The sequence below is a fragment of the Coffea arabica genome, chromosome 11e (assembly GCF_036785885.1).
Source record: "Coffea arabica cultivar ET-39 chromosome 11e, Coffea Arabica ET-39 HiFi, whole genome shotgun sequence".
Classification (NCBI taxonomy): Eukaryota; Viridiplantae; Streptophyta; class Magnoliopsida; order Gentianales; family Rubiaceae; genus Coffea; species Coffea arabica.
Genome location: NC_092331.1, coordinates 58,559,242 through 58,615,095, shown reverse-complemented (window position 1 = coordinate 58,615,095; position 55,854 = coordinate 58,559,242). Strand labels below are relative to the sequence as shown.

Genomic DNA, 55,854 nt, shown 5'->3' with positions numbered 1-55,854 from the left:
AATGGATTAATAATTTAAAAAATATATATTTATCAATATAATTAAATTAGGGTGATGTATTTGAGTAAAGTCAATTTGATTTCTTTTCTTATTTGAATTTTTTTGTATTAGTTAGAAATTAGTTTACAAATATATTTTTTTTCATTTTTATTAGAAATTGTAAAGTTTTGATAATTTTTTCGGGTAGACCCGACCCGAATCTGAGATCCGTCGGATCCGAATCCAGAACATAGAGTAGAAGACCCGTCGGATAAACGGGCCGAATCCGAATCCGATATGATATGCCGGATCCGGCCCGTTGACAGGCCTAGGTCTAAATGAAAATTTGAGCATCCAAAAATTTTTTTTTTTGGAAAAAAAATGTTTTGATAATAAAAAGAGAAAAACTCCAGCATATGTGCAGTTTTGGCAGCAGACTACGTGTAAGGTGGCCATTACATGCAATGGATGACGTTTCACGGGGAGGCCTGCAACCCCACTCGTCTCCTCCAGGGCAGCACTGCATGTCCATGCACGTAGATACTAACTTCTTTTTTTTTCTGATTAAAAAACAATTAAAGATTTATGTACGAACAAAATATTCATTTGTTTGTGCATGTAAAGTAAAATTTTTACCTTTTTCGTGAACATTTTTTTCAATCGTTATCGTATGTTTTTCTACCAAAACTCCTAAAAAATGGCAATTCAAACATGCACTGAACCTCCATATATATGGAAAAACTAGTCTTGCATGTCTAATTAAAGAAAATTTTTCTCTTTTTGTTTTTGAGTGATCAATTATGCAATATAGTGCTCCAAATTTCGTATGAATAATGCTGACATGAGAAACGATGAACTGAGGGGTCTGTCACATCTTTGTGTCTTTTAATTTTTTTGAGATAAATTTAGCGTCACATCTTTCTCTTGACCTTTTCTTCTAGCAATTTATTTTCCAGCAAAGCCCCCCTTTTTTCCATAATGTGATGCTGCATGGACCCGCGTACCTGATTGATACTACACGTCTGCAATGGCCGATCATATGGTTAGTTTGCATGCATACGTGTCTGCATTATCTTAATTTGAATCCTCTTGCCTCGATATCAAATTCAGTATCAATCCTACTTATCACGTGATGTAGAAAAAATTTAAATAAATAGCACATGACAAATTAAATAAACATGACACTTGACATAAATATAGAAGTGACATTGAATTGTCACTGGAAAAGTCCGCTTAGCATTATCCAACACCAACCCTGCCACCGTTGACTAACACCCAACTATTAACGTCATTTTACTCATCCCTATTTCATAATAAAACCAAGTACATACGACATTTTACCCATCCCTATTTCATATGGAGTGTGGTTGGACAGTATACTATTTGAAATAATTTTTTTAAAAAATACAGTAACGATTTTTTTGATGTGATTTATGTAAGGTAAAAAAATGATTGAAAATATAATGATCATGATTCATGCAAGCAAATAAAGGCCTTGTTTGGCAGACTAGTTTTTTGCCAAGTTTGTCTGCTGCAAGTTTTTTTAAAAACTTTAGCTACTGTAATCTCAAAAAATTTCTTAAAATTTTTAAACTATATACTTCAAAATATTCAAATCAAAAACGCACATCAAAATTTTTTTAAAAAACTTCTATAGTAAATTACAGTAAAATTTTAGACAAACACTTGAACAACTCACTTGTCAAACGGGGTCAAAATACTGTAACCTAAAATCCTTCATTACAGGTTTCGTTTAGAGTGTCAATTTTGAATTGACGTTATTAGAGCTCATCACCTCACCTGATATTACTTCTTCTTATTCATTTGCCTAGATATAATTTTCCTTTTGTGCATCAACTATGCTTTTTGTCTTTAATTCCGTGTATATTCAAGAAGTTAACACACAAGTTAGCAAAAAGAAAGGGAAAAAAAAAAAGGTGGACTGCATGCATGTTGGCGAAGTGGCAAAGATGTCAACCAACTCAAAAACAATTAACAAGGATAATTAGCAAATCCAAAAGAGCGAAAAAGAAAACTCAGATCGTTATTGGCTAGCCATAGGTCAAAATCATGATGGAATAACTTGAATGAGAAGTAAAACCAAAGATAAAGCAGCTAGCAGACGATATTCATATTCTCCTCCTCTTTGACCATATACAACAGGTAACGCACCGCCACCGGGTGGAGTATTATCTAAAATGATCTCAGCAAACCTTCAAATTCAAGCAATCTTGAAGAAATCATTATTATTATTAACATTGCCTGGCTGGAAATTGTTGGAATATAAAAAAATATATACTACTCCTACATCTGACCCGTGACACCTTTTGAATCACTCTTTTTCTTGCTTTTTGGTTTTTTTTGGTCGTGTGCATGCGTACAAAGGGGCGGCACGTGACCGGTGAAGCCCGTGACAAAATCTCACAGCCACAGCCGTCGATCATACACCGCCCCTAGCCGCTTGGCGCCAGCGCCTAGCAGCCATTCATGTGGGCTAAAATTTTAGCTTGCTGCATGTTAACGACAAAATCTTTTGTGCCACACTATTTTTAAGAATTTTTGTAAAAAATATATATATTATTATAATAGTTTAATATACGTAAAATAAAAAAATAATTAAAAATTTTTCTCTTTGATTTTTCCTCATAAAATTTTTTTTTTGTTTTGTTGGGAGTGGCAGGTTGAGGATGACAGCAGCTCGCTAGCCTCTAAATTAATTGGCATTGTCTATAAGCTAAAGACAGCTTTTCCTTTCATTCAAGGTACAGTAGCAATGGAAATGGGACCGCATCATGTCCACAACTTTCTAATTTTTTAGGCACGTCTTAGGTTGATATCTTGTTTTCAAGATAAATTCTATTTTTTTTTTTTTTGGTAGTTTGAGTTAAAAATAAGGGATTGAGACTTTAAAGCAGTCTTAGATGCGTTTTTTTCTTGATTAATTTTTTATACACTGATAGTGTATATATTTTTACCATTAAATGCATAACACATAGTTCGAATTTGAATTTAAAACTCAAATGTTACATATGTGTCGTATATCTAACTGTGATAGTGTATACACCGTCAGTGTATATAAGATTTACTTTTTTTATAACAATTTTAATTATAGAAAGCTTAAGGAATGGCTAAGGATATATTATCGTTAGAACAAAAAATAGCCGCCAAAGAAAATTTTACTATGCTCGACGACAATTGTACCCAGCAGCCACCGCTGCTTGAATTGAACGTTGATCAGCAGTCATCCATTAAAGCAAAATTTGCTTCTGGTGGTATCACTATTCAGTAGCAATATCTGCAATAGAACATGAGCATGGCAGCCTAACTGAGATCAGATACTTGTGGGGTTCTATGTATTGTACTTTTATGTCATTAACCATAATTAGCACCAGTACTAATCAAACGGTTGCCACTCTGGTTGCACATGGATGTATACATATTCGTCATACATGAACTCCTAGAATAATTGGCCACAAAAAAAAATTTAAAAAAACTGGTGCATAAGCATCCGTCTGGACTGGTGGTAGTTCACTGTGCAGGTTCTCCTTGACTTCTTTCTTTAGGTTCTCCTCCCTCTAATACAAAATAAGAATAGTTGTAGTATAAAATCTATTTTGTCGAAAAAAAAAAAAAAAGGGAAGAATACTTGAGCAGGTACGATCAATTCTTGCTACTCTTGTTGAGCATTGAGCAGAAGTAAACATGCCTAATTGTGTATTGCACTAAAATACAAGCAATGTTACAACATAAAATGGAAAGAACCCATACAATTGGTCAACATGAACTAAGAAACCTTTTGTTAGTAATGGAGCAAATCAAAATGTAAAAAGTAGACATCTATTTTTGTTTTCCAAGTTGGGTCTCCATCCAAACAGTAACAGTGAGGTGTGGGTCCGTCCAATGCATTGATTTAAAGGTCGGTCCAGGGTCTTTGAATGGCTCCCAAGACTTTGAATGATGGGTAAAATAAAGAAGGTAAGGGGTTGGTGTCTTTCATTATACAATTTCATACAAACATGTGAGACATTTAATTATACCCCTTGCAACTATGTCCTCCACTCCGCCACAAACTTTAATCTTTTCATCTGTGACCAGAAGAAATTCGCTTATGCCTTACTATGATTGAGTGTGAAATCCATTTTTTTCCCCTGCCTTTCGACCTCTATCCTAATCTTATTCTTATACTAAAATCTCTTTTTCTTGGTACAGAATTTCAATTTTCAACTAGTTATCTTACTGCTGCTCCTTCAGGCACAATATTATGTGGTTGGCCAGAGTGCACACAAGCCCAAGAGAACACGCAAACCCAATACCACCAAGAGACAAAAGGAGCACAAGAAACCCAAGGGCTAGTGTAAAAATGTTCCTTGCTCCTTGTCATTCGGCCCGATTGCTGTGGACTAGATGTGAGACATTTGTCCATAAAAACCACAAGGAATTTTGTGGACCACTTTTTCTGGGTCGATTTTGTGGACATAGTTGATGGATGTCTATCGGGGGTTCGCTTGCTAATGATTTAGAAAATAAATCATAAAATAGATTAGCTGCATCAATGGAAAAGCAACGGGTAAGGTGAAACTCAATACTCGAAGGAATTTGCCTCAATGGTTAATCCGATTATACGGCCTAATAAGATTTGGTATTAAGAAGGGTTACCGGTGAGCAACCCAATAGGATTTGGCAAGACGTCCCTGGAAACCCAAAACCCGATGTTTGATTTTTTCAATTTAACAAAAGTTATTTTTCAGGTATTTGAACTATCTAGATGAAGATGCGTATATCTTGCTTTCACGAACAATTTAACTAATTTAAATAGCGGACAAAAAGTATCGAATGGTTAATTAGAACGCAAAAAAAAAAAAATGAGCTTAGTAATAAGAATGAAACCTGTAAAGTAACTCGACAAGGCTTGATTAGAGACTTACCTAAACGAGCAAGGCTTTAATAAGAAAGATTTTAGAGGGTGCCCTACGAGCTGCCATCTATGCCAAAAAAAAAAAAAGGGAAAAAAATTACTCTCTCAACAGACAAATTTTTGTAGCTTTAAATGAAGCACGTGGTAATCCAATGCTTCTCATCGGGCTTGCTGTGGTTTACTTTGACCTTGGTGTTAGTGCAGGCCTTGAACAACCGGTCATCAAGCCTTGTATTACGGCTTGGGCTCCTTGGGAGGTCAAAGCTCTTAAATTTAACAACATTTTACTACAGTAGTTTATTTGAGAACAAAAAAAAAAAAAAATTTTACGAGAAGTTAAATAAATGATTACTTGTGCTTAATTTAGACATTAATGATCTTTAATTTCATTCTATGCTTTTTTTGTTTGCCTTTATCAATCAAGATTCAAACTGGCCCTTGTTGGTCTCCTACACATTACACATCACAAAGTGTAATGCGGTAGGCAAATAGCCGCTAATCCGGTGGCAGCATTATGGCTTCCAACTTCTTATACCTGAAAAATTCAAGAAACGCAGGCAAATACCGAAACATATTTGTGTTTGGTAAGTGGCGGGGCCAAATTATGAACTAAGGGAACGTTTCAGGTGGAATAGCATCATCAGCTAGCAGCAGCCTGCATGACCACAAATCTACAATTCCCTGGTTGGTGTAACTAAATTTACAAGAAAAAAAGAAGAAGGATCCATCTAGCTGGCTTGTTGTATTCGGGATTTAATCCCTTTACTTAAATAAAATCCATAATATGCCTTAATGGGGCATGTGATTCTTGCAGCTTTTGCTAAATGAGCTCCATTAAAATCATTGCCTATTGGAAATACCATTGGATTTACTAGGATCTTTAGCCTCAAGAGTTTGTCCTAGTTTTCGCATGTCCCTGCAATTTTTTGTTCCACTAATGGAGAAACTGCTTTTCGTGCTCCAGCCGCATAATTGTGGTTTGATCTTCAAATGTTTCTTTTTTTTTTTTTTGTCGCAACAATAGGATTTGTATAACCTAATTTAGGCTAATCTAGGGGATGGGGGAGGGGGACTCGATGTGAGTACAGACCCCATCGAAAAAGGCCAATTAAGGCTGCCACATATAGTGCGACAAATTGGTGGGAGGCAAGGGTTGCGGTGACCATCAGGCCAAAGGCCTAATGGCGATCTTCAAATATTTTCTTAATTACCTCAAAGTTCTTGTAGCAAAATACTACAAGACTACAAACTTATTAAACCTTATTTGGTATAGCGAACAAGACCCAGAAAGTGGGAATAAAAAAAAGGTACTCATTAAGTACTTCTATGAGATTATCAAATGTGGTGGTAGATGAGATGAAAACCATGAAATTAAGGTGGTTAGGGGAAAACATATAGTATTAATTCTTCAATCTGTACTTTACTGCCTTTGTTTATGAAATAGGATTTCTTCTCTTACAAGATGCATTTAGGCCATAGCAATTTCTTCTGGATAATTAGGCAAACATACATAGTAACAGTGGTATGAAGATTGAACATTGCAATTTTAACCGATGAACAGGAAACAAAATGATGTTTGGTTTCAAGTTTCAACTTCAAGTAGGCTCTGCTTCAACGACTAAAGCATTTCCTTTTTCAAAAATTTGGTACAGAGCTAAGACTTAATGATGTTTTTGGTTCATACCACATTGACAAAAAAATAAAAATAAAAATAAAAAACTCTCTCAGTTACTTAAAGTTCAAACTACTGTCCAATCATGCTTTTAAATTCAAACAACCAAGTGTAAACTGTAAACTGTAAACTAAACACCCAAATTTAGACTAAAAGAGAAAGATTAATCTTTCATACACTGACAGTGTATACACTAGCAGTGTTAGATGAGTGACAAGTATGCAAAAGTTGAATTTAAATTTCAACTTTTGCACACTTGAATTTGAATTTGGATGAGTGAAGTGAAATTCCATTTTTGCATACTTGTCATGAATCAAATGGTGATAGTGTATTGTCAGTGTATATAAGATTTACTCAAAAAGAATTAAAAAGAAAAAACATTCAATAGTCGTAGTTTGAATAATAATAATGCTACCTTGCAAGTTTTACATATGAAACTTGTTGATATACCTGCAGCGTTCTTTAATGCATTTTTCAACTCACTTGAATGAAGGCTAGTTTAAAGCCAACAATTTTTTTCTTCAATTGGTAGGTATATGGAGAAGATCATAATAATGTGATCCTTGACCTAAACCTAGGTCCGCCTCCGGCGCAACCACTACAACACGGACTAGACCAGTTCCAATAAACAATTATACAATGCTTATCACAAGCCAACCCTTCCAATCATTGTTCTTTGTTGGTGGGCAAGAACTGCTAATCTCACATATGACATAGGATAAAGTTGGTAATAAAACAATAATAATAATAATGTTGCTTATGAATAAAACATGGAAGCCTATACTTAGATGTTGGTGGAATTCCATTCTTTACTCCTGATTTATTTAGGATTAATCTTTCCTACACTGACGGTGTATATACTGTCAACGTTGGATGAATAATAACTATGCAAAATTTGAAATCTAGTGCTGTTAATGCTTCAGAGTGAAATCTGCTGCTGATGTATATATATATCTATTATCTAGTTTCTTAAAATGACATTTGGGTTAGTTTTTGAACATTCAGTTCCTCAAGGGAAGCAAGCTGGCAATCTTTTGCTTCTGGATGCAAGAAACTGATTCAAGACTCCAATTTTGCTTAGCCAGATACTAGTATTACTTAATCCTAGATTAAGAATTTTCTGGCTAACAGAACCCTAAATTATATTTTCCTGAAAGCGTAGCTTTCATGGGAGGAGATGATGCTTCTTGAAGTCTCCAATCACGTCATTATATTATACAAGGGGAGGATTACACGATGGCCAGGTTAACAAACTTGAGTTGAGAGGACGTCACATCTAAATTGGTTTTGGACCCCTCATGCCATAGAAGCAAGTGGATTAACATTATCTTGTTCAGTATCGGATTATGCCAGCTAAATAAGGATATATTTGCTTCCTTCTACTACGTTTCTTTTACCTAATTAAGAATCTTCACTTGCTTTCTGGTCTCTGGCATATTTCACAAATCATTATGATGTCCGGATTGAGAAGGAAAAGCAAGTACAAGAGGGAGACAAGGATCATGGTTCCATGAAAGTGGAAGAAATAGGAACAGAGACGGAGAGAGTGCGATGCACATCATAATTTTGCGTGAATCACGATTTTAATTGAATGGAGTTGGTTGAACTTTTCACATCACGATCACAAAAATAAAGGGTTAAAAAGATGCCAGGTTGAATTTTTAATCACGGTGCAAGAATCTAAAATTAGGTGAAGCAATTTATCATATCTTAATTGCATAACTTGATCAGCATACACAAACGCTCATTAATCAGGCATCCAACACATCAGAAGAACTGTACAGGACATCCATTCATCAAAGTAGTCCAACCCTTTTTGCCATCTCAATGATGAATATTCAGAGGAATAGGATGTCTTTATTAATTAATGAATGAGCGAAAAAGTGAGGCGGGATGGGATTGTTCTTTCCCTTTTCTTGTTTTATTTGGCCAACATGAGTGACCTTCAAACTCAATCAGCAAAGTGGAATCACCTTATCCTAAGACAGAAGGGACAGAAACCAGAAACGAACACCCATGTCTGTCATTCAAGACCAGAAGTGGCAACCCCTTTTTTTCTTTTTGTTAGCATTTCTAATTCAACACTAGTAAATAATATGCTAGTACCATCAAAATTGGCTATTAAAATAAAATATAGATCCATTCCACGGTTGTCTGTCAATAATGGATAAGTTGTAAGCTGGAAAATGGTGTGCGTTTCTCTGTTTGCCGTATTAAGTTTCTTGCCATGTCGTTGGGCAGGTCGCTGTCTATTTCCTTTCTTCTGCATTAAATACGCAACACGTGCAACGTAGACCAAGCCAGCAATCCCCTAAATGATGAGAAAAACACATTCATATAGTTCCTAACCAGCTGCTACTCACATTAATAATAACGGCAATGCTGCCAGCAAAATGCCCGGGCGTAAAGGACGCCACGAGGGTCTTTTGATTATTATTTTTTTCATATTGTTACCGATATATGCAGTGCAGCAGACAGCGTTAAAGGTTTCCTGACGTACTAGTAGTATAATAATTTAATTGAAAGTCATTTCCACTCGCTTTGATTGGAGTTTAGTTCCAATTCAACCAACGTGGGCCCTGATTGATAATAGTGTAGTGCTAGTGCTGCTGCTACTTCACCGGTGCACCAATTCATAAATTGCAGTTTTTGCAGATTGTAATCAAGAAACTGAGACTTGAGAGTTGGAAGTCATCCCTTCATTTCTCCCTCTCAGGCCCCTAATAAATTCACAGGTAACTAGTCCCTGAAGATTTCTTTTCGTTTTCACTTTCAGTATTTTTTTCTTTTTGGGTGCTTTCGGTGATAAATGTATGGTCTTCCATACATTTAATGCTGCAGAAGGCAAGTGCCATAATTGGATTCAATGTGCTTTTGGGGTTGGTCTCCTCTTGTGTTTGACAGAACTTTGCTAAAGAGTTTTAGTGCCTCTTATGTTGCACTTTATTGCTTTTGTTTTCTGTAGTATGAAGTAAAAAAGGGGACGGTGAGCTTATTAATCGAATCCTGACTCTCATTTTTATTATCTGAGCTTTTGAAGTGATTATAACAAATTTTAATTCCATATTGTTGAGTTCTGTTCTGCTTAGTTGCTGGGACTCTTTTCTCTCTGCTGTCCTTAAGAAATGGGGAAAGGAAAACTTTACTTGGGCTCAGTTTCTTGGCATTTCAGTAAGCTGTCACATGCATAAACTTATTTGTATCCTCAATTAAGAGGTGGAATCTTTCAAAGATTGACTCTTTATCATTTTTACACGCTGTCGTCTGGTGGTGAAGTATTTTTACCTCATTCTTTTGGCTTTGAGTCTTTGATTAGGACTCATCGCTGCTCATTTGTTTAATACTTAATAGCTAATCTTATCAGAATGACTTTCGACCAATTTCCGTTCGTCATCTTGGCTTCATCGTACTCTTCCTGGGAAGGCTCTCAACTCTTTTCTAAGAATTTTTTCATTCCAGATATTTCTTCCTTCAGTTTTTTGTGGAGTGGATCAAAGTTTGCATGTTGTCAGTTATATACAGGGTAATATTTTCTTGTGCAAATAATATTCTGCACTTTTTCACTTGTCTGGTCTCTGCCGAGTGGTAGTTTTGCGTCTTTGGTCAAAATGGGGTAGCAAGGTATGAAATAATCTGCAGGTTGCTCCTCCTGCAATTTGCTTTCGCACAAGTTCTTTGATTATAACCAAATTTTTATGCTGACTTTAGTGTAGCTTTTTTTCAGTTGCTGAGGTCTTGAGTCCTTTCAGATCATATGCAGGTTTCAAGAATTCTGTGCAGTTTCATCTAAGCCATCTTAAGAGGATTCGTTGGTACGTCTCTCTTCTGCATCTCTTCTTAATGTGGGCAGCCGGACAATACATATGATGGCAGCTTCTCTCTCTCTCTCTCTAATTAAGGTAATATCAATATTTATCCTGGAATTTATAGTTCCAGGTTTCAAGCATATGTAACCGAGAACTCAAATCCAAATTCATTGCCCCTCTCCCGGCTGGATGTGTTAATAGCTTATTGAGTGCAGAGCACTATTTACGATTAAGTCAGTGGATTATTTATTAAAAGCATTGTCATGGCTCATAGTTTTTGCTGTTGTGTTCACATCCCTGCCAATCGTACCACCCAAAAGTCTTACTGCAAAGAAGTTTGAAATCTCGTCCTTCATTGAGTAGTGAATGATAAGTAGCGCAGTTTACACCAATGGGACACATAGATGTTCAATTTTGGAAATGTTGGTTCTGGGATAGGAAAGTTGATAATTAGTTGTGATTCGCAGAGACTGTAACCAAATTGAAGTATGTGTTAAACCACTTTAGCAGGAAGTAGAACTCACAGCTACTTTTATCAACCTAAGAACTCATTTTTACTGCTTTCTGTACCAATTCATGTTGAACTTAGTATTTGACTCAGAAAGATACACTCGGTAGTGCTTGAATTTACATCCCAACACTTCTCTTGTAGTTGCAGGAATTTGTGTCATTCTCCTTCCTCGGATTTTCTATGAGGCTCGTTGCAGAGATCATTTTGTCCAATTGGCGTATGCTATGAGAAAGCATTTTTTCTTACCATCTCTCTTGAATCAATTGGCACCATGGGAGGATGCATCTCAATGCCCAAAAAAAGATTTAAATCAAGTGCTAAGTACTTCCGCAAGCCTAGGAAATTCCGAAGAAAGATTGCCTCTTCTGTTTCTGTTGCTCCTATAGAACAGTTCACGGGTGCAGAATTTGGCAGAAATCCTTCTCTGCCAGGATCTGTTTCAGGGAACAATGAGACACATGCAAGCACCAGCTGCAGAAGGTCCGAGTTACCTAATCTGACACTACATAGCACCCAGCCACAATGGGACCACAATCAAGTAATTAAAAATGGTAAATTCTTCTCTCTTCAAGAATGAGAGTCGAAAGTGAACAAATCAGCTTGATGAATAGGATGTTCTCTCAGCTCACTGAAACAATTTTGGTCCTCAAATAGTACGTGAAAATGTTTCTCTCACTTGAGGTTTTGTGAAGCCACTAAATTCCCTGATGACTAGACACTCAAGTACTAGGCAATGTTGCATGACCCCTTGAGGCTGTATTTTATCACAGTAGACCCCCTAAACGCACAAAGAAGTTTTGATAGCACAAAAGTTCATGTACGTACTGACATGTGCATGATTTCCTCTGCTTATCTCTCATTTTCTAGTTTCTCTACTATCCTTTCCAACATATTAATTGTTAATAGTATTTCAACGTATGTCACACAATCTCTTATAATTCACATCTCAACTTACTGCGATGCCTATTATTTGTCATTAGTTGTTATGAGCTATCATAATGCTACGACTCAGTAATCCAACGAGTCTATTTCAAGCTTCTGATAAAGGTGTTGCGGTCTTTAATTATCAGGAGTGTTCCAAGAGGAGGCTTGGTTCGACTCTGTTAGTGCCCTTGATTCGGATTCAGATGAAGACTTCAGTAGCGTTCATGGAGGTGATCAATTTTTTTCTGTTCATCTGCACCTTCACTAGTAGTGAACTCAAGTTGCTTATCCTGTCCAAATTTTTTTCTATCAGATTTTTTCCCTTCATTGAGCAATATGACTGAAGACGCACACATGAATCAAATGGCACAGCATGAAAACAATTCTTGGTTTGGCAGTGAGCACAGAAGTGACAAAAATTTCCAGACTATAGATTGTGGTAAAACTGAAAAGTTTTCTAGCAAGGTTGAAAATGAGGGCGAAAATGGAATCTCCCATTCAAAAGGATGTTATGACTTTCCAAGCTTGACCATTGCGGATGGAATATCTACTGAGAAGAAGAAAATCCCAAATGCTCCATCTTGGAGATTCAAGGGTGCCAAAGCAGATCCCCGGCAATACGAGGAGAAAAATGTGGAGAATCATCCAAAGTCCCATTTGCCTCAGTTGCTTGACCATTGTTCGTTAAATTCATTATCAACTTCAAAAAGAAGAAGGTCAACAGCCACAAAAGTCGCCATTAAAAGGACACAGCAGGATGAAGATGAGACGAATGAATATTGTAAGTGATGATTGTAGTACTGTTATACAGAGATCACATATCGTTAGCTTTTTTAAACTGATGGCTGCACTTTTACTGCATATTTTGCAAAAAGTTTATGATGCATTTGCCTAAACTAGTAGTCGAGTTACGAACAACTTTCCCACCTTTTGCTTAATGCACCCTATTACAATCTTGCCAGTTACTAATTGTCTGTTGAGATAAAAGAGTCACCCTCTGAGTATACTTCATGTGATCGTAGGCATATACAGACAAGAGTTTGTGCAGAATGCATACAGATATCCACAAAAACATAAATGTGTATATATTGATAGTAGCACAATATGTGAACTTGCTGGTAACTGATAGGTGGTAAATGTAACAATGTGCATTGCCATTACAGCTACATGGTTAGTATCAAGGATTAATATGTCCTCATCTTTAAGCACATTCTATTATACTGGTGGAAGAATATGATGTTGTAATTTTTATTTTATACCGTCTTCTTACTGAAATATCAGTACACCGACAGGTCCATCTAAGAGATATTTGTATCGTCGCAAAGCAGGACTTACCATTCCACGTTCAATGGGCGAGAATCTAGCTCATGGATGCTGGCATCCTCTTTCACCTTCAGTCTTTAAGCTTAGGGGAGAGAACTATTTCAGGCATGTTTTTGAGGTTTTGCTTCATTCTATAAACCATTTACATGAGCTAAGTCTGGTCTGTATTGATTGCTTACTAGAATTTATGATCTTTCTCTGCAGAGATAAAAAGAAGCACCCTGCTCCTAATTACCGCCCTTATGTTCCTTTTGGTGTGGACTTATTTGCCTGCCCTCGGAAAGTACACCATATTGCTCAATACCTTGAACTTCCCCCCGTAAAAGCTCACCATGAAGTGCCATCATTGCTTATTGTAAATGTTCAGGTGTGTGCTTTTTCCTTTTATCCTCACTGTTTGTGGGATTTGCAGAAATTAGTTTATTCTTTTGCAGTTCAACGAGTACCTCCTATATATTGAAGTATCTATTACGTCAATGTAGATGTTGTTTGATTCCTCTGTTCACTCATAGGCAGTATATAATTTCAATTAGGCTTTTTGGTAACGGATTCCATACTGTAAATATATCAAAAACTTTGGAACCTTTTGGAGTACTGTGGTCAACTTTTAACTGTTTTTTCTGAAATTGTTACGTTTTCAGCGCTACAATTTCCTTAGAATTTGGCATGTCATTCAAGTTTTTTCTTTCTTGTGGTTTGCCAGCTGCCAGCATATCCTGCTTCCATATTCCTTGGTGAAAGTGATGGGGACGGACTGAGCCTTGTATTGTATTTCAGAATATCAGAAAATTTTGAAAAAGAGACTTCTGTGGAGTTCCGAGAATCGATTAAGGTATGCCTAGATCACTTCACCATATTTCTTTTTTGTTTATTGGGGGATGAGTATGTCAAAAATACTGCCTTCTTGAATTGGTAGAGAAACTCCAGTAAGCAAGCACAGGAAGTAGTAATTGCAGAATACAAGTTGATAACGATGCAACATAGCCAACTGCAGGAATGGGAATGATTCTCCTAGTTTAGCAAACATAGAAATGGGATGATTCTCCTAATTTAGTAAACATAGAAAACTAAAAGATTGTATAAAGTCTAACTTGATTCAGTGGAAACATAGAGTACCCAAAATTCATACCAGCATAAGAAAGTCTGTTTATCATCCCAGGCAAACATTGCATATAAGTAACAATTCAGGCAGACAAGTAGATATCTGTTTTTGGGCAATTCTTATCTCACAAGGCTATCTGTGTTTCTCAAGTATGTAAAGGCATAGGAAAAGCCAGGGTACTTCAAGTCCAGTAGTTTCACTTCCTCCACCTCTCCTACTTCTCTCTCTCTCTCCGTTAGCAGTTTCCCTCTGTTCAAGCACAGAAAGTTGCCAGCTTAGATGATGCACAGTAGTACATGAGGTTCATCTTACACCTCTGCATCAAATGTGCTAAAAAAGTTTTTAGAGACTTAATCTCAAACACATTCTAGTTTTAGCTACGCTTGTCACCTAGTTGTTTGGCTGCATTGAAGATCATGAATTTGCAAAGTCTTAACCTGAGGATAAAGTTCTTGAAATCCAATGACACAATAAAATTTTCATTACTCTCGTTTGTTGTTGTCTGATATTTTCTTGCTAAAGCTCAGCACTTTTTCTGATGCAGAGATTCGTGGCCGATGATATGGAAACTGTGAAAGGTTTTGGAAAAGAATCCATCATTCCTTTTAGAGAGAGACTAAAAATCTTGGTTGGTGTGGTTAATCCTGAAGATCTGAGGCTGAATCCTGCAGAAAAAAAGCTTTTACATGCTTACAACGAAAAGCCCGTGCTTTCACGTCCTCAACATGCTTTCTACAAGGTATTCATGCTCGTTACAGATTTTCTGTTCTGGTTGTAGGTGCTAATAACTTCTGTGTTCCTTCTGACATGCGACTTGAGAAACCAAAACCAAAAACAACGAGGTTATGGGTTTATGACAAAGCCTTATTATGTTTTCTGTCAACAAAAAGCTCCAATTATATGCAGTTCAATTCAATAGGAATGTGCTGGTCTGGTCGTCCACGAAAAAACTTCCCCAAATGACTAAAATCTTGAATAATACGAGGACAATGTGGATGTCTCCTTAGACCTCTTTCCCCTTTCTTCTTTTGTACTGGGAATTTTATCTCTCTCTCAACCTGTTCTGTTACTGGGCTAGAATCCAAGTAAGATATCTTGCTTTTACTTCTAGCCTGACACTGAGGCAAAATTCGCGCCTGCAGGGAGCCAACTATTTTGAGATTGACCTCGATGTACATAGATTCAGCTACATATCGAGGAAAGGACTTGATGCATTTCGTGAAAGGTTGAAATATGGGATTCTTGATCTGGGGTTAACCATCCAGGTATATTTGTTATCCTTACCTACATTTCTATGTGCTGCATTTCCCCTTTACCTACATTTCCATGTGCTGCTGCAGGCACAAAAACCTGAAGAGCTGCCGGAGAAAGTGCTGTGTGGCATTAGATTGAATAAAATTGATTTTGAAAATCACGGCCAATTACCTGAAATTGTAATTCATGGTAATGATTGAGTTGGAATAAAAGCCACGGGCTCATGCGGATTCAACATTTCCGCATGTAGCAAAATCTGTAATCATTTGTTTTAAGATCTATGCCATGGATTGGAGACTACACATTTTTTTGTACTAATATCTTTAATCTACGTCAAAAGATGGGATTGATTTCGATGTTGCGGCACACTAATTCAGCAATCTCTGTTGACAAGTATACTGTGGTGGTGGCTAACCAAATCATATTCGATTGAGAGAGTTCAACCTATGAAGCACAATAAAAGAAATACTGTCACATCTCGAGAAACTAGATGTTTACTCATGATTAAGATCTGCAACAAACCAAAAGACTTCAATAAGCAAATAATTGCCTGACCAATTAACATGATGCAGCTGTGACACGTTGCAAAGTTGATGAATTGAAAGCTTGTCAATTGAACCAGCACCAGAGGGAACAAGGATGTTTAGTGTAGTATTTCAGCCCCAACAGTGGAAATAGATCAAGAAGTAAGAAACAGACATGGATTTTATATTTTGTCAATGAAAGCAAAAGCTGAAGTTCAGATCTGGACATCCATCCTCATTTTCCAAGTGCTACACCAACATCCACCCTTGCCACACAAGCATTTACAGAAAGAATGCACATAGATATAATAACCTTACAATGACTACATATAAAAGGAATTTCCAACAAAATCTATGATTTCTCTACTTTCTTATGTTACTAACTCCTGTGTCGTTCTGTATTTTGGACTTGAAAAGTATGCGATCTTGGATGAAGTTAATGCCTCAAGCATGAGGAACAAACATAAATAGCATTAACTTTCGCCTTCCTCTGACTTGTGTATCATATTCATATCAACCAGCTTTCCCGTTGCTTTTCTACCTGGTCTTCACTCATCAGAATCTATGTTATTTGTTCTTCCTTGAACCTTAAGCTAGCTATTGGCTGTGGCCCATTATTCTTGAATTCTGCCCTCCGAGTGAGAGACTGATTATTAACAAGAGTGGTAGGTGGCTTCAATTCTGAAGCCATACTGGCAGTGCTGTGGCTGCTGCTCTTGGTTGCAGGAACATCATGATTATGTTTACCCTCATAAGTTGTTATGACAGCTTTTGGATCACTAGCAGCTCGCTCAACATGCTTACGAACATTGCATCCTTGGCTGGTGCATTTGTAATAGCTTCTGCAAACAGCAATAGCATAGTTAGACCCAATAATTGATGGAATGTACACGATAAATGGTGCTTACTACTTAGTATAGCAAAATACTACAGACTCTGTTAAGGACAACAATGAAAATTTGTAGCCACAAGCCAATTAAAATAATCAATTGATTCACGCCCAATATCCAAAATTAGCACGGACACTCACATACACTCCCATACAGAGACAGAGACAGAGACAGAGAGAGAGAGGGAGAGGGAGAGGGAGAGGGAGAGGGAGAGAGATTTCTCAGACAAAATTATCCAAAGGCGGCTAGTTACATCTTAAGAGTTGATTACTCCGTTGCATCGCAAATATGAGCAAGTGGACTGGATTGCCCTATGAATGAATTATTCACCAAGGACTCCTTTTGCCATAGTAATAGATTAAACAATCAAAATTACGGAACCTCACTAAGAGATTCCTGTAATCAAGTCTCCCCAAATGTCAATTCAACTCAGAGATCATTCTAAAGAAAGAAATTACCTTGGGTAAGGGTTCCCTTTAACAACTTTCTGGCCATACTTCCGCCACCTATAGCCATCATCTAACAGATCAACTTCACTTGTTGTTTGAACAATGATCCTTGGTTCTGTAACTGTCCTGTGGGATGAGGCAGGCTCTGATGTCTGAACTTCAATATTCCTGCACAAAAAGTATAGAAATATTAATTAGCATACCTGGGAGCAAACAACTCGTGCACTGTTTAGAAAGTGATGGACATAAGGCATTGTAAGAAAATTAAGAATACCTTCGCTTTGATTCTGGTTCATCGTTATCTCTTGTCTCTACTCCATTTTCTGCATTGCCGACTTCCTCACTGTCACTAGATCCAGACACTTGTTCAGGCGTTGCTTGGCTTGATTCCTGGTCTTTCAGTGCTAATGAATGAGAAGGGAACCCCTCCCTATTCATATTCAAGTTTTCACTCCTACCCATGGATCCCAATTCAGAGTTCCCCTGAAGATTGAAGGTTCCATTGGGATTGCCAGAATCTTTTGCCCGCTTCATATGTTGAGGAGGCTGATGGTTGTGCTGACCTTTATATATAATCTCAGTAACTTGGCCATCATGAGACCTTTCAACCTTCTTCTTGACAGGACAACTTGGATGCGTGCATTTGTAATAACTTCGCGGATACTCACTGCCCTTCACCTGTTTTTGCCCATATTTTCGCCAGTTGTAACCATCATCGGCAGGTTTATCAACTGTTATGGAAGGCTGCAATTTTTCATCCAGTTGTGGAACATCAGATGACGCTTTAATGATGTTAGGATCGGGTACTGGAGGCGGCATCTGCTGGGGTGTGGTTGTACTCGACGTCAGCGATTGAAGCTGTGATGAGGGAGGAGCAGGTGCTGAAGACAAAGATGGATACTCTGCTGGCGTTTGCATGTGGGCCTGACCTTGTGCAGCTTGAGCTGTAACTTGAGCTAGGACTTGCTGGTGGGACAATCCAAAAGCTCCCTATTTTATCCAAAGACTAGACATTAATAGTTGAGACAGGTCAAATAAAACTAGTTGTGAACTCCAGACACTAACAGTTGAGGAATGTCAGCATTATCAGTGTGCAAGCCACATATACAGTTATACATCCGAGTGCGTTTCTTCAATAGCATGAAATATCACAATATTTGGCTCCAATACACCTAAAAAGGTATATCACTACAATGAAGGATGCCATGTTCTATACACATATCATTTGTGTCTGCCTATCTTATAGAGACGACACCAACCCCCAAAAAAAAAAAAACTTAACAGAAGACGCAGTAGGGAAAAATGAAATCAGAAAAGGGGATGGAATGCATATTCAGAAGGGAAAAAAAAAAATTCCAAGAACCAAAGAAAGAATTTAGCCTTATGGTGTAAAAAGTGCTTCAATGAAAACCAAAGAGAAGATTAACAAACAATATTTTGACTCAACTTCACCATGGACGTCTGACCTTCAGATACCAAAATGGTACATGCATGTAAATACATGGAAAAACTGCCTAGAAAGAAACACAAATGTACTTTTAAAAGATACTATTGGCAGACAAATGAATAGCTTCTACTGCAATCATATGATGCCTGTGAGTATAACAATATGGGATGATTACAAAGAAATAGAATAGGGAAAAAAAAAAAAAAAAAAACTGCAGCTTGTGCATTTACTGTAACTTGACTCATCCATGCAATTTAGTTTTCTTCCAAAAAAAAATTGAACTTTTTCACATTTATAGAGTTGCCAATTTCAGCACCTTTGAAGGTCTACTAAGTGATGAACTATCATTGAATGTGTTTGCCTCTCCACTGGATTACATAAAAGTCCAAAATTTACTTTTTCACAGAATTTTTGAAAAATATGGTAAGGTCTAAGCCATCATTTGTACTGACCTTTTCTTTTTAGTCCATCTATAACAACTTTTGACTAAAATCACTACTCAATTTAGCTATTCAAGATGTTACCCATTTCGGCCACTTACTTACGAAGCATATGTTCTACCGAAACTCGTATGTGACACTCAACCAAAAGTCAAAAACAAATCTTTTTATTAAAAAGGAAAGATACGCTTCATTTTCTAAATTTGCGCGAGCTGTATGAGTCAAATTGAAGGATTTCGTAATTGGCAACATATGCATCCAACAAAATACACGTAAAATGGTGGATTTTTGAACATGAGGCAGTATGAAAACACCCTCAATATAATTTTTAAGCAAATTACACTATGCAAAAGAGAACATCCTCATTATCATATTTAAGCAAATGACACCATGCAAAACTAATTTGACACCCAAATCTCCAGCAAAGGGATGCTTCTATTATAAGTTCTCCGTTGATAATGTTTTATTTGAACAAAACAAACAAATTCCATAAGCCAGCAACATTTGATGCTGCATTTGGTACAATCATCCAACTGCAATTGGACTTGGTATCCTATTAACTTCAGTTGACATCTCTAGGATAGAATTCTAATCCCTACTTGCTTACAAACAAGCATACCCTGAATGACTCCAAATTTGACTCAGTTCCACAGCTATGTTACAATGAAATCCAACATGCAAGAATACTTCAGAAACTAAACTAAGGAGTTCATTAATTGCGTTCATTAAAGCCCAAAAGTTGCATATTTCCACATGAAAAATGATGTGCTCTTCAAACTCCAACTCGGTATGTCTAAGTTTTAGGCACATCTACCATTTTTTTTCTCAATAATTTCAGCAGTGCAAAGTTCTCTATAATCAGTGTCAATTATCATGATCGAACCTTCTCTTCTTAAAAACAATAATCAGGAAAACAAGAAGGCAATTAACGGAATAATTTTTAAAAAAAAAAAAGTCAAAAGCTTGATCGCTTCAAGTACCTGACCAGACGAAAAGAACCCTGGCGAGTCGAGCAAGCTAGCCGGACTCAATCCCGGCGGAACAGTAAACATCGCCGGCTGCGTCACCACCAAACCAGTAGGCCGGCTCTGCTTAAACCTAAAGTCCGCATCACCTGCACCGCTGCTGCTCACTTTCTCTCTAGAGCTAGAATTTCCCGGCTGCTGGAAGTTCTGCCTTAAAGCCGGTACAGCCACCGGCGACCCCATGGCACCGGCGAGAAGCTGCGAGAAGGAGCGGCACTCGGAGTCCGGATCGTTGTCGGAGAAAAAACTCGAAACTAACGTCATCGGGCCAGGGCTGGCACCCGGCCCGCCCGTAAAAAGACTCTCCATTGCCGTCCTCGGCGGTAAACTTATGGTAGGCCGCGTCGGAGCTCGCGATGATGATCCATCGTTCTCCGCCATTAGTTTCGATGACTTTGGCTTTTTTGACCCAAAAAAACAAAAAAAAAAAGTTTTCTGAAGTTTAAATTTTTATGGTAGTAGCGGCAGCAGGCTTTAGCAGCAGTAGCAGAAAACGAAATCTTTGTTTCATTTTTTATTATTCCATCGCTTTTTCTTCCTTTCTTTCCCTCTACTGAAAGTCGCCGCCAGTCGCCCGGGTTTATTTTTTGTCTCTCTCTCTAAAAAGGCAAGACGTCGTCGTCTTTTCCACTCTTTCTCTACTTTCTGGTTTCAGCTATATTTAGAGGATCGCAAATTTTAGTACTCGTACTAAGTAGTAAAAGCTAGAAGTCCACGCCACCGCACCCGACAAAAAATTAGCAGCTAGCCAACTAGTGCTCATCATTTTCTTTTTCCCAAGAAAAAAAAGTACTCGATTTTTTTAATTTCTTTAATTATTCTCCAATATTGTATTTTTTAGGTTTTTTTCCCAAAATCCCACCGAGTTTTGAGTAGATTGAGAAATAAGAATATAGCCTTGCTCTTGCTTGATTATTTTTTGATTAATTTTTGTGATACTTTCGATTGCTTTCGTATCATGATTATAGATTTTTTAAATGATTAAAAAATATATAATCATCAAAAGAATAGTTTTACTGATTCTGACTATTCTCTATAATAAGTCTCTATAATCAAATTTTATAAAATCTAAAACAATCGAAATAAGGCCTATATCCAAATAAAATCTCGGGATTTTTTTTCTATGGTAGGTTATTTATATCGATAACTTTAATCCAATAATTTGAAATTTTTTTTCTTTCTTGTTATTTTCTTCCAATCTCTTAAAGAGTTTTTTTTTTAAAAAAATGGGGATGAGATGGGGATGATGTGGGTTGTATCTCTCATGGGTGTCATAAATTTACAATAATTAATTGTGTTTGTTTGCGTTTGGGGTGGTTATGTCGCGGAAGACTTTTGAAGGGATGAGGCATTGACATTTGGAGGCTGGGAGGGAATCTAGAAACCCCAGGCTGTATGTGGCAACACAAGTGGGCACGACTGATTGAGGGAGATGACGACTGATTGAGGGAGATGACTTGTGCTTGGTTTAAGTAGGATTAATTTCATCTTACGCCCCTCAACTATTCTCACATCCCACTTGCATTCGAAACTTTTATAATTTTTGCAATTTACTATCTTCAACAACATGTAGTTTGTTGTAATTAGAGCTGTAAAACGAGCCGAGTCGAGCTCGAGCATATGACAATCGAGCTCGAGCTCGGCTCGTTTCTCTCTGTTAACGAGCCGAGCTGAGCCCTTATCGAGCCGGGTCGAGCTCGGCTCGCGAGCTGTCCGGTTCAATTAACAGCTCTAGTTGTAATCCACTACAATCAACTAGAGTCCGGCATGGTGAAGTTGATTTCGCCCAAGCTAGTGGTTGGTAAAGTGGTTCTTTCAACTCCTATTCTTATTTTGTCACGATAAAACTTTATTTTTTTTTATCAAAAAAAGTGTCGTGTTGCACAATTTTTTCTTCCCACTTAAAACTAATAAAAGCCATGTTTATACCGTATTATCAGAAATTTAACGCAAATCTCTATATATTTGTTTCTTTCGTTTAAAGAATAGGGTTATTCGCTTGGATAGGAGGGGAAAATGTATAATCTAGCGTCACTTCAAATTCAAAAATTAAAAGGCTTTTTAGGATAAAATATGAGTAAAGGTTAAAATAGTCATTTAGCAATCATCCACGTAGGGAAATGTATTTTATTGTTTAGGTAATAAGTAATTGTATTGGATTGTGAACATTTTTTGAGTTGAAAGTAGTAAATTGTAGAAATTAAATGTTTAGGGATGCAAAATTGGTAACAAATTCGGAGTGCAAAATGGACCTTCTAAATATGAGGAAACTAAAAACTTATCAATATTTTGAAATATTAGTACTTTTTGTCGCTTAAACACTTAAAGGAAAATTAAGGAACCAAATTCGTCCATCCTCAATGATACGAGAGAAAGAAGTGACAAAAACCGTCTAAAATTCCATAACATTATTGACATTTGTCAAGTTGTTTGGGAGCTGGTCCCTTAGTTTTCCTTATATCTCCAATTCTATAAGGAAAGAAAATCTTAACTTTCCGGTGTAATAATATATTAGACATGAATGTTCTACCAGTGCTGTTCCTTTTCCTATGCTTCCTGTTGTTGACTTGTCCACACTCAAGTAGAGTAATAGGAAATTATTTGAAATATTATTATAATATTTTTTATAAAAATAAATTTTTTTATATATTATCAGTGTGTATTTTTTTACATTAGTAAGTTTAGATTATATTATATAATATGAATTTAAATTTAAAATTCAAATCATGCACATGTGGCATGCATATAAAGTTGCTAGTGAACAAAAAATAACTACACTATTAATGTATAAAAAATTAATATTTTTAGCAAAAAAATCATTACACTATTACTGTATAAAAATTTAATACTTTTTATAACATGATGCATGTGAGATAAAACAGTTAATTGAAAAATATATTTGCAATGCAAGTTAATAATTTTTTGCCTCTGTTAATCAATCGTCTGCGTTGCATCAATGGCAGTTTTGATATTTTAAAGTTTTGTAATCGCAGTATCACGGAAAAAATGCGATAAACGCAATAATCATGCATGTGCGTGTATAAAGTGCTGATGTCTCATGAATTGACCCTCGAGGTCAATACTCAATTACCTCTTTGCTAGAAAAATAATGAAAAGACAGTAAATGTCTTTCAAAAACCAGAAGTCGTTAGATTTGCCACGGAAAAGAATAAAAGTCACATGGGCTAGAAAGTAGGGTGAAGCAAAGGCATTTACAATCGCTTTTTTATATTACATGCATTACATTTTATTTCGAAAGCGCTACATTGTTATTTGAGAAAACGTTTCTGATAGCTTTTAAATTATTGTCTTTGCACAATTTTGACTTCTCAATTATATAAATTATTATAAATAAGCCCTCGAATAAAAAATATTTAGTTTAAAGACTTCCGTCAATTTTGGCCGTAAGAGATGACGAAATTAGAAGCAAACTAAAAAAAAAAAACATGAAAACAGCTTAAAAGTCCTTGTCGTCTGATTATTTCATCAAATTAGAGTCAGAAAAGGTGAAAAATGAAAGAAGATGGAAAGACATTAAAGTTCATGTTTTTAGTTGACTTAAGATATTTGGTTTTTAATCAAATTATGGGTTGATTTTTATATTTAGTTAGTTTTGCCCCTAATTCAGTTTCATTTAATGTCCAAAATTGATGAAAGTCCTTAAGCTAAACTTTTTTTTTTTTTTTGTTCAAAGACTTATTTGTAACAATTTATAGTTGAGAGGTTAAAACCATGTAAAGCTAATAATTTAGGGGCCTGCCGTAAAGTTTCCTCTTGTTGTTTCATGATTTGGATGTTTTTATCATAAGTGAAACCCAAGATGGTTTTACGAAGTGGTCCTATTATTCGATGCCAAATAACATCTCAATTATCTCAAGAAATGACCTGCAAAAATAGGGGGAGTTATATCTAGAGAAAGTTTCCACCCCCGAGTAAGTAATTTGTAGACATCAAATTCTAGAGAGAGAATGTAACTCCATCTTGTAGAGATTCCTCATGGACTTAACTATGTCAGCAGTGCCTCTATTGTTTGGGCTATAGCCTTATTACTTTCCTCTGGACCTATTTGGGCTGGAGCCTGGCAATTGGACCTGATCCAAAAAAGAACAAAGTTTTGGGCAACAAAATGTATAAAAATAGATTGCTGAGGTAAAAGCGGAGAAATTCACGATTAGGAAGTGTTTGACTTGTTCATTCGTTGAATCGAATTTGAATAAGTTCTTGTATCGAGGTTTAATGTTATTAAATATAAAATATTATTTATATTTGATTTGATTTATTGACAAATCAAATTTAAATAAATTCTTATTAAATCGAGATCGATTCAAATAGTTTGATTAATCTTTCAACTATATTTATATTAGATTTTGCACGTACGAATACTTTATCTTTAATCTTCCCAATTCTGACGCTACTTGAGTTGCCGTGAAACTACTTTGGTACAAAGTGAGATTATTACTATTTCTTGAACATATGTACTTGTAAGTTTAGAAGAAAAGTTCAACTTCAAAGATGATTTCAAATTGAAAAGTTTAAGAATGCTGGGCCCTATATTGGCTCGTCTCAGCTTTCAGCCGCAAGTTCGATTTTTTGCTGAAACAGTCACTATATATCATTCTTGAGAAATTTTACAAATTATTTTTTAAGAAAGTCATTCAAGATGTCTCTCATATCTTGTTAAATGAATTTTTTTGTTCTTTACCTTTAAAATATTAATTTTACATCCCTTACATATTTAAATCAACAAAATTCGATCCCAATTATAATTTTCAATCACTTTTTTAGTCTAAAATACCACGTGATTTACGTGTGAAATTTTTTGAAGTATAAAAAGATTATATCCCACTTGTTTAAGAGAAAAATAGAGAATATAAATTGAGTCAAATCTTACTTTCTTAGGAGAAAAATAAAATATAGTTGAGGTTAGATTTTACTTTTTTAGAAACAACAATGAATATAAATTAATTTATTTGTTTAATTACAAATAGTATATAATCTTTTCATTTTTAAAGAATGACTACGTATGAGTTGTATGATAGATTCAGGATAAAAAGTGATCGAACCACCAAATTTTGTAAAATAAAAAATTTAAGAATATAAAATAAATATTTCAAAAATGAGGATGACAATTCATTGCAAAATGTAAGGGATATTTTGGACGCTTTTCTCTCTTTCCAAACCCACCCCAACAACAACCCCCCCCCCCCCCCCCCCCCCCCCCAACAAAAACAACTCCAAGCGGCATCGTAATGTTCACCCTTCCCCTTTATTATTTCCTCTTGCCAGTCTACTTCACTACTAGTGCACAACCCAGAACTCCCAAAAGCAGTGGTGAAACCAAAAAGATACCTGAAAATCACCCAACCCAATTTGGAACAAATTTATCAAAACCCGCTGGAGGAGAAGAAAAAATAACTGAACGATAAATAGCTCAAGCCTGAATCCCAATCAAGAGAAGAAGAATGGCGATATCGGGAGATTTGAGGGTCTCTGCGGCGCTGGGCCCACATTCCATCAACCCTCTTCTTCGCTGCTCATTTCCACCTTCCAAGGTTTTCTTTCAGCTCCTTTTCTTCGTTTTGTAATTGTATTCTCTCTTTTCAGTTTGCGATGCTTGTTTAATGTCAAGGTGCTAACTTAATGGCGCTTAAAAATAAAGGAAAAAACTTTATGGCGCTTAAGGGTGTTTTCCCCCCCTTTTGTGAACTTAATAAATCGTTTCTTAATTTAAGATGGTAATCCGGTTGTGATTTCATTGAAACGCAGTTTTGTTGTTGTGTGATCTTATTCTTTGTGTAGCTTGGCCTTTTCTTTCTTTCTTTCTTTTTTTTACCAACCAACCCTTCTATGCTTTAGTCATATTTATGCCTTTAATGCTTTCGAGTAAATATGGAAAATTTCGAAATTTCACGTTTAAATACTAATGATATTGGATTTATGCTACACCTTTTTTCTTCTTTTTTCTAAAGGAACATTCATGGGAAATTAGGAATTATACGATAGATGAGTCTAGCTGCATAATTTAGACGTGGTGCAGCGTTGCACTGAGCATTTTCTTTTGGAGCTAAAGTTTAGATGGGTGGGAGCCAAAGAGTATGCATCTATAATTTAGAGTGAGGTATCAAGTTTTTTTTTTTTTTTGTTGATAATATGGTGCTTCTTGTTATGATTGTGCTTTGAATTTGTTTATGCTGATTATCCTTCTAAAGTTTCTGCTCATGAATTACTCTGTCATATATAGTTCACCTGCTGGTGAATTAATGCCTTTGTTTTGTTATTCTTTTATTGCTTCAAGTAGCTAATGTTTCCTTCAAGAGTTGTTATAATCTGTGAGTTTGCGATAACTGTGGAATCTGAACTGTTTAAAGCTTTTTGTATTTGAGCAAGTAAAATGCTTTCTTGAGACACATGCAAGTGCGTGAAAAGCATTCCAAGCATGCTATGGATTGATCTTGATATTTGGTCATCACAAGCATTACTGAATATTACCTATTTCAGTATCAAGTGTACATTAGAGGAGTTTGCTTCCAACGTGCTTTTGGTCAATAGAAGGTTTATGATTCTACTAGTGCTCTTTCTACTAGTTTGGAATGTCGTGAATCCTTTCTGGTTAAACATGCTTAGGAGTCTTTTGTTGTCTTCGACACCTATTGAATGGTGCTTTATGTGAATTTTAACAAGGTTCCAATTTACTTCCTCCAGAGGGCAGATTACATGTCACTGAGTGAATACTAATTTTATACTACAATTAAAAGTTGCTGAACATAAATTCATTAAATATCTTTTTTTTTTGGGGTGCAAGTAGTATAGCTTTCATTTGATTTTGCAATAATCTACACAAGGAGGGGGGAGTACCCCCAAGCATTTACAGCAGATATCGACCAATGGGCCTCATTACTTAATCAATTGTTCTGATAGGTACTGAGCATCTGTATCGTTTATTGATGTACCTATTCATTTATGGTATTACAGGTGGATTTTGGTTCTTTCCCTGGTGGTGGATCTGCTGTATTTGACGCAACGCCTAAATGGTCTCGTGCAGTACTTGAGGGCCACAATACGCGCTGTCATTCCAAACGATCTATTGGGATCTTTGGCGAACACAAGCTGTCCTCAAGTGCCATTGGCCAGGAACTTGACTACTTCCTACATAACGCCATAAACATGAACTTCTTAGAGCGGTTGAATTTGGCTTGGAAGATAATATTTCCTTCTCCTGCATCAAGAAGGAATTCCAATGCAAACATAGCCAAGCACCGCTTGAAGATGATTCTCTTCTCTGATCGATGTGCTGTGAGTGATGAGGCAAAACAGAAAATTGTAAGCAACATAGTGACTGCCTTATCTGATTTTGTGGAGATAGAATCACAAGATAAAGTCCAGCTGAGTGTATCAACAGATCCAGACCTGGGGACTGTCTACTCGGTTACAGTTCCTGTTAGACGTGTCAGACCAGAATATCAAGAGGAAGATCCTACGGGAACAATTACTAACATCGAGTATAAAGACAATGGAGAAAATTCTGGTTCTGTCGATGTCAAGTTCGACTTCTACGTCCCAAATAAAAAATTCAACGACTTCAGCTTGTGAGATGAAGCTTTTGCCAAGCAAGGAGGAAGGGAGAGAAGAATTAGAAGAAATGCAATTATGTTGTTTGCCAGTAGTGATATCATTTCTAACTTGGTTTTGGTCTTTGCTATCTCCTAGAATTGTTACAAACTTGTAGTCTTGCTACTCTTGTATATATTTACAATTTCTTGCTTAGGTCGTTGGAAATATGGGTAAATGTGAAAGTTGACGTTTCTTTGCAGTAATGGTCGTGCATCCATGTTTCGTGCACATCATGGCTGGTGTGTTTGGAGTGCACGTGTCTTGGTTTGTAGGAGCAAAAACATTAGGCCTTGGAAAATTCCAATATTTCCCCATTGTGCTGTATCCTGCTCATCTGACCTCACATTTCCTTCTTTACGGCCATTTTGCAGAGGTAGTTGAATACTCATGGGGGCAGTACTTCTGCCAGTTGTTTGGTGACCTGAAAAAGCTATGAACGCTCAACAGTCCCATGCTGGGCCGAGTTTGGAGTTTAGGGAAACAGAGAGAAGATCAAGCTCTTATCAGAAAATTTTCATGTGTTTAGTATGTTGCATAGGAGTTTAGCCAAGAAATGGAACATTTGGAGCTCGGTTGGTAGCATGAAGAATGACATGAGCCTTAAAAGTTTACCTACCTTCCCCTCCCCCAACGGGGAAGAAATCTTTATTCAATCATCTCGGATTCAATCCTTCAAAGGTTGGTCTCATAGATGAGAAAATGAAGTAGAAAAATGGAATTTTAGGAAGATATCAAGTCAGAAGAGAAAAGGAAAAAGAGTTATGGAAGGAAATGGAGAGGCGAAAGATTAAAAACAATGTGAAGTTTAAGTGTAAAACTTCTTTACAGTAGTATTACCAATATTTTCGACAATTCATAGTGTGAAATCCCCATTTCCTATATCATAGTCTTTAGGAAGGGTACTTTGTTTAACTAACCCGTCATTGTAAAGCCTTCCCGAGCTCAATACGGCGTCGTAATGGTGGACGCTGGCATCCATCCTGAAGAGTGAAGATAACACGTATTCGAATCGCGCCACGGCATTTCAAATTTTGGAGCCCAAATCCTCCGGCAACGACGTCGTTCTGAGAACCTCAAGCAGCAAAAGATTCCTGTTACCGCTAGTACTGCATTTGCAATTGCAGCGGTTGAACGACTTTGAGAGTCGCCCCCAATGAACATGAAACAAACCTGTTTAAGCTTCGGTAGCAACCCGATCCGCGACGCCATCTCCAGGATCCGATTCGCCCCGCATTCCAACCATCTCCTCATTTCTTCTTGGGACTCCGTAAGCTTTACCTCGGCAATAATAGCAGATTATGGAGACAACTGTGTCTTGAAATTATGTTCCAATTTCGAGTCTAATGTAGGCGTCTTTTTAGCTTTGCAGAGTCTTAGGTTGTATGATGTGGATGCATGTAAACTAAGACTTGAAGCTTCCGATGAATATCCACTTCTCGATTGTTGTTTCGCCGACGATTCGCTTGCTTTTTCTGCTGCAACAGATGGGTTGCTCCGCAGGTTCATTTTTGCTCTTGCTCTAGCTCCTTTTCTTTTTTCTTTCTTTTTTTTTTTTTTAAAAAAAAACCCTGCTTCTGAATTTCAAAATTAGAAATGGAAAATCGATATATTGCTTATTTTTGCGTTACATTGAGATTGGATGCTTTAATGTTTTGCCTTTTTGTTTAAGATTTGTTACTTAATTCTTTTTTTCCCTTTTATTGGAGAATTTTGGCAGGTATGATCTGAATTCCGGAGATGTAGATCGAATTGGAAATCATGATGAAGCTACTTGTGTCGAGTATTCAAACGAAACAAGTAAGCTTTTCTCTTTCCGCATAAATCTGATCGCATGTGGGTAGTTTCTTGGAGTGATGAGGAGGGATTCACTTACACCTCAGAATTTTGTTAACTGTATTGTCGGATTACAATATGTTGACGTGTTTATCTTTTTGTCTCTGAAGTTTTAATTGCTTAGTGCATTTTTGTACGTATCAAAATTCCAAAAAAGGCGTCTTTGTTATGCTATTGTGTCCACTTTGGAGTTGGATTTCGTAAAAGTTATCGAGTGGTAGAAATAATTTATCTTTATGGTGTAGGTAGATCCTCTGCCGTGGTCATATGGAAGCGTTTTTGTTACTTAATTGCTCCTACTTCCGTTGTGCACCACTGAGCATATGATTAACAATTTGATTTGATGCTGCTTATTATCGATGACATGTTTCCCTTTCCCAATTGTAACAGGTCTTGCAATCACTGCTGGTTGGGACAAAAAGATAAAGTTTTGGGACACGCGATTAGTCAAGTCTCTTCAATGCTTGGAGAATCTTGGTGGAGAAGTAGAGTCCATGTCCCTCTCGGAATTTCATTTGATGATTGCTGTTGGGACATCGGTAAGCACATACGACCTGCGTAAGCTTAGCAAGTTAGATCAAGCCAAAGAATCATTTATGGACGTTCAAATAAAATGTGTCCGTCCTGGTTTTGAAGGTGCGTTAAAAATATGCACGTAGTATCATTATCTCCAATGTTAGTCTTTCTAAGCTAGCAGACAACTCACGATAACCTAACCTGATATTGTTCTTTGTTGCAAGAGATATGTCTGCCAAAATAAACTTCATTATTTCTGGTCTTGGAGTTACTTGGTAACAAATAAGGACAGCAGATTTATTGTATTTGTGGTGTGCTAGTATTATAGTCCTTTTTACGGTGAAGATTACTTCTAAGGAAATATTATATTTGAATAGTTATTTATCCTTCTTGACATTAAAAGGTGAATAGCCTGTTCATGCAGGCTTTGCAGTTGGGTCATTTGATGGACGGGTTGCTTTGGAGTATGTCAACGATAGCAACTCAAAGAGTGGCAGGTCAGTATGTATGATTTCTGGTAGTTTAAAGCACTGAATGTTCCTGTAAGGTAACGGATTTCTGAAGGTCTACCTTCACATGTTAAAGGTTTTGTCTCTTGTGTCTCATTAAGTTTGGTTGTAATGCTATTATGGTTATACTTTCATCTCCAAAGCTATTATACATTTTTGGTAAAAGGAATCTTGTTTACTAGTATCCACTTCAATCTACTTCTAAAATTCTTTGCTGGGTCAAAAGAATTTCTTGTTCCTCTTGGTTTAAAACTTAAGCATAAGACAGAGGTCAATTGTCATGATGGACTACAGAGATCTCAGAAATTAGTACATCCTTTTGTTGGTATGCGGATTTCAGTGGTATTATTCGTTGTATACTAGATGCCCTTCCTCATGAAGTGTGTTAATGGCTTATAAACTCCCTTTTGCAGCACCATGTTATTGTACAAAAGGGAATACTTAAATTTTAAGCTCTGTCACCAAAAACACTAAATGGGTTTCCAATCTTTTGTTCATGTTTCGTACTCTCTTAAATTGTTGGAAGCATAATTTCACAACTAACTTCAGATTTGTAACTCTATAATGCCTTTATAAATGACTTAACATGCTGCACTAGGTAGAGAAATTTTTGTATTGTACTTTGTTCATCTTATTTCAGAAGTAGCAGTCCAGATTTCTGAGTCTTTACGATTTTAATTTTTCTTTCATGTTTTAGTAAAAATAATTTTTTTTTTGCACTTTTCAGATGATATGTGGTAAAGACATGCCTTTGACTCTAAACTTTTGCAGATATGCTTTCCGATGCCATCCGAAGAAAAAGGATGGAAGGCATCATATTGTCCCTGTGAATGATATTGCATTTAATCCATGGTATGTGATTCTTTGCTATAATCTTATTGTTCTGAATTGATAGATTGTGAACTTTCCCTTAGTATATGAGACTACTCGCATGTTTCTCATGTTTCAGCCTGCCCACTATTTTTGTCACTGGTGATAATGAAGGTTACGCTTCAACATGGGATGCTCAGAGTAAGAAAAGACTATATGAGGTACATTTTATGTGCACTTTTATGAGATTGCATCAGCTGCTGTCAGGGTGAATTCAAACACAGAGTTGAAATTTTGGTTTGTGCAATCTTTTCTGAATTAAGAATCTAGTATTTGATCGAGTGGTAGAAAAATGTGCCTACTCCTACATGAGTTTAGGATCTTCTCTAAATTTAGGATGAAGCTTTGAGCTCTGTAGGTATATGTAAATGTAATGGTTAGTATTCTAGAAAATGTGTTTACTGTGACATGGATTGCGTTGTGGTAATTCTCATGCTTTTGTGAATCAATCAATGGCATTTACATTTGCCAAAGTAGCTTTTGGAGCTTTGAAAATATTGAATCGTCATGTCTGTGTCTGCACTTTGTTCTTATTTCTACTTCTCATGTCTGACTTGAACGTGCTAGATTGAAAATCTTTTCTTCTTTGCTAAACTGTTCTACTTCTTGTCTTGTTTTCAATTATTTTTTACCTTCTACTTCTAAATAACTTCTTTCAAAATGCTACCGCTCTCTCTGCAGTTGCCGAGATTTCCCAACGCTGTTGCCTCACTTTCTTATAGCTATGATGGACTACTTTTAGCAGTTGCATCGAGTTACACATACCAAGAAGCTAATGAAAGGTTAGTAATCCTCTAGTTATTCAAATATTTGGTTTACTGAGAGTATCCTTTTTCACATGCAAAGCTTTGGAATCGGAGGAGCATGCTGGTAGTTATTGTAGAGCTCATTAAGTTTTCCAAAATGTAATACCCTTTAGTATTTCTAAAGTGGTCTACTTGTTCCATACAAGATTTCATATTCTCCTCTATAATCATCATGGATCCATCTTCTCGAGAGGATTCAAATTATTGTGATTGCAGAGTGTGAATTCAGGCTCTTATATAACTCAACTTCTCAAAGTAGGATTAGAGCCATTTCATGTGCTTGAATATTCCATGGTAAATTAGTCATGGTCTTAACACTAGAAATTTTCCACCAATACTCAAACTGATTTCAAACTTAAATGTCCCTATGATTATCCTTAGGGTCTTTCAGTTGTAGCTCAGATTTCTTGACATATGAAGAAATCCTATTTCAAATTGATTGTGGCAGAATTACGAATCATATTGGTTTGCTTAGCTTTAGTGAGTTTGGATGATAGAAGTCTCGTAGTTTATTGGAACTCATTTATTTGAGGAAATATGTGAAGTTTTAGGTATCTTCTTATGCTAGAAGTCAACATTCATAATCCCATCATGGCATCAGTAAGTTGATTTTAAGGTGGTAGATTTACTTGTATCGATTGCGCATTGCCATGTCAGAGAGGAGCTACCTCAGATATTCTTGCATGAAATCAATGACCTCAACATTTCATCCCTTTCTGCTGGGAGTTCAAAATAGGAGCAACTGCAAAAGAGTATGAAGTTTTTACGCCATCTAGCGGACCATCGATCCAATACTTTGCCTTGCTTCTCTGTGGAACTTTTTGAATCACGTTTTTGAGTGATTCGGAAACAATTCCACGAATGTCTTTCTGCTGAAGCCTGCAACAGAGTGAAGCCCTCCAACCGGACGAGTGGGATGAGATTTGTGCCTTCCTTCCGTCTTTAGCACTGACATTTGCTTACTAGTGCACTATGCAACTCTGGTTGTTTGGAAACTTAAAACCGAATGGCATTAGTCCTTGTCCTTGGAAGGAAGCTCCCGTTTCGCAAAAACCGTGGAGCTAGTGCATTGACGCTGGATGTGGTCCGCGAGCGTTTTAATGCTCGACTACTAACTGCAGAGCTGGTGGTTACTTTGACCTTTTAGAATTTGCTTGTACTAATTTACGCTTTTGTCTTCAACTATTAAACTCTCTATTTTACCATATTTTTTACAGTTATTTGTGATGTTAACGTTATTGAACTGTTGAATGAAGACATAGTCGAATCGAATAGGAATTTTGAGAAGAAACCTGGTTTTGTGGCAATTGACGAAATGAGTGGTGTGTACCATCCATGAATTTTGACTTCTTGTACCTATCTGATGATTTCGATTTGATGATTCTTCCTCATCTCTTTAACCTTACTGCTTATGACAACAGGTACTACTAGTGGGTTTGTTTGGATAGTGTATTATTTGAAATACTATGATACTTTTTGTGATATGATGTATGTGAAATAAAAAGGTGATTGGGAATATAAAAAGGTAGGTTGGAAAATGTGTTTATGATGCAAGCGAAATATTATTTAGAATAATTTTGGTATCCAAACACTCCCACTATTATGTATTCCACGTTTGAACAGGAATCGGCTGCTTACAGCTAGTTTGACTCTTCTTGCTTCTGAAATAAATCCGGCACCCTGTCCAAATAATTATAATAATAATAATAATCACTCTACAAAACAAAAAACTTTCTTTTTTCCCGGTGGAAAACTGGTTATTGTGAAACAAATTCAAATTAAAAAATTTTGAAGTTTGTTAGAAATATATTGTTTGGAATTATTATTGTAATACTTTTTATGATGTAATGTTTGTAACATGAAAAAATGATTGAGAATATAAAAATATAAGTCGAAAAATATGTTTATGATGGATGCAAGGGAAATATTATTTGAAAAAATTTGATATATAAACAAACTTTTTTTTTTTTTTTTGTCAATCCAGGAAGTATCCAGTTTTGCCAAACTAATCTCCCTGGACCTGGAGTACTCCGTCCCCAAGAGCACCCAAGCGATATGTGAAGCCAGAATCGAACCGCGCCTCACGAGGAATACCTCGAGGATTCACCGGCTGAACTGATCCCGAGAAACTTGAAAAAATTTGATATATAAACAAACTTATCTCATTTGGTAGTTTTTGTAAAGGCTGAATAGTAATCGGCTAATGTTATATTTTGGTAAATTCTGAATCTTATTTTTTATTTAAAAAATCTTAAAAACATAATATATAAACAACAAATATTAGAAAAAATTAATAATTCAAATTCAAAATCTATAATTAATTAAAATAATTAACTGATAAGAAGTACAACATGCATGAATGATTGATGAGACCTCAACAATTAATAATGCTAATGCTACCCTTCCGCCACAACGAAAGGCTACCATTTCATTGCATGTTCACTTTGTACGGTTAAAATTAGCCATTGTCGATAATCATGCATTTTGATACATGCGATCCCCGCTCAGAGAACAGGAGTAGGATTACAAAGTCCGATTTGATACACCCTAACATCTCTCTCAAAAGAGTCTCCTCGGGCGGCTGACCCTACCCAGTACAGTGAAAGAGAGTCAGCCTACACAAGTTGTTAAATTGGTAAAATTGAGCCATTTTCTTATCAAAAGTCGTTGCTAATACGAGAGTGGGTGATGTACAGGAATCTCACCCAAACTTATTATGATCTCGAAAATATGCTTTAATCTGTAATAGTAGTGATTGGAGCGAAATTTACCCAAATTTTTTTGCATAAGAAAAACGAAAGAGAACCAATCATTCGTATTTGGCAGTTAAGGGTGAAAATTGTGAGAAGATAAAAATTTTAAATAAATGTAAGAGTCTGATTCAATTCGAGTACCGCATCGTTTCGATGCAAATATAAAAAAAATGATAAAATGTCTAATCAAAAAATTATAAACATCAAATTTTTATATATATTTCACGCATATTACATACGTATTTCACGCATATTACATTTTAATTGGTAAGAACGAATTACTCCTTCACAAAAGATCGGTCTTAATGTGAGGATGGACAATGTTTAAGAATTCCCATAAGCGGTCGATGATGTCGAAAATATGCTCTAACCCTGTGGCAGTAGGTGATTAGAGTCAAATCCATCATGCCTAACAGTTGATAGTGGAAAGGATGGAAAGATTAAAAAAAATTAAAAATAAAAATAAGTAATTGGGGGAGTCTTGTTAAAGTACAGCGTCGTTTCGACGCAAACATCAAAAAATGATAAAATATCTAATCCAAAAAAAGATAAACATCAAACGGCCCAGATTCCATCCGGACTTCACCCTCTTTACATCACATTTCAAAAACCCTAAAATCTCCTCCGGTATAAAGTCGGACGCTCACGCTTGTGCCCTCAGCCTCTGCTATTTCTCTCTCAACTTTTCGTACCTTTTCTGTTTCTCTGAATTTGGCTTTTTAGCTGAGCTTTCTTTCTTCGAAGCGAAGGAGAAGAAGATGTCGGACGACGAGCATCATTTCGAATCCAAGGCCGACGCCGGAGCTTCGAAGACTTACCCTCAGCAGGCCGGTACTATCCGGAAGAACGGTTACATCGTCATCAAAAACCGCCCTTGCAAGGTTTTATTATTTTAAGCTAATTTTTCCAGTTTTTATAATGATTTTCTGAGTGCATATGTTTAATTTGGACTTTGAGTAGCATATTTCAGATGTTCTGCTTTTGATTGAATACAGTGATTTGTTTATGGTCAATTGGAGGTTAGATTCTGATAGAAAAGAATAGAATTTTTGAAATGAAAATTTGAGCACGTGAAAACTACGTTGTTTAGAAAATTAGAATTAAGTAACTGAAAGTCTGTTTTGATTTTTTCTGAAGAAATAAAAAGGCTAAGTTAGGAGATTGGATGGTGTATTAGTTGCATAGACGGATCGATAAACAGAATATTTCTTTCGAATTAGGATTAGTGAGCTATTTCCTATAATCTGAGTGAGTTCAGATCTGACGTCATTTTAATTGCTCTGCTGTCGGGTACTTGTTTGAGAAGGTTTTGACTTGATGAGGCTTAGTTAATTGGATTTTTATGTCCTAATCATGAAAGCTTTCTGTAGCATATGTAAGTACTAATCTATTTATTTATCTTATTAGTTTCATCTTCTCGTATGAAATTGATTGCTTTCTTTGATGGTTAATTTCTCAAATTTAGTAACCTTTCTATTGGAGCACACTGAAAAACTGATAGCGGACAGTTTATCAGATTTGAGTGAAGAGTTCTGTTTGAAGCAAAACTGAACATTATTTGTACTGTTATGTAGATGTGTGCAAAATTTTGGTAATGATCTCACGCAGAATAAGAAGTGAGCTTTGGCGTTCTTCTTGTTCACCTTGTACTAATATAGTCTTTTTTGTTGTATCATTTCCTATCTTATAGGTTGTTGAAGTTTCGACTTCCAAGACTGGCAAGCACGGCCATGCTAAATGCCACTTTGTGGGCATTGATATCTTTAATGGAAAGAAGCTTGAAGATATTGTTCCTTCTTCCCACAACTGTGATGTACGTTGTTCCGCTTCGTCTTGAAATGCCACTGTACCATTGGCCATATTTAAATACGCGATTCCCCTTTAATTTTTTTTTTTTCTGGATTTTAACTGGCTGTCTTATTTTACAGGTGCCCCATGTCAATCGTACCGACTACCAGCTCATTGATATTTCTGAGGATGGATTTGTAAGTGCCGATGCCCCTTTATCCCATTGTTTACTTGTATACTTTCCCTGATGGGGTGTAGGCTAATTCAACACTTGAAACATCGCAGGTCAGCTTGCTCACTGAGAATGGAAACACTAAGGATGACCTGAGGCTTCCAACCGATGAAAATCTGCTTACACAGGTAGTAGATGTTTCGTTTTGCTAATTTCTGAATAGGTGGGGTGCAGTCAACTTGTCGGTATGGTTTGTTTGGTATGGTTTACTAGACAGTTGTCGGAGTTCATTTATTCACTTTGACTTGATCCTTGGTTACATATAGAATGTTAGTAAAGGAAAAGGAAGGTATGTTTTCTGATGTTGTAGTTATCAATTCTAGAAATGCTAAATGTGGCTATATGCTTTCATGAATTTGTTATGCAATGACTTATGAAGCTCTGACTTGGCTGAAGACGTAACTGTTTCGAGATTCTAGTTTTGGATATTGAGGTCATAACTCATTTGTTGAACACCGTTGGGGTGTTCTTTTCCAAGCTCAATCAGTATTGTTACCCTTTTTTTGGCTGATTCCCCTCAATGCCTCAGCAATAGGGAGATGGGAGGGAGGCTTCAAATTTGATGTTACAGTATTTTTCAAGTTCTTGTGCACATGCATTGCTGTGTAGTTAATGAAATTTGCTGGTATCTGTACAGATCAAGGATGGATTCTCTGAGGGAAAGGACTTGGTTGTGTCAGTGATGTGTGCCATGGGAGAGGAGCAGATCTGTGCCCTGAAGGATATTGGCCCCAAGTAGCTGTTTGTCAAAGGAGTTGCTTGAGGCTTTTATATCTTATATAGGGAATGGACATGATATTGACTTAGCGCGAAGGGAGGATCATGAATTACCGTACCTTTTCATCGTTAAATCATTTTATACTAGATTCTTGATAATATGTGGCCTCAGGGTTTTTAAGAGATCACTTTGATGTTGAGGTGTTCTGAGTTCTTGTTTCTGTTTGATTACTGTCTGAACCCGTTCTGTTATTCTGTGTGGGCCATAATTAATCTGGCAAGGAAGTGTATAAACTTGTAGCACCTTCAACTGTTGTGAAGTTGCGAAATTTAGTTTCACAAGTGAATGAATTGATTCTCCTAGTTACTTCTTGGTGTTCTATCTATGCAGATTTATCTGGAAGCTTTTTCTTCGAAGTTTTTTGTGGTTGTGAGTATTTGTGCCGCATGGGTAGATGCTTCTGAGCGTATATAGCTTCTGAAGTACAGGATCACTTGTTTTCTGGTATTTCCTATTGCGAGTTTATTGAGTTATATACTTCGAGGTAGGTGGACGATCCTGTTGTGCATTAAAATGTCTGAAGCTAGTTTTAGTTGCAGGAAGATCTCCTTACGAGAACAATGGGTGCCGTGTCCGTGTCCAAAATTTTGGAGTTGGACAGAAAAACAAAGGTTGAGAACTTGACGTTGTGGCTTGCTAACAATCCATTTGCCTGGCAGATGGCCATCTGAGCGTTGCCCTACTTGTTAGCTTTATCATTGACTTGGTTGCTGCACTAGTTAAACTCCATCATTGGCACTCGTAACATCATTAAAACATTTGGACTTCTCTCAAGCTAGCTGCAGGGGTTGGAAAGAAGGTTTGAAGTAAAAATCCCCACCTATTCTCCGGGACCGAAGGAAAGTATAAGATGAAGATGATTGAAATGTAAATCAAATAATTGATATTTGTCTCAATGTTGACCAAATCGTCCCCGCATAGCAAGATGTTTTGGCTTGTTGAAAATAACGTTCCAAGGAGCATGTCTGATGATTCAACCCAACGCAGCCAATAAACCCGAGAATGAAATTTACGAAATTGAAGATGCTTCAAAACAAGAAGCCTTGCCAACTGCTACGAAGAACAATTTCGACAAAAATATTTCAGGTCCTCCCGATACTTGATTCCTAACGGAGATTAATTCTTTCAATAGCCCCAGTTTGGCTTGCATTGCTGTTCAGACAAAAGCCCTTCTACAAGTCGCCAATTTCCATCATGCGTCCAGCAGTTCATTGCTGTTGTCTTAAAGGTCTTACAATTGTTCCAAGCCAGCTCTCAGGAACATTGTGTTTCAGGTCTCCACTTAAAGCAATCTTGGAGTGCTCCGTTGCTGCCTGTATCATCCCAAACCCTTAATCTGTCATTAATATAAATAGCATAAAAGCTGTTACTTGTTAGTGTTATATTACCTTCACAATGTATACATCAATTCCAAGTTTCGCAATCATAGCAGCTTCTGATATTTTAGTCACCATGCCTCCAGTCGTATCATGAGCTGCTACGGTTACCACAACTGTTGATGGAAATAGAATGCTTACTAATAATGAAAGTCCAGATGAAAATTCCAACAAAACAAACAATTACTTGACAAAATTAAGTTTCCTCCAGCAGTTCCACAGACAGGAAACTAAGACTTAAAACCTCATAACAGTAAAAATTGATTATATCTAACCTTGTTTGCTTGCATCTTGTACGTTTGGTTTCACGACCGACCAGCTTCCATCTTCATGGACAGCTGTTGTAAAATGATCGATCAGTCCCCCATGAGTTTAGTTTAACATGAGAATGAGAGCAATATATCCTCAATCATGGACTTGTGCTCACCTATTTCTCTGAGAAGTACTGCACCAGGCTCAGTTGGCGGGCGGTCATGTACTCCTAAGACATCTGTCTATGTCAACTTTGTATAGGGCATACACTGAAAAGTCAACTAGCAAGAAAAAAAACTGGAAACAATATTATCAGGGTAATGGGCCCCACGTATTAGAATTGCTTTTGAAATGGCACTAAAGGAATTTGAACAGCTTGATCTATTGCCAAGCCCTTTGAGCAACGTATGTAGGATACGAGAAAAACAACAAACTCAGGCTTCAGTTCTTCAGCCAAATACCGAATGATTACGTCTCCACTTAATATGGTGCAATCCTAAGCCATTGAAGGAGTTAATACAGAGAATAGCCAAGTCACCTTGCCACTCACAGGGAAGAGACGTCAAACCTGTGAAGTATCAAGCACTGCATCTCCATGCAGAACCTGATTCATCAAATCAAAATCACATTATTCTTGAGTTTCATATTATATGAACAGATACACGTAGTCTTGATTTTACACACTAAAATGCTATCTGATCCGAGTCATCCATAATCTTATAGATGAAGGAACTGTAATATGACTGCACGAGACAATTATTTACTAGTAAAACACAAGCTTAGCCCATTAAAAATGTTCTCCTGTTTTCATTCCCTTATTTTTTAAAGTAGAGTTTGAGCTTGTCTCATGATTGCAAATGCTTTTAACACTTTTGAGGTAATGCATAATGCACTACTTATTGGCCGTTCACCATAATGTCACTCAATTATCATCCCATACATCAACTGTGACCTGGTCTAGAGCATTGGGTTGGAGAAAGAAGCATGTCTGTACATTTACTAAAATACAGAATTTATGCGCTAATAAAGGGCATTTTAAGTTGTCAATAAAGAAAACCACTAAGGAACTTCATATGTTACAGTGTGCTATATATAACAGAGTGCATAATTAGATTCTTAGAATAGAACTCGAGATACAATTTTTGAGTTACTAAAATTAGTTGTCACAATAGCATTGCTTTATTTTAAATATAGCTGTAGGTCTACAGAAGACACAGCACAACTGTAAATGAGGAGACCATGTACAATTAAGGAATATCCTAGATTTAAAAGGGAAACAAAACACAGATTTTTTGACAACAAAGTATTTCTCACATCTCAAAATCAAAGAGGATTCTATTTAACTCTAAAAGGTAATGCAATATGTTCAGAAGGTGTAATTGACAAGAAGTCCAAGTCACACGATTTTAAGTTTAACTTACAGGTACGAAGCCAGAATCCAAAGCCTTAACTACCATACTCACATTGGCTGCTTCCATCTATAAATGTATGAAGTCAAAATTAGACATCTGTTTTCACTACAATCAACTAAATACAAGAGAAAGTAACAACTAGAATAATTTTGATATCAAAAGATTCACAGAATAAAGTTTTGCCTTCTAACATTTCTTTCACACGTCAACCAACCACATGAAAATGGAGACATTCCGATAGAAGGAATACCCTCTGCGAGACAAACAAAAGAAAACTGGGTCAACAGAAATTGCATGTGTAAATGGAAACATCAACAAATGCCTATGATAAACACGACCAATTATCAGAAGATTAGATGGCTAAGTTGATTCATGCAAATCTAGCAGCAGCAATAGGAAATAGTTTTGTTCTCATGCTCCGTCTAGCATCCTTTACTGATGCCATTTTTGTTAATTGCCTTCAAGATGACATCTACAGAATACAAACCACCCCTCCCCTTCTCCTCCTCAACACCCCCCCCCCCCCAAAAAAACAAACAAACTTCCAAAAAAAATAGATTTCACAGCAGATCTTCCAATGTTAATATCAGATCTTTATACATATTTAATGGGCAGGTAGATAGTCGCTAGAATAACTACCACTGGAATGGCTAGGCGTATACATAATGAAGAAGCATCAAAGGGATGTAGCTGATATATTAAATTGGAGTTGTACCTTTTGCTAGAGCCCTAACAATCTCATGATTCAGGGATGTAACCTGCAAAAGAAAGCCAATATCTAAAGAATCATAATTGAAAAGATCTTTTATAGCAACAATAGAGAAGAAGGATACAAAAAGCAGCCAATCACATAATTATAAAGAACAATAAACTGACTTTTCGTGAATTCCTCTAGTTATCACTTAGCAAGTCGAAGGCCGAAGTCACCTGAGGGCCAATTCTAAAAGTCAAGCTATAAGTTGGATTTTAGTATCACTGGAAAGCATACTCAGACAAGGTCAATATCTTCAGCATATCAAAGGTGGGAACAAAAAATCTAAAATCTGAGCATTTTACCAAATAACTTTATGATGATTGGATATCAAAATCCCAGAAAAGTGTTAGATCTTACAGAAATACGTGTTGCAACAAAACCAGCCTTGACAAGGGATTTGCAAAGACCACCCTTATGAACCCCGGATTTGCTAGCTTGGAAGTGTCCAAATGAACCTGCAAACGAAGATCTAAACTTTAAGCTATCTGCAAGCTTTTTTAATAACAGCAATACTGTTCCATTAAACTTCAGTTAATGGTAGTTTTTGTTCTGTTTGCAATTTCAATTGCTGAGAATTAAGAATGGGATCATCACAAATAGTCAAATGAAAAATCATAAGCCTTTTCAACAAAGATGTACACTAACCTGCACCATGAACAACAACAAATTTCTCAAAGTCTACTTTAAATTCATCACAGCATCCATCAATGGTACTTGGCGTTTCTGATGTTCCTGGCCTCTTGCTCCAATCCATTCCAAGAACTTTTCCAGAATCCGGACATGATAACATCACTTGCCGTAGCTGTTTTGAAACAGTGTCAAGATTCTTCTCATTTATTGTTTCAAGCTCATGCTTGCAAGTAATTGCTGCACCTCCTGTGAGATAAATATCACACCAGCAAATTATGTTAAAATATGTGGAGGAATTTGTTCACTACTAGCATAAATATGCATATTTTTCTGGTTATTACAATTTATACATGCATTCATTCCTGGTTATCCCAATTGTAAAGAGCTCTAAATGTCCAATAAAAGATAATCACGTCCAAACTTAACAAACAAACAAAAGAAGACCTTTATCCACATTATTTGGGGTTGGCCGTCGGCTTACAACTCACAAATCACTTAACATGTCCTTGGTTTATCAGCTTCCTAGCATCAGAAGCATCACAAAACTTGAATCCCTCAAATGTGTACTATTTATCATCCGAACTCATCTTCAAAAGAAACAGTTTTCTCTGCACTCTTTTACTCTATCCCTTCAAAAATACTACAGATTACAAATCCAAGAACTAAACAACAAGATTCTGAAGGTGAATGAGCATTAACCTTGGACTCTGCTATTACATGATTATGGAGAATCATCTACTGAAAAGAGACTACTTTTGATTAATTCAGCTAACGAATTGGATTCTGCGGACCCTTGGCTAATCGAGTTAAAAGGGATGCAAATTATATAGATAATGGCCAAGAAATCTAGTAATTAAACAAATAGAATCTACACAAACCACAGATCTCAGGAAAGATTAGACACTAAGACTGCATACCAAGTTTGACGATGCAGCGGATTGGCTTTGACTGAAACGGGGAGGTGGAAGTTTTGCTAAGTGCGTTCTGCTGCTGCTCCTCCATTGTGGCTGTTATTTTGCTGCAAGATTCCTTGGCTTTGCTCTCCCCAACTCCTATATTAGCGGAAGACATTGGAATAATGCCTTTTTTTTATAAGCCTTTTAACTTAACCAGGAAATGAGGATGCTATGCTTGAAATATACCCAAAATGTCCGTTTGCATTACTCAATAATTTAAAAACAAGTTATTATAATATTACAGTAATACACAATTAAAAATAATTTAAAAAATAACACATCCATACTAGGGATGGTAATGGAGACGGGTGCCCGCGGGGAGCTCTCGGGGCGGGGGCGGGCCCCGCCACCCGTAAAACAAAAAATATATATATATATATAAATATATATAATATGTAAGTTAATTAGTTATAAACTTATGATAATGATATTATTAGTTAGATGTATTATATAATGTATATTAGTTTATGTAATATATAATTGATATTATCAATTATATGAATAATTATGCATGTCTACTAATAGAATTTATTAATTAGTTATACTAAATTTACTAATACATTTATACTAAATTTCTAATTACACTTAATAGAATAACACTTTTTTTCTAAAAAAAAAACACAAACACAATAAAGAATTAGTGATTGCATTTGTACTAAAAGTGAAAACTTGACTATTTTAGTTATATTTATTTCATCATATTGGATTGTATTCAAATAACTTATGTTTGATTGTTTTTATGAGTTTCAATTGTAAAATTACAATAAATAATAATTTGGTGATGTGTTGATATTTTAGTACTTGATTATTTATTAAAATTTAATTATAATAAAATTATATAATAAAATTTTATTAACCCCACGGGGCAAGGCGGGGGGAGCAGGAAACGGGGGACGGGGCGGGGGACGGGGGGAACTAATAGGCAACGGGGCGGGGGCGGGGGAGGGGACCCCCACCCCAACCCCGCCCCGTTGCCATCCCTAATCCATACAATATATCAAAAATAATTTCAAATATACAAAAACAAATAACCATCCATCACTCTCCACCACCCCCACACCCAGGACACTCCCTCCTCTCTCCTCTCTCTCTCCCCCCATCTTTCCTTCCTCTCTCCTTCTTCCTTCCTTCTCCTCTCCCTTCTCGCTTCCCCTTCCCCATCCCCCAATCTCCCTTCCCCTCAACTAATCGCAACCTTTTTGGTCACGATCAGAAGGTTGCGGACAAAAGCCACGACTCATGGCTTCTACTCGCGACCTTTCTCATAGGACCAAAAAGGTCACGACTAGAGTGATGGTTAAAGTTGCAACCACCACCCGCAAGTAGGAGAGGGTTTGGGGTTGAGGAGAAAGGAGGAGAAAAGAGAGGAAAGAAAAAGGAGGAGGAGGGGGAGGAGAAAGTAGGAGATGGTGGCGAGGGTGGTGTAAAATTTTAAAAAAATGCCCCAAAAAATTATAAATTATAAAAATGTCCTAAAATATATATTAAAAATACCTCCAAAAATAATTCAAAAAATATTTATAATAAAAATTTTGCATATATACAATTACGGTAAAGTTTTTAAAAAATATCCCAAAAGCAGCTAAACCAAACATAACTATAATATGACTACTAAAATATCATGTGATTGTCCAAAGAATAAAAAAGTTGACATGTTTACATTTAAATGTTTTAGATGAGCATTCTGATATCTTTGTATATTTGGGAAATTGATGTTTCAGGTAAGGGTTTTTTTTTTTTGGTATTTCCTTCCTCCAATTTGTCTTAACAATTAAGAGATTAAGAGTGTTAAATGAAATCACATTATATTTTGTATCACCATATGGAGCATTCTATAGCGGTTGGTTGAGGTGGGAGGAGGAAAAAGGAAGGATAGAAGGGAATTTTTTATGTATTTTTGGATATTTTTCTGCATGTATTTTAAAACTTTGGAGGATTTGTTGGAGTTGTGTGGTTTAAGTTTTTACAAAATTTGTAGAACAAAAAAAACTTGCCAAAAAATTGAGATGCCAGATGGCCTATAACATTTGTACCAATTTAAACCAACCGGATTAATGTGATAATAAAGCGTTAAAGTTGGTCATATAAGATAATCTGTGGCTAGTGAGGGGTTAAGTGCAATTTTCGAACTCTTTATTACATTAAAAAGAAAAAAAAAGAAGAATAAAAACTTTAACATATAGCAACAGTCAAGTCGAGAAAAAAGGCCGAGGAACGTCGCCTCTCAAGTAGTAAATGGGAGGATGGAGAGCTTCCCTTGCTTTTAATTTCTTACGAATCGCCTCCTTGACTAAATTTACGAATTCAGGACCGAACCCACTATTTAGATTTTCATCTATTCCAAAATCCAGAGCTCGAATTCTCGATTTTAGGCCATTTTCTGCCTCCTCATCTGCAGCCGCCCAATATGCTGACGACCTGGATTACAAAGCCCATCAAGATCTTGATGATTACTCCGCCTCTGATTCCATGGAATATGTGGACATTGGGAAAATCCCCATCAAAGCTTATTTTCTTTGCACCAGGTTCCGTTCACTATCTAAAGTTTTAAACTTGATTTTCTGTTAAGCAATTGTAGTTTGAGCTTTAGTTATGTTTGTCGTGATTTGTAGACTTTTTCGTGTGTTATTAGCTGGTTTTCGAGACGTTCCTGGGTTCTTATTTATGAGATATATAAATGTTGGACCTTCTTTCCTTGGTGGGTGTCTGTATGGTTTTTTTTTCGGGGGTGGGGGGGGGGGGGGGTTGGAGGGCAACCAGCGAGCATGAATGGAGAGTATCCATTTTATTGCTATAGGAGATTTAGTGGTGCAGATAGCATATTAGTTCAGGATAACTGACTGAAAGAACATCTTTTTTTTTTTTTTTGGTGATAGATGGATAGGATTGATCTAATTTTGATGGATCAACTATCAAGTTTGTGCTTTTTCAGTAACATGTCCAAGTTGAACTGTGTTTTGATTATGTACATCGATATTTTGAAGGTAATTGCTGCGTGGTCGTTGGTTATGTTTACTTCGTAACTATCTTGGCATATACTTGCATGAGCATAATCCTAAATTCAAGTTGCTGACACTGCATACAGGCAGGATTTTAATCATAGGTAGCATGCTTAGTAGTAGACTGTCACCCTGCATTTATCCATTTTTTTTTTTCAAGGGCTAAGATACTTTGCATTGACTACTGGATAGGGTGAAACGGATCCAGGGTACTATATTGTATTTAGCACCAATGATTTGTTTGTATTTGTTATTGTTGCTTGTTGATGAGTTGCTGATGGATTGTATTATTATTTTCATCTTCAGTTTCTTTAATTTTCTAATCGATCTTCAGCAAAGCGAGTCTTATTGGGTTGCTCTTTTAAATCAGCATATGCCTATCTTCGTTCCAAATTGATTTTAGTTTCTGTGTTCTGGATATTGCTTTCGTGAATATGGTGGAGGCTCTAATGTTTGCATTACTCTGCACATTTTATTTGGGTCTGACACTTCTGTTCTCATTAATGCAATTGCATGTTTTTCCTTATTAATGTCTGGTTCTCAGATTCATGGTTTTGGCAGTATTGACCTGAAGAGCATGCAAGCTGAGAATTCCAGATATATTGTTCCTCCAACCTCTCGCTCAACGAACTCCATTGCCCTCAGATTTTGCAACTTTCAATCTAACATGACTGTAAGAAGAGTTGTTAACTGATAAATGATGTGTCACAATCCTATTTATTCCTGGGCTTCTTGGCGCTTTTAATTATTGCCTGTTCCATTGATGGTGTGAATCTTTTTGAGTGAAGTGATAAAGAGACTGCATCTCTCCTACACTGCAGGGACATTATTTCCCTTGATTAGTTGATATTAGGAGTCTGAGGTTGTCAAGAGAACTTTTGATTGCCTGAGAGGAAGAATTAGGAGTCCCTCTACAGGTTGCTCCCGAAAGAATGCCTGACATGCACGGGAATACTAATTCAACTCCTACTTGTTTGTTGTGACATAAATAGTTCTAGCTGGTAGTTCTACACTTCAAAATTTGACCCTAAGTCGTATAGACACTGGGCAATAAAGGTATCGAGTGAGCAAGTGTCCTTCAAAGAGAGTGAAGAAGTTTACATTTTTCCTAATTTTATTGTATAACATAGAATATGCCATTTTTACTGTTAAAATCATTTATTTGACTATATGATGGTTTCTGGAGGAGATACTATTGTGCAACTCAAGTATAAATGAATAGCCATCTAATTCAGACTTTTATGGATGGAATTTGAATCACATAACCCTTGGTGCTCAGGACTTTAAAGTCAGAGAGATCACAAGTAGCTGTCAGTACATGATTGTATTCCAGTATGGTTCTGCTGTTCTGTTCAATGTGGAGGATCATGAAGCTGAACAGTACCTGCAAATGGTGAGAAGATATGCTTCTGGTTTGCTTCCTGAGTTGAGAAAAGATGGTAAGATCTCTAAATGAAATGTCTTCGTTCTGTTAAGTGGTTGAAGAAATCATCCTACGCTTCACTTGGCCTTTTTCCTTCTTTGTGAACTTTTTGGGATCTTTGGTAAACTTGGAATAATTAAAGTTGCATAGGGTTACAACCTTGGAATTAATTTAACAGGTTGCTTAAACTACAATAATATAATTACAGCAATCCTAAGCTTCACAAAATATGTAATTATGAGATTAAAAGATCATCTTTACTTGATTTATAAATATACCCATGTCTTTGACATGTTATCCATTGTAAGCTGTAGTAGTTCCAAGGCCTTAGTGTTTTAGCCATTTCTGATTCCACTGCAGCTGAAATAACAGTGCCAAGATTGAAGTGTCCACAGCTTCTGTGGCAATGGTACTGTGTCCACAGCTGAAAGACGTGTTTAGTCTAAACAGAGAAAGAAAGGACCCACAGCTTCTGTGGTAATGGTTATAGTAGTAGGTGGGTCCCCTTCCTTCCACTCAAAGAGGCTATACCCACTTTGATTGTGTGCTAGTTTCTTCACATGGTCAAAGAGTTGCTAGCAATTCGGACTGGTTAGTTTGAATAAAAGCTGAAGTTCATCGAGAGTGTTAGCTAGCTTGAAGGTTGGGGTTTCAGGTTTCTGCTAAAAAGCCTTTTCCTTTGTTAGTCATGCAGTGGTGATATTCACTTCATAATCTTTAAAAGTGCAGCACTTACCAGGAGAGCTATCTTTTCCTTCTTAACTTTTGTAACGTCAAGATACTCTTGAGGCAGCAGCAGGTTATGTAAAGGATGCCACTTTGGGAGGGAGAGGGACTCGCATCTGCAGGAGTGCAGATTGCTTACGTGGGACAGATAAGAAAGGACATCCTTATCTACTGTGCGGGGCTAAATTTATCATCACTAGGTGCTTTCTTTGACCATCTCTATTCTTGGAGTACCCAGACCCATGAGCGCACACTAAGAAGTCATAAACCTTTAAGCCTATCTAATTACAGAGTTTATTAAGAAAACAGTGTTCCAATAGCCATTACGCTATAAATCTTCAAGTTATTTCATGCAGGGACTTCTTTTGCCCTAGTCAACACAAACAACTCGAGGAAGAGGTATACAAGAGGCTTTTTGCAAATACAAGACCACATCTAGATTTAATTATGTTATCAGTTTCCTGCTTTCTGCCACGAATATTACATCCTTGGGAAAATTTCACTTTATATTAATAAATTCTAATATATTTCTGCTCTTATAATTAATTTTGTCTTCATTTTGCAGACAACCTTGTGGCTTTAAATCATATAATTAGTTTATGAGACATTTCCTAGGACCTTGATGACTGGAACTTAATCTGAATGACCATTTCCTAGAAAGTCTTGGGCAAAATCCTCCATGTACAATGCAATCATGTGTATCAATTTCTGTGTCGCGCAACATATTATTCCCTCTGTACCTCCAATTGAGTTGTTAGAATTGTAGAATAGATTGAAAGATTTGAACTCAAGTCATTAGCACATTTTTATGATCAATTTCCTTTGCTATTGCTGCTAACCTTAGTACTTTGCTGCTGCATATCTAATGAGTTTGCAAAGTAATCTCTGATATTTGTTCCCCTGTCCTGTCAAAAATAGATTATGCTGTAAAAGAGAAGCTGATGATGGATAAGGATATGGAGGGAGGTTTGGATTGCATTGTTTTAAAAGACCTGGATACTGATAGCATCCGCATAATTAGCAGTGTGCTTGGCCAAAGCATTGCTTTGGACCATTTTGTTTCACAGGTAAACTAATTGAGATGTATCATTAAAATCAACTTTTTGGGACTGTCTATACTAATGGAAACAAAAGAATTCAGGCCTTGTAAGCTGCTGTAAAGTTGACTAACTTTTCTATATGTTGGAAACTTTTTTAAAATGTATTAAGTTAGTTTTTACTACCATGTCTTGGTGTTTGATATTAATGTTGTAAATGATGTATTTCTGTTAGGTGGATGGTATGGTTGAAGAATTCACAGAAATAAATCGCGGAATGGAAAAAACCGGAACTTTTACGCTAGACCGTAAGAAGCTCTTTCAACTTGTTGGGAAGGCTAACTCAAATCTAGCAGATGTGATTCTGAAAGTCGGTCTCTTTGACAGGTAATGTTTGTTAGCACTACCAGTCTTTGTTCAGTTTATTATGCAAGATTTGGCTTATTGTTTTTCTACTTGTCATTTTTCAGATCAGAAATTGCTTGGAGAGACGCAAAATATGCTCAGATACATGAATACCTTCGAGAAGAATACGAGGTCACACAACGTTTTGGAAACCTCAATTTTAAGCTAAAATTTGTGGAGGTGAATTTCATTTTGATACTTTGTTCCTATTTAGTTATCACTTACTGATACACTATTGCTTTTTTCTCCACTCTGTTTGCCATCTCCAGACTTATGCATGAGATCAATGTTCTGTTCTAAATGTAGACAGGCATTGATGTGATTTGCTGTAGATTTCTGATACAGTTAGATTTTTTCAGCCTGCTACTTAATGAGCAATGCATGTCTATGGTTGCAACATTTCATATGTTAATTTCTTTAGCGAATTGTCATTGTTCTGATTCTGAATGAGGTTCTTTATTTTGCAGCATAACATTCATTTTCTACAAGAAGTTCTGCAGAATAGGAGGTCCGATTTGCTCGAATGGGTCATTATAGTCTTATTGAGTATAGAGAATGTTGTATCCGTATACGAGATAATTCGTGAGTCCACTGCCGTTTAACACTACACAAGTCGCATTGAAATTCGATTTTTGGCCACAAATGTGCTGTTTGCTCGTTTCTTTCTTTTGGTCCTGTGAGAAGCTTGTCAATCAGAAGGGATCTTTTTTAGCCAAAAAAGGATGATTTGCTGCATTGTTTTTGAATTAAACTGTATACGAGTTATTGCGGACTGGATCTGTTATTCTCTTGATATTAATCCAACAAGTTAGAAAAATTAAGGATGGATCAAAATAGTAAACGGGCGAGTTGAGTCCGAGTGAGATTTACTTGTGTTCGAGTTTTCCAGACGTTCGAGATTTACTTGGCGCTGGTTTTTCTAGCGCATCTGTGCCAGAAACTTCTGCAAATAAAAACAGAATCCGCTTAACCAATCACCATCTCCAGAAGCTAAATCATTGCTACATTTAGACCCAATCATTTATTTCCATCCAAATATCAGCATAAAAAGTACCAAGGACTGACGGGCTACAGAACCTAATACTTAGCATCATTCATGACTAAACTAGTCTAACCCATGATAAATGGGAAAAGAACACTGGCAATGTTGTCAAGAGGAGGGAGGAAATGATGACCCGTTAAGATATTATAGTATCAAAATTCTTTAATCCTAATTGCATCATGAGGCACATCATAGGCAACCTTTGGCCTTGATTTCTTCACACCAGCTGTGAACCAAAGTTTATCTGATTTGTAGCCCTCAACAGCTATATTTGTCACCTTAACCCACACCACCACTTTTGTCTTCATTCCTTCGATGCCCATTAGTTTACCCCTCGTGAGGATGCCTTTCACCCTTGGGGCATACCTTATCACAGAGGAGTCCTTGAAGCTCACTTCGCATGCTGTTGGCAAGTAAATAGTCAGCTTGGACTTCGACTCATCAAATTCATAGCTTGATATATTCTGAGGAAACAGACCGGGTGGTAAGTTGTATTCTCGAAGAAGATCTGGCAAGCTTTTCAGAGGCTTTCCTACAGAGAAGAAGAACAAAACTGAGTTTTGACCATCTTCAAACATATTACAATGATTTGTACAATATTTTACTGGCAAGACAAGTATTTAAAGTACTTGCAGCACTGCAGATACAACATTGCATGAATGATAACTAAGGATGGTTAAATTTTACGAGGAAGAGGAAAGAACACAGAGCAAATCCATTTATAGACCGAAGATTGGCAATCAAATGGAAGAGGGCTCCACTTAATCTTGAAGGGATCAAAGATGTCCAGAGAATCAACCAGAAAAGATCAAGACATCACTTCACTCCGTATCCGTATGCAGATCAAATGTAGCAACTATGCGCATGCATCCAGGTACTCAAAAGGAAATAAGTACACAAACTTATTGGTTTTAACGTGTTTCATCGCTGTTTCAACTTTTTGTTGCCACAGCAACCGATACAAAATAAATAGATTTACAAGCGTTCACCTTTTAGCTTGTTGAAAATCCATTTTGCCTTCTCTTCAACAGTACTTGAGAAAGTCTGCAACAAAGCTTCAGTAAGTTAATATAATAATGCTATCGCGTGCTTTCTATAAGATACTCAAAATGCAAGAAGCGTATCTTTTTAGTTGCATGATCAGCTACCAGTACTTTATATCCATCTTATAATGTTGGCCATCCTGAAGTAGCAAGGAAAAGCTTGTGTTTTTTGCTGAATAAAGAAACTATTTTTCTTATAGTATTAAATATCTATTAGAAGCATCAGAATCTCCAGACCTCCTCTATTGATCACCATGTCCCTTCTTCTAATTGTCGTCTTTTGTTAAGTTGGAACCCGTTTACATTCTTATCTGATTTCAAGTGTGTCAGACGCAAGAACTAAGAAAAAGGGCAGTGACAATGAATCAATTGAAGGCCAGAATGGAAATGACTTTCTTCACTGATTTTTTTCATGCTATGCTAACTAAAATAAAGCAGATAACATTTTGCAATCTGCATAAACTACTAACTATGGTCTTCAAGCCTTCAACCTCAAGGCTCTGGAGGACTAAGATCTATTCCATTTCCCAGAAACAGTTCATTCAACCCTGCTGACTTGCTGACATTGTAGTTTGCTCTCTCTAATAGGGATCAAATAAGCTGATTCAGTCATCTTTTATCAAGAAATCAAATAGCCACACCACTAAAGACAGCATAAAATTAAGTGGGCACAGCCCAAATAGACCAGAAATCAAACATCAGCAAAATTCCCAGAAAGACTAAAGCTTTACAGATAATCCCCATCCCAATAGCCAAAAAAGATTTAAAAAAAAAAATCAGAAGCAGAAGCCTAGAATGCATTAAAGGGGTTCTCTTGCTTACAGTGAGATCTTCAGATATGTTGTTGAATTCTTCTTTGGCCTTCTTCGTAAGCCAAAAGCTTCCTGCTTTTATGCTTCCAACTTTAACCAGAGCTTTCTCCATTCTACAATGCTCACACTCAAAAAACCACACACTCTTTCTCAGAGGAATGTGGTGTGGGATTTCTACTTTTTATAGTGCTAATTGATCAAGCAGAGAGGCTTGTTATTCCTCCTGTGTATATCCCTGAGGAACAAACCTTCCAAATGCGAGCATAGAGACAAATATGCAGCGGTCTAATCTAATCAGCAAGGAAAGCAGCTGCTCTGCTTGAAATCGGCGCTCACTTTACCCAATAAAAGGCATTAAACAATGGTAAAGGGTATTAGTGGTATTCTACCTGCGGCCCACCGAGTAAGATTCCCAAAACAAAAAGTTATTGAAAATTCTAATTGATTGTTTAAGGAACCTCTCACGATCTTGGACTGTAAAAATTACTCCCTCCGTCCCACTTTGATAGTCCTGATTCTTTTTTCACACAGTTTAAGAAAAAGTAGTTAACTTTATTGGAACAATCAATTTAGGTAGCTTTTTTTCTAAAATACCCTCACATTAATTAGAGTACAACTTTATGGGAACTTGAATTGATGGTAAAAAAAGAATAAACTCTCATTAAATGGAGTAGGTTTATAGTAACAACAACTTACATTGAATAAGGGTATTTTAGAAAAATTAAAATACAACTACATTTTTCAATTGGAAAGTGGACTACGATTTGGGACAGACGAAAAAGAAAAACAGGACTATCAAAGTGGGACGGAGGGAGTAGTACACTTTATTTACAGATGCAGATGCTGACTTATTTTCATTATCATCAATACATTTTTTATCTCACATACATCATATCAAAAAAAGTGCTACAGTACTTTTTCACAAAATTATCTCAAATAATTTACAATTCAAACTATTACTATAATCTAAGAGTCAAAAATACTTATTTGTTCTTCTTAATTTGAGAATATGTTACTCAGAAAAAGACCGTACAATTTTTCAAAAATTATTAGTTTCATTCCAGCAAATTATCAGTTTGTCTGTCAACTAAAAAAACTTAGGAAATAACATTTAGCAATATTTTTGCAAAATTAGATAATGCGGTGAACATCTTGGGATTGAAATTTCTCTCTTATAAATATTCTAGACGTGTGCTAGTATATATTATGCTTCTTAAATAAATTATTTAGAGAAAGTCACTAAAATTTTTTTTTCTTCATAAGTCACTATTTTGTTCATACCAACTCAGCTAAGCTATGAGAAGAACTCTGCAAGTAAAACTGAGGGGGCGGAAAAGGTGATGGCTCTTTTTATTCTCGAAGAAAAAGAAAAGAAAATGCATTTTGGTAAAAGCGATGAATGATGGGTGAAAATAGATAGTCAAATTTTCGCATTTTTTCCAGCTGGAAAGTTGGTTGTGAGGAATATATTCCACCGTCCACACACGCATTGATGTCAAAATTCTCGCTGCACATGGTTGCACGGACAAAAGCCCAAGGAAAAAGCGAGGGAATTTGGTGGTACGTATTATTTTTCAAATGCTATAGAGACTTTCCTTTCTTTATTTTTTTTTTAATTATCTAAATCCTACGGCTACAACCCTCCCTATTTTCATTTCACTAGGAAAGATCAAAAAGTTTTGAGAAAGTCTACGCGATTTATGAAAAAAAATCGTATAATATATGAAGTTATCTGTCCCATAAATTTTATGAAAAGCTCGTTGTTATTCTCTCCTCGCTTCCTAAGTTTCGTCCCTCTCCTGCTTAAAAAAAAAAATAAAAGAAAAAAAAATTATGAAAAGCTAACTTGTTCAGTGTACTGATTTATTTTATGAATTGTTGAATGTTGGGACAAGTTTTTGAGGCTTTGTGAACACAGGTAGCAGTTCTCTCTAGTTGTCGAATTTAAATGGGTTTTGCTAATTTGGAAGGACCAGGACCAATTGCTAAACTCCGAAAGTCCAGCCCTATATCCTTGATGCCCATAAGGAAACTACTGGGCTTTGTATTTCCCAATTGGGCCATTTCTGTGTTTAGTATCCCCAATTTTGTTCTGTCGGTGGCAGGAACTAGGAGCAATTCCAATTGTTTTCAATTCTTTCAAATGTGATGAGAAGTTTTACTCGTATGGTTCTAGTGCAAAGTTTATGGTTAATCTAGTCTGTGTGAGAGATTTCTCTATTTCGTGTTCAGTCAAGTGAGGGATGGTGGTAGGGGGGGGGGGGGGGGTTTGCAGTATACCATATTCATATAAACATTCAAGTACACAAACACTAACTTGAATTGGTGTTGCTGGCACCGATGTTTCAGAGCTTCAAAATGACGAAATATGATAACATTATTATCTTCTCTTTTACGAGCAACATAATCACTTTTAGGAACCCGTCTGGATTGCTATTTTTTGGAATTCTTACAGAAAAAAATGTACGATAGTGATTTGATGTGTTTAAGATAGAAAAATAAGGAGGACCACATGGAGAGTATTGTAATCTACTCTACCTACTATTTATGTTCAATCGCAGGAAGCAAAATATCTCTGGAAGGAACACATATTCTATGCTGAATCCATAGGCAGATAATTTTCGAAAGAACTCTAAAAGAGTGCTACTGATTCTTTTTTTTCTTTTTTTATCGCAACGATAACATTTTTATAATATACGATATCCTATTTTAGGGGAGGGAGAGACTAACCGATCGAAAATACTATCGAGGAAGCTACTAAAAGTGACATATCACAAATAGTGACCCACCCACAACCACAATCACAACCAAAACTTGATGTCTTGATAGTGACCAAGAAATCAAATGACCGTTGGCTTTTAATACCACTTGCTTGCCCCTGAACTGAATTTACCATCACTCAGTTGACATTTTTATATTGTCCACGATAACAAATGTTTTAGCTGAATTAAATGGGAAAAAATAAGATTAAAATATATTACAATAGCAATAAAAATATCTCGTCAAACGATAAAAAGAAAAAAGTTTGGA

At 36.5% G+C, this 55,854-nt stretch overlaps 8 protein-coding genes across 24 annotated transcripts; 5 read left to right on the top strand and 3 right to left on the bottom strand.

The window, feature by feature from the left end:
* The first annotated feature begins 8,923 nt into the window (after positions 1-8,923).
* On the top strand, positions 8,924-15,842 carry LOC113717947 (uncharacterized). Of its 16 annotated transcripts, none has more exons than XM_027242808.2 (11): positions 8,924-9,301; positions 10,327-10,378; positions 11,025-11,434; positions 11,954-12,037; positions 12,121-12,588; positions 13,100-13,235; positions 13,335-13,497; positions 13,834-13,962; positions 14,777-14,971; positions 15,375-15,497; positions 15,573-15,842. In XM_027242808.2, the coding sequence occupies exons 3-11, from the start codon at positions 11,155-11,157 to the stop codon at positions 15,684-15,686; spliced, it is 1,692 nt and encodes a 563-aa protein (XP_027098609.1). In that variant the 5' UTR covers positions 8,924-9,301; positions 10,327-10,378; positions 11,025-11,154; the 3' UTR covers positions 15,687-15,842. The 16 variants fall into 16 exon arrangements, with proteins under 16 accessions (XP_027098609.1, XP_027098603.1, XP_027098608.1 ...); XM_027242802.2 differs by having other exon boundaries at positions 10,327-10,465; XM_027242807.2 differs by having other exon boundaries at positions 10,316-10,378.
* A 331-nt stretch (positions 15,843-16,173) lies between these two features.
* On the bottom strand, positions 16,174-20,921 carry LOC113717949 (probable WRKY transcription factor 4). Its single transcript, XM_027242809.2, has 4 exons — positions 20,217-20,921; positions 17,624-18,339; positions 17,359-17,517; positions 16,174-16,852 (listed from the first exon to the last, which is right to left on the bottom strand). The coding sequence occupies exons 1-4, from the start codon at positions 20,640-20,642 to the stop codon at positions 16,573-16,575; spliced, it is 1,581 nt and encodes a 526-aa protein (XP_027098610.1). The 5' UTR covers positions 20,643-20,921; the 3' UTR covers positions 16,174-16,572.
* A 4,566-nt stretch (positions 20,922-25,487) lies between these two features.
* Positions 25,488-28,075, top strand: LOC113719086 (cell division topological specificity factor homolog, chloroplastic). The gene is made up of 2 exons (XM_027244110.2): positions 25,488-25,813; positions 27,234-28,075. Exons 1-2 carry the CDS (start codon positions 25,724-25,726, stop codon positions 27,849-27,851), a joined length of 708 nt encoding a protein of 235 aa, XP_027099911.1. The 5' UTR covers positions 25,488-25,723; the 3' UTR covers positions 27,852-28,075.
* Positions 28,076-28,205: 130 nt separating this feature from the next.
* Positions 28,206-33,626, top strand: LOC113719085 (mitotic checkpoint protein BUB3.3). Its single transcript, XM_027244108.2, has 9 exons — positions 28,206-29,139; positions 29,242-29,372; positions 29,590-29,669; positions 30,096-30,341; positions 30,646-30,718; positions 31,502-31,582; positions 31,680-31,761; positions 32,282-32,382; positions 33,064-33,626. Exons 1-9 carry the CDS (start codon positions 29,026-29,028, stop codon positions 33,140-33,142), a joined length of 987 nt encoding a protein of 328 aa, XP_027099909.1. The 5' UTR covers positions 28,206-29,025; the 3' UTR covers positions 33,143-33,626.
* Positions 33,627-35,691: 2,065 nt separating this feature from the next.
* On the top strand, positions 35,692-38,263 carry LOC113719087 (eukaryotic translation initiation factor 5A). The gene is made up of 5 exons (XM_027244112.2): positions 35,692-36,040; positions 36,850-36,972; positions 37,088-37,144; positions 37,233-37,307; positions 37,817-38,263. Exons 1-5 carry the CDS (start codon positions 35,918-35,920, stop codon positions 37,916-37,918), a joined length of 480 nt encoding a protein of 159 aa, XP_027099913.1. The 5' UTR covers positions 35,692-35,917; the 3' UTR covers positions 37,919-38,263.
* A 551-nt stretch (positions 38,264-38,814) lies between these two features.
* Positions 38,815-43,491, bottom strand: LOC113719084 (isopentenyl phosphate kinase-like). Its single transcript, XM_027244107.2, has 12 exons — positions 43,299-43,491; positions 42,397-42,627; positions 42,109-42,206; positions 41,713-41,755; positions 41,189-41,250; positions 41,007-41,063; positions 40,154-40,189; positions 40,004-40,081; positions 39,761-39,827; positions 39,609-39,671; positions 39,346-39,449; positions 38,815-39,270 (listed from the first exon to the last, which is right to left on the bottom strand). Exons 1-12 carry the CDS (start codon positions 43,450-43,452, stop codon positions 39,166-39,168), a joined length of 1,098 nt encoding a protein of 365 aa, XP_027099908.1. The 5' UTR covers positions 43,453-43,491; the 3' UTR covers positions 38,815-39,165.
* A 2,005-nt stretch (positions 43,492-45,496) lies between these two features.
* LOC113719701 (protein RETARDED ROOT GROWTH, mitochondrial) lies at positions 45,497-50,704 on the top strand. The gene is made up of 7 exons (XM_027244986.2): positions 45,497-45,862; positions 46,898-47,009; positions 47,616-47,775; positions 49,404-49,552; positions 49,758-49,909; positions 49,993-50,107; positions 50,395-50,704. Exons 1-7 carry the CDS (start codon positions 45,573-45,575, stop codon positions 50,527-50,529), a joined length of 1,113 nt encoding a protein of 370 aa, XP_027100787.1. The 5' UTR covers positions 45,497-45,572; the 3' UTR covers positions 50,530-50,704.
* A 205-nt stretch (positions 50,705-50,909) lies between these two features.
* LOC113717971 (uncharacterized protein At5g01610-like) lies at positions 50,910-53,078 on the bottom strand. 2 transcript variants are annotated; one of them, XM_072072440.1, is made up of 4 exons: positions 52,835-53,078; positions 51,959-52,013; positions 51,448-51,501; positions 50,910-51,372 (listed from the first exon to the last, which is right to left on the bottom strand). In XM_072072440.1, exons 1-4 carry the CDS (start codon positions 52,934-52,936, stop codon positions 51,122-51,124), a joined length of 462 nt encoding a protein of 153 aa, XP_071928541.1. In that variant the 5' UTR covers positions 52,937-53,078; the 3' UTR covers positions 50,910-51,121. The 2 variants fall into 2 exon arrangements, with proteins under 2 accessions (XP_071928541.1, XP_027098644.1); XM_027242843.2 differs by having other exon boundaries at positions 50,910-51,501.
* Between the last annotated feature and the right edge of the window lie 2,776 nt (positions 53,079-55,854).

Coding starts and splice junctions, on each gene's coding strand:
- LOC113717947 (XM_027242808.2), top strand. CDS start 11,155: ATGGGAGGATGCATCTCAATGCCCAAAAAAAGATTTAAATCAAGTGCT. Junction 12,589..13,099: donor AGATGAGACGAATGAATATT/GTAAGTGATGAT, acceptor GTACACCGACAG/GTCCATCTAAGAGATATTTG. Junction 13,498..13,833: donor TGCTTATTGTAAATGTTCAG/GTGTGTGCTTTT, acceptor GTGGTTTGCCAG/CTGCCAGCATATCCTGCTTC.
- LOC113717949 (XM_027242809.2), bottom strand. CDS start 20,642: ATGGCGGAGAACGATGGATCATCATCGCGAGCTCCGACGCGGCCTACC. Junction 17,518..17,623: donor GAACCAGAATCAAAGCGAAG/GTATTCTTAATT, acceptor CTTTTTGTGCAG/GAATATTGAAGTTCAGACAT. Junction 16,853..17,358: donor AAAGGGAACCCTTACCCAAG/GTAATTTCTTTC, acceptor TGCTGTTTGCAG/AAGCTATTACAAATGCACCA.
- LOC113719086 (XM_027244110.2), top strand. CDS start 25,724: ATGGCGATATCGGGAGATTTGAGGGTCTCTGCGGCGCTGGGCCCACAT. Junction 25,814..27,233: donor GCTCATTTCCACCTTCCAAG/GTTTTCTTTCAG, acceptor ATGGTATTACAG/GTGGATTTTGGTTCTTTCCC.
- LOC113719085 (XM_027244108.2), top strand. CDS start 29,026: ATGAACATGAAACAAACCTGTTTAAGCTTCGGTAGCAACCCGATCCGC. Junction 29,670..30,095: donor CGAGTATTCAAACGAAACAA/GTAAGCTTTTCT, acceptor CAATTGTAACAG/GTCTTGCAATCACTGCTGGT. Junction 31,762..32,281: donor GTAAGAAAAGACTATATGAG/GTACATTTTATG, acceptor CTCTCTCTGCAG/TTGCCGAGATTTCCCAACGC.
- LOC113719087 (XM_027244112.2), top strand. CDS start 35,918: ATGTCGGACGACGAGCATCATTTCGAATCCAAGGCCGACGCCGGAGCT. Junction 36,041..36,849: donor TCAAAAACCGCCCTTGCAAG/GTTTTATTATTT, acceptor CCTATCTTATAG/GTTGTTGAAGTTTCGACTTC. Junction 36,973..37,087: donor CTTCTTCCCACAACTGTGAT/GTACGTTGTTCC, acceptor CTTATTTTACAG/GTGCCCCATGTCAATCGTAC.
- LOC113719084 (XM_027244107.2), bottom strand. CDS start 43,452: ATGTCTTCCGCTAATATAGGAGTTGGGGAGAGCAAAGCCAAGGAATCT. Junction 42,628..43,298: donor CCGCTGCATCGTCAAACTTG/GTATGCAGTCTT, acceptor TTTATCTCACAG/GAGGTGCAGCAATTACTTGC. Junction 42,207..42,396: donor TGTTGTTGTTCATGGTGCAG/GTTAGTGTACAT, acceptor CTTCGTTTGCAG/GTTCATTTGGACACTTCCAA.
- LOC113719701 (XM_027244986.2), top strand. CDS start 45,573: ATGGGAGGATGGAGAGCTTCCCTTGCTTTTAATTTCTTACGAATCGCC. Junction 47,010..47,615: donor ACTTTCAATCTAACATGACT/GTAAGAAGAGTT, acceptor CTTGGTGCTCAG/GACTTTAAAGTCAGAGAGAT. Junction 50,108..50,394: donor TTAAGCTAAAATTTGTGGAG/GTGAATTTCATT, acceptor TTTATTTTGCAG/CATAACATTCATTTTCTACA.
- LOC113717971 (XM_027242843.2), bottom strand. CDS start 52,936: ATGGAGAAAGCTCTGGTTAAAGTTGGAAGCATAAAAGCAGGAAGCTTT. Junction 52,014..52,834: donor ACATATCTGAAGATCTCACT/GTAAGCAAGAGA, acceptor GCTTTGTTGCAG/ACTTTCTCAAGTACTGTTGA. Junction 51,502..51,958: donor GATTTTCAACAAGCTAAAAG/GTGAACGCTTGT, acceptor TCTTCTCTGTAG/GAAAGCCTCTGAAAAGCTTG.